The sequence below is a fragment of the Pteropus medius genome, unplaced genomic scaffold, assembly GCF_902729225.1.
Source record: "Pteropus medius unplaced genomic scaffold, Ma_sr-lr_union100, whole genome shotgun sequence".
Taxonomy (NCBI): Eukaryota; Metazoa; Chordata; class Mammalia; order Chiroptera; family Pteropodidae; genus Pteropus; species Pteropus medius.
The window spans coordinates 18142849-18212578 of record NW_024340849.1 but is presented as its reverse complement, the minus strand read 5'-3'; the positions used below and the strand labels follow the sequence as shown (position 1 = coordinate 18212578).

The 69730-nt window shown below is 43.2% G+C and overlaps 4 protein-coding genes, 1 long non-coding RNA gene and 1 pseudogene across 40 annotated transcripts in view; 2 read left to right on the top strand and 4 right to left on the bottom strand.

Annotated features, from left to right (window-relative positions):
- Positions 1-10116, bottom strand: part of CFAP53 (cilia and flagella associated protein 53) — a 39595-nt gene extending 29479 nt beyond the window's left edge. For 5 of the 7 annotated variants that reach the window (XR_005648361.1, XR_005648354.1, XM_039841881.1 and 2 more), the window contains exons 1-4: positions 9733-10116; positions 5398-5627; positions 4742-4915; positions 949-1252 (exon numbers count right to left, since the gene is read on the bottom strand). Coding sequence is in view for 5 of the 7 variants with exons in the window: in XM_039841881.1 (XP_039697815.1) it covers positions 949-1252; positions 4742-4915; positions 5398-5627; positions 9733-9801 (777 nt within the window). In the remaining 2 variants the exon portion in view is untranslated. Of the gene's footprint in view, positions 1-948; positions 1253-4741; positions 4916-5397; positions 5628-7309; positions 7792-8291 lie in introns of those variants that run through there. The other 2 variants (XM_039841889.1, XM_039841898.1) reach the window with 2 other exon arrangements.
- A 156-nt stretch (positions 10117-10272) lies between these two features.
- Positions 10273-24170, bottom strand: MBD1 (methyl-CpG binding domain protein 1). Of its 24 annotated transcripts, XM_039841786.1 has the most exons (18): positions 23979-24169; positions 22432-22566; positions 19938-20052; positions 19669-19835; positions 19500-19582; positions 19286-19326; positions 18796-18942; positions 18567-18695; positions 18314-18388; positions 18073-18189; positions 17919-17987; positions 17185-17352; positions 16531-16824; positions 16300-16437; positions 15837-15971; positions 15689-15750; positions 14513-14583; positions 12760-12892 (listed from the first exon to the last, which is right to left on the bottom strand). In XM_039841786.1, exons 2-17 carry the CDS (start codon positions 22539-22541, stop codon positions 14553-14555), a joined length of 1881 nt encoding a protein of 626 aa, XP_039697720.1. In that variant the 5' UTR covers positions 22542-22566; positions 23979-24169; the 3' UTR covers positions 12760-12892; positions 14513-14552. The 24 variants fall into 24 exon arrangements, with proteins under 24 accessions (XP_039697672.1, XP_039697670.1, XP_039697633.1 ...); XM_039841738.1 differs by lacking the exons at positions 12760-12892; positions 14513-14583 and adding an exon at positions 10273-11138 and having other exon boundaries at positions 23979-24170; XM_039841736.1 differs by lacking the exon at positions 14513-14583 and having other exon boundaries at positions 11938-12885; positions 16300-16392; positions 23979-24170.
- A 1033-nt stretch (positions 24171-25203) lies between these two features.
- On the bottom strand, positions 25204-30799 carry CXXC1 (CXXC finger protein 1). 2 transcript variants are annotated; one of them, XM_039841848.1, is made up of 15 exons: positions 30657-30798; positions 29747-29865; positions 29545-29645; positions 29039-29274; positions 28690-28947; positions 28257-28283; positions 27933-28178; positions 27661-27768; positions 27322-27506; positions 26820-27027; positions 26630-26740; positions 26438-26487; positions 26187-26283; positions 25711-25863; positions 25204-25628 (listed from the first exon to the last, which is right to left on the bottom strand). In XM_039841848.1, exons 1-15 carry the CDS (start codon positions 30657-30659, stop codon positions 25482-25484), a joined length of 2049 nt encoding a protein of 682 aa, XP_039697782.1. In that variant the 5' UTR covers positions 30660-30798; the 3' UTR covers positions 25204-25481. The 2 variants fall into 2 exon arrangements, with proteins under 2 accessions (XP_039697782.1, XP_039697791.1); XM_039841857.1 differs by lacking the exon at positions 28257-28283 and having other exon boundaries at positions 30657-30799.
- Positions 30800-30896: 97 nt separating this feature from the next.
- On the top strand, positions 30897-33776 carry LOC120585523 (peptidyl-prolyl cis-trans isomerase A-like; annotated as a pseudogene).
- A 7206-nt stretch (positions 33777-40982) lies between these two features.
- Positions 40983-53769, bottom strand: LOC120585287 (uncharacterized). Of its 4 annotated transcripts, none has more exons than XR_005648294.1 (4): positions 53591-53769; positions 47743-47852; positions 46501-46804; positions 40983-43355 (listed from the first exon to the last, which is right to left on the bottom strand). It is a non-coding gene; the product is annotated as an uncharacterized LOC120585287 (long non-coding RNA). The 4 variants fall into 4 exon arrangements; XR_005648292.1 differs by having other exon boundaries at positions 47743-47801; positions 53591-53768; XR_005648293.1 differs by having other exon boundaries at positions 46501-46798; positions 47743-47801; positions 53591-53768.
- A 45-nt stretch (positions 53770-53814) lies between these two features.
- SKA1 (spindle and kinetochore associated complex subunit 1) lies at positions 53815-68279 on the top strand. Of its 3 annotated transcripts, none has more exons than XM_039841645.1 (7): positions 53815-53928; positions 54624-54722; positions 57559-57683; positions 58928-59025; positions 61957-62094; positions 65544-65716; positions 66560-68279. In XM_039841645.1, the coding sequence occupies exons 2-7, from the start codon at positions 54635-54637 to the stop codon at positions 66706-66708; spliced, it is 771 nt and encodes a 256-aa protein (XP_039697579.1). In that variant the 5' UTR covers positions 53815-53928; positions 54624-54634; the 3' UTR covers positions 66709-68279. The 3 variants fall into 3 exon arrangements, with proteins under 3 accessions (XP_039697579.1, XP_039697572.1, XP_039697578.1); XM_039841638.1 differs by having other exon boundaries at positions 53832-53986; XM_039841644.1 differs by having other exon boundaries at positions 53848-54018; positions 54621-54722.
- The last annotated feature ends 1451 nt before the right edge of the window (positions 68280-69730 follow it).

The following is a 69730-nucleotide window of genomic DNA, read 5'->3' as shown; positions in this document are numbered from 1 at the left end:
GGGGCCATCTTGTGGGGCTGAGCCCTTAAACATGTGGAATCTGACAGTATCTCTGGATAGTTAGTGTCAGAATTGAATTGAATTGTAGGACACCTAGTTGGAGTCCACACAAAATCAGAGAATTGTTTGGTGCGAGAAAAAAGCCAGTACATGGTACCAGAATGCCGGAAGTAAAAATGACTCACTAGGTATCTTACACCAGAGGATGGATCCATATAAGGCAGTCTGGGGGCAACCATTTTGATGGTCTAAGAGAAGCTAAAATATTTTTATACATCTTCTACTAAACTCTTTGAAAGAAAACTGTCTCAAACCCAGAGAAGGCTTCTAGGACTCTGAAATACTTGACATCTGTTATGGTTCCAAATTTCAATACTCGAGATTGCCCAGGAAAATAATACTTTTTTCCTAAATTTAGTGGTACTAAAGTATCAGTTGCCGAAAGCTTGATATACATATAAAATTGCTACTTTTTCAAGTGTTTTCACATGTTTCCAGTGATAACTCTAACTTCTATACAGTACGGACAGTGATCTTGTTGAAACGAAATTAAATTATCGATGTTGGTGGCCAGAGGGCTGAGGTAGCTGTTGTATGGCACTTTTTCATAGGATTTGGAAACTGTCAATTTCTATATCAAAGGATGGGAAATGTTGCCAAATTGTCACCAGACTTCCATAGTACAGCCAGTGATTACCCCATTTCATCCTCACAACAAGTAGCTTTTCCTTCGTTTTTCACATGAAGAAACTAAGTCACAATAGCAAAGTAACTTGCCCTGTACAATGGGCTGGCACTGTTAGCTGGGCCTTGAAACCCCAGGCTCTGACCATGTTGCCCTGTGAACCAGCCCAGGCCATTAGGTAAACCGTACAGTAACAGGCCTGCAAACTGCGTACTGTGCCCACTGAGCTGATCATCCCGCGACAAGCATTCTAAAAGGCCCACCAAAAAGCGCGCCTCTTCTTCCTTCAGCTGCCGCGCTGCCTGCCTCTGCGCCTTGAGGCCCGTGATCTGGGCGTTGAGCCCCAGGCGTGTGTTCTCCACCAGCTCTTTCTGTCTCCTCGCCTCTTCCGCTTCTCGCTTTTCCTTGGCTAATCGGTCTTCCTCCCAGAGCTTTGAGAACATCTGCTCTTCCACCAGTTTTCGTCTTTTCAGCTCCTCATTAAATGCAATCTGTGCTTTCCGCTCCTCGCACACCTTCTTCTGATGGACACCAAACAATTCGACACGGAGCTCCTCACAGCGTTCTCTGAAAGGAGAATTTTAAAAAGGCAAAGCCAAGCCTTTCATGAGACCCTGCTCTATTTACGCACATATCTGTACAGGCAGACACTGAAGTAAGAAAAGCAAAAGATCTGGATGTAGGCACTCCAAGCAGAGGGAACATGTGACGGGGCAGCATGGGGGCAGGCGCCACGATGTCACAGACAAAATACAGGCACGGGAGAGAGAGACCCAGCAGGCTTTTTGAATCCTAGTTTGGACATTTCTTATGTGAACTTGAATCAAAAACTGGACTTCTCTGAGCCTGTTTCTTTATCTGTAAAACCTTTCAAGGTTCTGGTAAGGAAGGATCAGAGATAATGGCTGTAAATGCCTGGTAGAGAAGAGGAGCTCAATAAATGGTAACTGTTATTATCACTGTGGTGGAAAGAGAAGGGAGAAGGTCCCTGCAACGTGACAAGGGGATTAAAGCTTTGTTGAGGAGAGACCCCACATGCACATCCAAGGAGCGATCCAAGGTTAGAGTCAGCATGGCATGACGAGGTTTCCCCACTGCCCCTGGGCTCACTCCCAGGCAGAGCGCATGCCACTGAAGGGGTTTCTGCCAGAGCTGAGAAAACAGCCCTATTGTTGCCTTTTCACACGCACGCTTATGTCACCATTGGAGAAATACTCTCTCAGTAAGTGTTTAGACCTCATCCTTTCTTTCAGTCTTAGTAATTCAAGTCTCTTCAAAAGTTCTTTAATGAGCCCTTTTTAAATTAAAGGGCTGTGATTTTCAACAATGTCTACACTTTAGAATTACTTAAGGATATTTTCAAAATCCTACTCCCCACTTCTTCCCTCCCCTACCCCCAGACCAGACTAGCTAAATCAGAGTAACTAGGGGTAGGACCCAGGCAACTGTATTTTTTTAGAGTGCCTCAGGGGGTTCTGGCAGACAGCCACGTGTGAGAACCTCTGATTGAAGGCAATGTTTATAAACAAGTCTTCCCATTTTCTAAATCAAAATCAGCGTCAAGAAGCTGAAGTTTAATAATGGGTATAATAAAGAACTTTTGATGAAATTTTAGTTGCTAAGACTAGGATTAGTCTCTCATTTCCCTAACTAAACTGGAATCTCTGTGAGTGATGGGACTCAGGAATACATTCCAGGAATACATGCCCTATATTACCCACCCAATGCCCAATAAATAATTATTGGTTTAACTGATATACGGTCATGCTTATTAGCTACATAAATGATACAAAGCAGTTACCCATATTCTGTGGAAAGCTCAAAGATAACAGAAGTTAAAATTACTAGGTTATCAGAGAAACAAAACACTTTAACAATGAAAAATGAATTCACTTGTCTGAAATCCGTCAGTGAAATTCTATCAGTATTGACCATGATAACTTATTAAAGTCCTTCCCAATACTATGATTAATACTCTAGGAAAGTTGTTCAATTAATAAAATTCTAAAGCCTAAGAATAACAAGTACAGCTTTCTTCCTAACTACAAAACAAATACATAGTCATTGCAGAAAAATTGTATGTATATAGAAGAGTATGAACACACTAAAAATACTTAATCCCACTACCAAGAGATAACTGCTATTAACATGTTAGCGTATTTCGTTCCAGTCTTGTGCGTCTGCGTTTTTATTAGAATTGGGATCATTCCGCATAACTATATACCTATATCAATAATTCCTTGTACCTTAACTTTTCTATCTAATGTTATATTGGGAATGTTTCCTCATGAAATATTTTTAAAAATAATTCCTAACTTCAAAACTTTATTATAGTTTACTAAGCTCTGTAATATAGGATGGAGCTGATAAATATATCGTAGTTTATTTAAACATTTCCCTATTTGATGAACATATAGGTTACTTCTGACTTCTATTGTAATGTTGCAGTGAATATTCTTAAATGTAGCTCTTTCTGCTTGTCTCTGATGATTTCCTTAAGTCAATTCCCTTCCTTAATATAAAATCAGAGTACAAAAACGTTGTTGAGGCAGTTGATGATGTATGTTGTCTAAGAAGCCAGAATTAACACTTCATGAAGGTGCCCATATCAAGTATTTCTTTAAATCAGTAGGTCTTCAAATGCTTTTAATTATGTATCCTTTTCAGTAAAAAAAATTCTAAGCACCTACAAATGAGATTATTATTTATAAACTATATGAAGTTACTACTAACAAACTATTAAATACATGCAAAAATTAAAATTAAAAAGAGATGAGATAAAAAATGAATATCAAATATTTTTCCCCTACATCCTAATGATTCGCCTATTCACTTGACCTTAAGAAGTCTTGATTTAGGGATCCTCACTTTTATTTACAGATAGATAGAACAGCTACCTATTTTAATGATAAAAATCATTGATAAGAGGAAAACTTTTTGTTTGTGAGTGCTTTCCATGATCCTTTCGCACATAAAATCTTATTTCATCCTCACAAACTTCTTACAGCTCAGATGTAGCAGCAAGTATTATCCCTATTTTAGAATTAAAGCAATTGAAACCCAGGGAGCCTAAGTGTCTTCTCAAGCCACATAGCCAGTAGTAGTGATATTATTAGCAACAGTTTACTGAGTGCTTATTATTTGCTAAACACTTTACACGTATGAACTGTTTTAGCCTTCATAAAAACTAAAGTTACAATGAACATTATTGCAAGTTCGTTATTATTATTATTATTATGCCCAGTTTACAGATAAGAAAAAGGAGGCACAGAGAAGTTAAGCATCTGTGATAAGTTCCTACATTTCATATGTGGTGGAGTTGGGAGGGAAGAGCTGGTAGGCTGACCTTAGAGTTTAGGTCCTTTGGCACTTCATTATATCACCTCTGCCAGTAACTGACAAAGGCAAGACCACTACCCTCAAGAGTTCTGATCATGCATCCTAGAATATCTGTTTAATAAAAACACCCCTAAAACAAATATTATTCGGCATAAAAAAGAAAGAAATCCTGCCATTTGAGACAACACGAATGAATCTGGAGGACGTTATACGAAGTGAAATAAGCCAGAAAGAGAAAGACAAATACTGTATCTCACTTATATGTGCAATCTAAAAAAAAAAAATTAAATAAATTCCTATACTGAACATATAGATACAAAGAGTAGAATGCTGGTTGCTAGGGGCTAGGGTAGAGGGTGAAGAAATGGGGAAATGTTGGTAAAAGAATATATACTTTTCTTCAGTTATAACATGAATGGATAACTTCTGGGGATCTAATGTACAGTACGGTGACTATAGGCAACAATACTGTATCATATACTTGAAACTTGTTAAGAAAGGAAATCTTAAGTGTTCTTACCACAAAACAAAGCAAAACAACAACAAAAACCTCTCGATGTCCACATTATTCAATGATGTGTATATAATTACCAAGACTTAAAGGTACAACTACTATGTACATCCTCTTAAGGCTACACTTTACTGTAAATTACCATCCCTAAACCTTGTTTAATATACCAAGTTCAGATTCTGTGTGTGTTTTTCTGACATCATTACCTGAATTGCTGGTCTAACTTTTCAGCCACAAAATCCTGTCTCTCTTTTTCTTTCTTTTCTTTTAATAATCTGGTTTTATCTTTCATTCTATCTTTTTTCTCCTCAACTGTTTCTTCTTTCAATTGCATTTCGGTGAAATACTCATTTTCTTCTGATGCTAAAAGCTCACGTAGCCTGAAACAAAATGAAAAAAAAAAATTAAAACTGTGATGCACCATTTACTGATTTTTATTTTGATAAATTTAATTCAGAATTACATGTTTAAACATAAATTTTATAAGATATAAAAGATGATTGCAGTCTTCCATAAAATAAAACTAGTTATCATTTAAAGCAATAAAGAGACTCATTTGTGCCGTATTTTATTTGATAACAAACATGAAATATGTAATGTTCATCTTCAACAAAGGAAATAAAATGAGCAGATATTAATAAAGTTAATGAAATATACAACAATTATTCTTTTGCTATCATGAAAATGTAGGTTATATCACAAGTGAAAATATAAATAAGCAAAAGCTATTCATTTGGTAGGAATATGAATATCTCAGCTATGATTCTTACTATAAAAATTCACTTGATTTTTGATTGGTCAACCTTAAGTTGTGGTTTTAGGACTATTTTATAGTCTGGGTCATCAGGTTTGTGAGCCTTACTTATTTCGTCTTTCTTCAGTATTGATGATAAACCCTTGCATGGCATCCTTGATTCTTGCTTTCACAAGACTATCCACAAACTTGCGATCATTGTGCTGGTCCCACTCAACTTTCAAGCGATCCCTCTCCATTGCCTTAATGGACTCCAAAACAGCATGATGTTTCTGGTAGCTGCGTTGGATCCTTTCCAGTTGTTGCTCAGCCCCTTGGCTTTTAGGATGCTTGGCTCTCTGAAAACAAGTAACAGTTATCACTTATAATAGCCCTAAAATTAATAGCAAATCTTTAATTAATCATGACCTCCACCAATACTCAATTAAAATGTGGTATATACAACTAATACATCCTGCTACAACTGCAAACAGCTTAAGTGCCTATGGTATAACTTGTTTGATTCTTTTGAACCTATACCCAAGACGTCATCAAATCAGTCTCAACTATTTCTCAAGTACTATTTGAGTAAAAGTTCATGAAATAATAAAGTAAAAAATTTAAACAGGACTCTACAGATTATCTAGTTAAACAAGAGACATTAACTGATTTGCCTAAGGTACTTTAAATAGGGCAGACCTGGATAGAACAAGAATTAGAGGTCTTCTAATCCCTAACCTTGATTTTGCCCCCCAATATCCCATCGTTTCTCAAGAGTAGACAGCATAGTTACTACCGCCGAAATACTTTCAATTAAAAGGGGCTACTATCTAAGTACAGTTAACCCTTGAACAATATGAGGATTAGGAACACTGACCCCTATGCAGTTAAAAATCCACATGTAACTTTTGACTCCCCCAAAACTTAAGTCATTCCTTGGTATCCACAGAAGTTTGGTTCCAAAACCCACCAAAATCTTCAGATGCTTGTCCCCTATGTAAAACTGCATAGATCAATGCATAGATCAATGCTCTCTGCAGTCCTAGATTTCCAACTGTGAATCAAAAATAGTACAAGTATTTATTGAAAAAAAATCCATGTATAAATGGACCCGCATAATTCAAACTCGTGTTGCTTAAGGGTAGACTGTATATAGAATGCATATAAAGTGAGTTGTAGAAAGAGGAAAGGAAGGAAGGAAGGAAGGAAGGAAGGAAGGAAGGAAGGAAGGGGAAGGAAGGAAGAAGGAAGGAAGGAAGGAAGGAAGGAAGGAAGGAAGGAAGAAAAGGAAGGAAGGAAGAAAAGGAGAGTAAGAGGGCAAATTTATGATAAAAGGGGAAAAAACACTGGTGGTAGAACTTTATTTCTATTTTTTTTGTGCCCGAAGTTTAATGCAAGGGCTGTGCTCCTGATGTTTAGGGTAACTTGAATTTCTCTCAATATGTTCATTTTATACAAACATTCACTAAAAAGTTGGAAATGTGTACATAATTTTAAATACATATTAATATATTTAATAAAATCACATGAACGATATGTTTTTCATTTCTGTATTCCTAGCATTGAGCATGTCTACCACTGTTGGGTTCTCAATATGAAAGAGAAGGAAAGGAAGGAAGGAAGTTAGGGGAGGGAGGGAAGTGGGAAGAGAGAGGAGGGGAGAAAGGAAGGAGAGAGAGAGAGAAAGAGAGAGACAGACAGACAGACAGACAAAGTTAGTTTCTGGGTGGGCTTGATGTAATTTCCGCTCTTCCTAGGGCTACCAAGAAATCCATTATTTTGAGCTTTGTTTGTATTTCTGGCCAGTGTTATCAAGTCATCCTTAGGTGAGCAGTGAGACTCTGGGGTACTGATTTACAGTAATAAAACTCATAACTCATATGGCAGAGAGTCAATTTGATCATTTACACTTAAAACATCACTGTCAAGACTACCAGAATACTAGGATTGGGTCTTGGTAAACAAGTCTCCTGGGGAAAGAAAATCAACATTTGAAGACAACTTGATAAAGATTCAAGGTTCAGCGTACACATATAGGTACCTAGATTTAGTTGAATAAGGCAGAGCTGTGGTGTGTTGGAGGCAGATGTCGGGGCTTATGTCCTGGGAAGTAGCTAATCCATATTAGAATTATTGAGAGTCTAGAGCCAGTTGAGAAACTACTGTTCTATAATACGTATAGCATTTTACAAACGCAGACCTAGTAAAAACAAAGCAGGGCATGGTCAAGACTGCACCTAGGGCAGGAAATACATAAGAACTCAGGCTCCCGATAGACATGCAGGCTAAGAACAGGAACCAAGCACAAAGATCATCAAGAATCAATTGTCTTGAATTATCAGGGCAAGGACTAGGCTCTGAGGTACATTTTAGCTGAAGAGGGGAATAGGTTAGAGGGTGGTGAGAAACAGACAGAGCAGCAGCCAGGGGGTTAGGAAGACCTTTAAGGCTTGGGGCATCCTGGGCAGGACTCTGTGGTCATCAGGAAAGACCAAGTCTCTGAATACGATATGTCCTGGAGTTCTTTTACAAGGTAATGCCAATCCATGCACAATGTGGGCATTAGTCAAAACCTGCATTGTTTGACAGAAATATAATGTAAACCATCTGTAATTTAACATTTTTTAGTAGCTGCATTTTAAAAAATAAAAAGAAACGGGAAATTAATTTTAATAATATATTTTATTTAACCAATATATCCAAAATATTATAATCTCAACATGTGACTAGGCGTATTTCAAGTGTTCGAAAGCTATGTGTGGATATTGAACTCTAAACCACGCTAAAGGCAGGAAAACAAATAATTTTATAACTACCTTGTATGTTCAAAGTCTCTGAAGGCTTTTGTTACTATAACATCTCAAATTATAGTTTCTAGTATTACAGTTTAGCGTATTAAAGAACAATGTCTTACACACTAGGTTTGATCTGACCTCTACCCCTCCACCCATGATCACAAAAAAAATGTCCTCCTAAAACACTATTTTGAGAAGTAAATAACTGGGTCCCTAGGAGGCACTCACCGAATAGCTGCTCGTTTCACTTCTCCATTACTTCTGACATTACATTTTTTATTGCTTTCTCCTGGAGTTGTTCAGCATCCAAGTCTCGTCTATGGTGGTTTTTATTCTTCTCCCACAACAGCTCTGCAACCTCTAACATCCACACTTCTTACTACACTCTGACATCTGAGATGCACCAATTCTGACGTTTTACTTTTCCTTTTTATTATTCTACATGCTCAAAGTATTAAATAGGCCTGCTTCTCTGGTTCAGTGGTAAGTTGATATAAATTCTTACTGGTTCCTAACACATGTGATGGAACCTGACCAATGGCACCAGCCCCCTGAGCTCTGTGTTTGGATATTGAACTTAAGTAGATCAGTTTCTGTCCCTTACGAAGTCTGTAATTATCACCTTGAACCCTACAGTCTGTATAGAAGCTTCCATTGTACTTATTTAGAGACCCAGATCCTACAGTCCTTGGACATAAAGAAGAGGGAGTAGGTCTATGGAGAATTGCTATGTGCACCATGGAGCATAAAAGAGTATCCTTCATTATTTCTGATCTTTCATAAAGTGTCATCACAGACAATACAGCACATCATTACCCACTGTTAACCTTCAATGGTTCTGTGCATGAGCAAGTTGTTTCTACAATTAGATGACGAGCAACTTGAGGCAGGGATCAGACTTCCACAGAAGGGTGGACCTCCCAGGGTCATCGTATTCACCCTTGTATCTCCCACAGTGCAGTGAACACAGCAGGTACTCAAGTAATAATACCGTTATTGCCCAATTACACATACTTTCTAGTCTGTAGAAACAAAGGAATCCAGGTGCATGGACCAAGTGTCTGGGGTTCTGAGCAGGACCCATAAAATTCTGCAGTAGGCAGCACTCCCCCAGTGTCTCACCATCACCCCAGCCTTATAGGCAACAAATGGTCCTATTTCCATCCACGCCTACAGGGATACTTCTGTTACAGTTGAATTCGCACAGGAGGGGCTCTATAGCCACTCACAACCCCTCATAGCCTAGACAATTTTCCCAGGATGAGGCATATGCCCAAGATCATAAAGCTGAATCATGGCCAACCCGGACTCCAGATTTCCTGCTGCCTGGCCCAGCGCCCTTTCTGTGACACACATTCCACGTCACAAGGGCCCGACCTCCTTTGGGTGTCTTGGATACTGAAAACCCTCAAGATCCCAAGTGGTGATTCTCCAAGTACCGAATCTAAATATTGTAACTGACGCAAGAGATTAGATGGGGTGGGGGAGGGACGGAGTACGGGAGCTTAGTTAGGTGAGCGACCTTATCCTTCCTTCTTTCAAAATTTAACCCATCAGGCATTTGCTTCCCTTCAGAGCTCGGGCTGAGGGCCAGGTTGAGATCAGCTGGGCCTGGAGTGACGGCAAGTGCAGAAAGCGGTAGGGTCCCACAAACACATTTCGTGCTTACCACAATCACCACTTTGGGAGTGGGACCCTTAACCTCCCGCTGTACGATGCCAAACCGCTGGCTGTACATTTTCGCGTCCCTTAGGATGGGGGCGGCCTCCACCGCAGTTACCGAACCTCGGCGACCTACAGGACCAGCTTCCGCGACACAGAAGTCTGGTTGCCAGGGTCCGTGTAGCTGAGATAGCGCCCGGTGAGTGGACGGAAGTTGGTCCCGTCACCATGGTGACCATCGACGCCGGCACACACAACTTCCTCTTGGAGCGGAAGAGCTGAGACTGCGCGGTCTTCACCCCGCCCTTGCCAGGCCTCCTGCCGACCTCTCCCCCTTCCTCCAGAGTTCGTCAGAATAGCAGGAAAAAAGCCTCCTTTACCAGCGGTGAAGTCGAAGATCTAATTATATTCCAATTGACTGTGCTATTTATATCCTGCAGTCGGTCTAAATGCATGAGAAAGGTTAGTGGACATATCGTGGCAAGGTTTAATTTCGTGGTCATCTCTAGGTTAATCTTTACGTAAATCACCACAGGACAACCTTCTGTTTGTGTAGTTCTTTACAGCAATTTGCAAGGTATTTTCACACATAAACGTTTGAGAGTCACAAATATCGAGTTGATGGTACAGCAGGTATTATCCTCATATTACAGCTAAGACAAGGCTGAAAGAGCCTAGCTGCCTTGTCTACCCAACCAGTAATGATAAACCTGTTATTAATAAAAACTTATTGCACTGGGCATAAACCAGGGCTTAGACTCCAGGTACCCTATGATCGAGGTGATCAGATGGGCTAGTAGTGCAGTGACATGACTGGCTGAGCACAATAAAAACCAAGGGTCACAGTGGACCAGGGTCAGGAGATGTGAATCAGAAGTGCAGGTAATCAGGCCCTGAGAATCTGGATCCCAGGCAGGGAACCTAGAAGGGGCCCTCAGCACAGATGGAGACCACCTCTGTACTTCCAGCCAAGAGCAAGGTAGTAGTTAACACCTAAAAGCCAGTTGTGAATGACACTTTGGTACTCTCATTCTAAAGTGGGGGTGAGCATATAACACCAAAATATATAGAGAGCACAGAGGAAATTCAGTACCTAGTCATTGTCTTGTAACAATAACCAAAGGACAACTACTGTGCACACCATCTTAAGGCCGCAATTTACTGTAAATTAGCATTCCTTAATCATTTGTAATTCACCCACTTCAGATTTTCTATATGGTATGTTTCTAGATTTGGATTCCATTTCCTGAATGCTGGTTCAGCTTTTCAGCCACAAAATAATGTCTCTTTCTTCTCTTTTAATAATCTCTTTTAATAATTCTCATTTTGTCTTTTTTCTCCTATAATGCTTCTTCTTTCAATTGCAGTTCAGTAAAATACTCATTTTCATTTACTGCTAAGAGTTTATGTAGCCTGAAACAAACAAACAAAGAAATAAATTAGATCGTCATCTGGGTTCTCTGGACGGAGTCCTGAGGGCCAGATTCCTTGATCTTCGAGTCCCACAGGTGCCTGGCCCACGGCTGTCTAGGTGGAACCACCCCAGACACCATACCCTTGGGGAGGAAAGGAAGCAGTGAAAACGCTCTCAACCAGCCACGGGGTTTGGGGAAAGCCGCTGAGATCCAGGGGCACCCTTAGGGCAACGCTGAGGTCGTACAGCCTGGAAGGTCCCATCGAAATCAGTTTCTGCGACGCGAGTTGCCCTTTGGTGACAACGGGCTGCCCTCTAGGTCCATCCTGAGCTTGTCGTGACGCGCCCTCACCCTGGGCAAGCCCCATAACTTAACTCCAGTTCGGTTTGCCCATTTTACCAGTACGTGAAGGGGAGTCGACTTCCCTTCGGGCCGGCGCAGGAATAGACAGCTGGGCCAAGCGTAGGCCACACCCCTGAGCCACCCAGGCTAGGCCAGGGGTGATGGGCAGTGTCTCCCTACCCCGGGTAGGATAACCGCGGTCCCAGCGCCCCCTGGTGGGCCTATTCGGAGAGCAGAAGGGCCGGGCTCCACGCCCAGCGCAGTGAGCCTGGGCCTTCAGCCAAACCAAGGCCAACCCCTGAGGCCTAAGTGACCTGCCCAAGGTCCTTAGAACCTGACCTTTATCTTGCCACCCGCTACCCCACTTTCTCAGAGGCAGTCAACACTGTTACCATCACCAAGACATTCCCAAAAGAAACACTAAATATATGAATCAGAAAATGGGACAATAAAAATCATTTAAAAATAATTTTAAAATAGAACAGCTTAGAGACAGAAACTATTTATATTATTTCCAATTCCTATTGTGCCCAACAAGGTTCACACAAGGGCTGTCCTCCAGATAGTTTCCTGAATTCTATATTTTCACCATTAAACTCCATGATAAAGTTGGATATCGATTCACCATTGGTAATACAGATTGATGTATTTAATAAAATTGCATGGACTATATCTTTCTCATTGCTGTATCCCAGTATTAAGTTCAGTGCCTACCATGGGCCAGGTTCTCAATACTTGAATGAAAAACAAAAAGAGCCAAGACCAGCATTTTTACTGGGTGGGCTTGACAGAATTTCTGTACTTGCTGGAGTCACCATGAAATCCATGGTCTTCAGCTTTGCATTTCCTGCAATGTAGGTTTATCAAGGTATCCTCGGGTGAGTAGCGAGACCCTTGGGAGCTGATTCATGGCAGGCTGGCTTTGTAATGTGACACCTTGACTAGTCTTGTTTCCCAGGACTCCCTTCCCATGCTTCTGGTTAAGATGGGCCACAAGAAACATTTTACATGATAACTGGAGGACAGAAGTGAAGCAGCAGCATATTGTTTTTACACTTGAAAGGTTGATACAGGGGCACCAGGTACTGTTGCAGTTCACACACGCTGTCATTTATCTGCTGGCTCGCCTACTTGGTGTGGGGCAGCAGGCAGGCTTGCAGTTGCTCCATCTTCCCCAGGATCTTCCCTCAGCTTCTCTAATTCCTAGGCCAGATGTGTATTTAACTCTGTGGTGAAGGGCACCAGCTTCTTCTGCAGGACACCAACATCATCGAAGCTGGAGGTGATGAGAGACTGACGTGGGTTCTGGGCCATCCTCGGCGGTTCCATCGTGTGCTTGTGGGCGCCAATGTGTCCTCCGTCTCCCACGCTTTACGTCCACCTTCCTTCCTCGATTGCCTGCCCTGCAGACTTCAAGCTCCAGCATTAGATGCAAAGACAACAGCCTTACAGACTGTTTAACCAGCTCCCACAACTGCATATGGTCAAATCCCTATAATATCCCTTAATGTACTTATACACATATACATAAAATCTTTATATCAGTGGTGTTGCTTTTCTAATTGTACCCTGATACACATGGTGAGTCAGGATACTAATCAAATAAATTTCACTTAGGACATCACTATCAAAATTACCAGAATACTAGGGTTGGTGGTTGCATTCTGAGGGGAGCAAAACAATAACAGATAATTATCCAGTCAATTCTGGCTGAAGTAGGTAGGGTGAGGCAAAGAAAGGGGCAGAGGAGGGTGGCAGAAGGCTTTATCATGAGTTACAGTAGTAAAATGGCTAATCTACATCTGAATTACGTAAATAAAGTTGCAGGGCTGGAACTAGAGTAAGGCAATGGAAGCACATAGACTACAAAATCTGAGAAGGCACACACTTAGTCCCAGCCTTGTAAAGCTGGCTAAGTAATGAATCAATCACAAGTCTTATCACTTTTAGCACTGAGCAAAGAATTGAAAAGTGAGGCAGGGCAGAGCCAAAACTGGTCCTTAACAGGGGCTGAGATCAGAAACCAAGCACGAAGGTTATCAAGGGGCAGGGGACACAAGCTGTCGGGAAAGATGAACCACGCTGGCAGCTTTACCTCTGAGGACTGCTTTGGCTAAGGAGGGGAAGTGAGGGAAATAAGCAAAATGGAGAGCAGCCGGTGGAAAAGGATGCCCTTTAGGGTTTGAGGAATCCTATGTAACATCCGAGGCCTGGAAAGAACCCAGTCTCTGAATGCACAGAAGCTCTGATAAGGTGACCCCATCCACAACCCTGGCACTCCTTAAACTGTGCTAAAGGCAATAATGAAAGAGATTTGTTAAAATGCTTAAAGTAGTACACCTTGTTTTCAGGATCACTGGAAACTTCTGATACTACGTTATTATATATTATTGAATATAGGATTACAGTTTACGGCTTAGTGGCTTAAAATACAAGGCTTTACAACCTGGGTTTGATTCTAGACTCCATCAATTCTAGGTATTTGACACTGGACAAGTTATTTGAGTCTGTTTTCCCATCTGCGAAAATGGGTAAAATCAAAGTCTTCCTAAAAAACCTGTTCTACATTGAGTCCATACGGAAGAACTCACCAAATACCAATTCCTTTCCTTAGTCACGATACATTTTCAACTGCTGTCTCCCTGAGGAATTATTTAGAGACACTGCTAGGTCTCACCCAAAAGCCATTTAATATTATTTATGAAGATGGCTTGTTTAGGTTGTTTATGGGAGCTCTAATTCTATCTTCCAACACCAACTTCTCCACCCCTAACATCCAAACTTCTTAACATGCTTAGGCTCCTAGGATTTGCACGAGTTGGAGCAGATGCTCCAACTTTCTACTCTTTCTCTTCCTTTTCTGCTTACTTCCTCCATAAGCTTAAAGAACTGAACGGGCCTGCTCCTCTGGTTTGGTGGTAAGTTTTTCCAGTTCCTACTGACTCCTACACAAGCCCTGGCAATCACTCTACGGTCCAGCCTCTGAGTAGATCAGTGTTGTCTCTCATAACACCAGTCTGTAAATATCACCTTGAATCCTAGCCTGCAGAAGCCTCCAGTCAACTGCTTTCTAGTTCCAGGTTTTTTTAAGGTCCTTGGACCTAGAGAAGAGGGAGCAGGTCTTTATGTTGAATGAGGTTCACTATGTGAAAAATGGAGCATCACAAAACCGTTTCCTACTGTTCTGTTGGCCATCCATTTCCCCTTAATTATTCCTTAGCTCCTAAAATTTTCCATTACAACATAGCACATCATTACTTCTCCTTTATATGTAATGATTTCAAGCACAGGGAAACTGTTTCCCCAATTAGATTATAAGCTCCCTGAAGGCTGAAGTCCTCTGTCTCCTGAAGGATAAGCCTTCCCCAGTCAATGTATTCACTGCTGTATCTCCCACACAGCAGTGCATCCAGCAGGGACTGAATCAGTACCTCTGTAATTACCCAAGTGCTGACGGAGGGGTTTCTGGCCTACAGAAACTAGTTTGTAGGACCAAACCGAGGTGCTGAGGCCAATAGTTTGTTGCCTATGTCTGGTGCTCTGTGTAGGGCATCAACTTCTGCAGGAAGCAGCATTCTCCTCTCCTCCTTCCGCTATCCCAGTCTTTACAGGCACCTAGCCTTCATCCTATTGCCAAGTCTACATGGAAAGTTCTGCACAGCAGCTGAAACTGTTAAAACCTCGACAGGATCAGGAAAGGCTCAAGAAACACAGCCTAACCCCCTCCACAGAGGATTCTCCAAAAGGTGCAGAACTAGACCAAGATCACACAGTTGCATGTGAACCCAGATCACCTGCCCACTCGCCATCTGGTCATCTCTTAGAGACTCCAAAGGTATTCAAGACCCCAAACGATGATTCTCTGAGTAAGAACTTATATATTAAGTCTGACACCTGCTGGTTTTTCTTAGGAAGATGGGAACCAAGCTTTCCTTCCCTTTTCTTTCTAATCTCATCACAAGGCACCAAGTCCTCTCCCTCAACAGTCCCTCATCCCCACCACTCCCAACCAAGGACAGTCCTGACCTGGATCTCGGGAAATCTCTCGGGTCGTATACATACCTCCTTACTGAGCGTGAGCAGCAGTGGTGTGGGGCCTTTACCTCCCACTACACCATGCCAAATTGCTGGCTAAACTTTCAAAGCTCAGGGCCCACATCTGACCAGCACCCACCACATCCCCAACCCTCACTGTGTGGGGCACACCTTGGCAACCAGACTGCTGTGTCCCGGAGGCGGGTTCCACCCAGGCTGAAAATCTCGGTGATCTGGGGAAGAATTAACATCATGGGTCAACATGGCCGGTAGAGCTAAAGCAAGGTCAGGGCAGGGTGAGGTGTCCCCCAGCACTGACCACTGGTGTGCCAGCCCCTGCTGCCTCCTCTTCTGGGGCCGAATCAGAGGCTGAGTCATCCTTGCTCTTCTCCTCTTTGTCCTCCTCAGGGTCAAGTGGCTCTTGCTTTACAAGTGGCAGGCCTGGGCCTACTACCTGGGAGAGGTAGGAAATGGGCAACAGTCAGAAAAGCAGGGTTGGCCTGAGGAAAGAGTTTTTTATTAGCCAACCAGTCACTGTGCTGACAGATCTTGCTTCTGTCACACTTCAGCACAGAAAAACCGTCTGTCTACAAACCTTTCCCATTCCTCAGATTTCCATTTTTCTGTTAGCTGGGCGGCAAAGCCGGCAAAGCTAATTGCCTGGGGAAGGTGGGGTAATTCTGTGGAGAGGCTGCAATCAGCACACCTATTACTCTGCTCAAAGAACCACCATCTTGGCTCACCATCACTCTGCTCACAGATCACCCATCACTGACCCCCACCTTGCTGGGGCAGCCAGGCAGCAATACAGGAGAAGTCAGGATGGCTGTGCCCGGTGTCCAGTCTTCCTGGGCATCCGCCTTCTCTTGCTTCACCTGGGGTAAGGCCACAACCCAACTCAGGCCAGGGCACTGGGCCTCCTGTGTGAAGGAGGATTGCAGTAGACTTGGTCCCAGCTTCCTGGTACAAGGCTGGGTAGGCTTGGGAAGAAGAGAGTAAGGTGGGGCCCTCACCTGCAAAAGGACTTCTGTGGAAGTTGAGGCAGGGCCAGGCACCTGCACAGGACTGCTTGCACCCTCCCGTAAGAACACAAGGTCAGTGCCAGGTGGGGGCAACACAAAGCCTGCTTCCTGCTTCATTGGAGTATGGGCATGATCAGATCGGGCTCTGGGCGTGGCCAAGGGGGGCTTCAGGGTATGGCCAAGACGGGGCCGTCGAGTAGAACCAGGCCTCTTTCGACGAGGGTAAGGTGGGGGTGGCTCTGCCCCATCCTCGGACCCTGCCCAGACACTTGGCAGCAGGCGCTTCTGTGAAGAAAGGTGAAATGGTTGGCCACCTGATGCAATACCCAACCACACCACACTGCCCTGATCAATATGCCTGCTGATCCTCCATTAGCACCAACACAAAATCTGCTTACATACGAACCCCTCATTGCTGACCCTGCTAGTCTCCTGTTAGCAATGCCAATGCCACCCAGATTCCTCATTTACCCCAGCACAATGTCTGCTAATCCTTGGCCAAACTCATTGCCCTACCCACCCCTCTGAAGCTACAGGACCCATCTGGCCTGATCCACCAACCTACCAGGCCTGCCGACTATTCCCAGGCACTGAGGGACTTGGCTCAACTTTTCCCACCCACCTGACCCTTCCTGCCCCACACACCATGGCAAACTGCAGGCATTGGCGCCAACGACACTTCTGGCGCTTCTGGTTGCTGCCCCCGAATTTGGGCTTGTCACAGCAGAAGTCGCAGTGGCCACAGTCCATCCGCCGCAGGCAAGCTGCACAGGCCCCACACTTGCGATTTTGCCGGCGATTTGTGTAAGGCTGCTGGGAGACATGGAAAATGCGGGATGCTGTCATTAGGACTATTACAGTACTGTTCTTGTTGTTCCTCTATTAGCTCCGTCAGAGGGAACTGGTTGAACACTAGTCTTAGCCTGACTCCCACTAGTCACACCTCAGTGTCTGCTAGCACTATCATTGTACCAGATGTCCTTCAAGCCATTGAGACTAGCTGCTCCATCACAGTATCCATCACTGTCGAGCTACCTAAACAATGTCCTTGACACCCCCGCCTCCAGCGGGATTTTGCTGACCCTGTATTAGCTGCCATCACTGCACCTGCTACAGCTACTCATCCTATATGAACTCCAATCACTTACCTACTTTTCCTCTTTCTGCCCCACTAGTTTTGGTTCATCTGATATTACGTACTATCGGTCCACCTGTTGCTCCTGTATTAGTCCCTCCTCAATTGTCTGCTCTCCCATACTAGTACCCATTACTATGCCTTGCTCTTCCTCTATTAAGCCCATTGCAGCAACTGCTTCTTTGGGCTTAACCAAGTACCCTGGGAAAGTCTAGGCTTGTCCAGGTAGGATGGGGCCACTCACTAGCTCGTCCTCGTCTACACAGTAATAGATGAATTCGGCAGGTGGCGAGGGGATGAGAGATCTGGGGTGCTGCAGAGGCAAATGGGGTGGGGTCAGGGTAGGTATTGGGTAAAATTAGGGGGTTGTGCCTTCCCCCTGCCCACTAGGGCCTCACCAGCTCTGGGGACTCTGGAGGCTGTGATGGAGGAAGCGGAGGCAGTGGCTGGGTTCGGGGACGCCGCCGGGCAGCCATCTTGGAGTCACAGCCTCCCCTGAGACGGCCACGTTTACCCTAGGAGGAAGCCAAAAGGGTAGTTTAGGCTTGGTGGCACCAGACCGACACAGGACCCTCCCGACCCAGGAGTGCAGAAAGCATGCATGGGACAGACAAGCAGAATATAAGATGGGGCACTCACAGCAGGGGGAGCCACAGCTAAGGGAGGGCGTCGTTGACATCGCTGATGGTGGCGACGGAGGCGGTGGGCAAGGTGCTGGCAGACAGGGGCAGGCAGGTAAGGCCAGGGACGTGAGCGTGCGGTGGAGGAGAAAAGAAGACATGAGGTGGACAAGGCCAGGTTGGGAGGAAGCAGCAGCAGCAAGTTTAACAGCAGAATGAGCTCTGCCCCAGCCCTGGCTCCACCAGCACTGTCCCCCTCCAGCCTAACTCACCCGTAGACAGCGCCTCTGGACGCACCTCCACTGGCGCCTGAGACCAGGGCGGGGAGGGCGAAGGCAGACTCGGCAACGTCCACAGTCCTCTCGGGTCTGACAGCCCCGGCATACTCCACACCCTCGGCTCTGGGGAGGGGAGGGGGACAGAGGCATGATGCATGGGGCCAGGGCTATGAGGGCCACAGGCTAGGGTGAACCTTGGTCCCATCCCACCTGCCCAACTCACCTTTTCCACAATCCGGAGGCATCGTCTCCGCTCACACTTGCAGAACAGCCCCGAGGCCACATCATGGGGCAGCTGCAGAAGGCAGGTAGAGCAGGCCCCGCAGTCCTCGGTCACCTGGCAGGCTGCACACTCCCCGCAGCCCACACGCTGCCAGGAATGAGTGGGGCAAAGTCAAAGACCCAAGCAGAGTGACTCCAGGAGCACTAACCCTCAAGTGTCTGCTAACCCTCTACATCAGCTCCCATCACCGTAACTGCTAGTTCTCCATTTGCCTCACCACTGTGTCTAATGATTACTGATTAGGCGCCACAACTGTCTACTGGTCCACTCTTCACTGTCTAATACCCCATTAACTCCCATTACCTTCTGCTGACTGCAACCAGCTCCCTACAAAATGACTCTGATACCTTGAAATCCATCACCATTTACTAGCCCCCATCACATCCTGCTCCTGTCGTACACTTGTGGGGAGGTAGCCGGTCATGCTTACCTTAAACATCCTCTGCTCCCGATTGAAAGCAATTCTCTGCGCTGCGGAAAAGGAGAAGTAACAACAGAAGTGGAAAGGGAGGATCAGATCTCTGACCTCATCCACTGCCTCTGCCCTGACATTCACCATTCAACCTCTAGCCTGACACCCAGGTCCTAGCCTGACACCAGGCCTGCTCCAGCTCCTATCTCCCACTACCCTAAGGGCCACTCACCTCGGCAGTCCTTGCACAATGTCTTGAGCCGCTGCCTTCGGGTACCATCCCCTGAGAAGCTGATTCCACAGTTCTCACAATATCTGGGATGGGAAACATGAGTGTGGGGACTGAGTGCATGCCCAACCACAACCCTCACCCACTTGGCTCACTTTAGGCTAATACTCACCCAGGCGCAGGGAGCGAAGCTGGGACTGTGTCAGCACCAGCCTTGGTCTCATCCCCTGGGGCCTCCTTCCTGACCTCAGCCCTCTGGGATCCAACCTGACATTTTCGAGCTTTGACTGGCTTTGAAGGCTTCTTCCGCTTTCTGCTAGGGAGAGCCAAGGAATGGGCCTAGAGATGAGAACAAGGGCAGAAAGAATGTAGGTCAGTGGATGGGTGTTAGGTGGCTCAGTCGCCCCATGCCCGGGTACCCTACATTGTGTAGTACCTTACCTTGGGGGCTGGATAGCACAGGATGCCTTGCTTGAAGTCGAAGAGGGAGAGGTCGCACGAAGGGCCCAGGTATCGGGTCAGTTCAACTTTGCTTCGGATCCTATCTCCTGTGGGGCTAGGGGTAGGCCAGGATGGATTGGAACCCAGGTGGAGCCATTGCCACTCCACTCACGCAACCCTCTCACTGGGCTAGGGAACAGGCTTGAAGGTCTGGTGGGATATGGGAGGCAGCCTGGGATCTATCTGCCTATGAGCCCTGACGTGGCCCTACCCCAACTAACCCTGGATAGCAAGACTCTTTAAAGGTAGTATTATTAAATATTATAATACCAGCAAATACATACACATTAACAAATAATATAAACACAAAGGAATGTACGTATATTTCTAACATATATTACTAGAGATATTCTATATAAATGACAATATAAATTTGTTAAATAATTTGTAAATGTGTTAGCACTGCATACTAAGTATACAAATTAAGGAACTTACATAAAAACAAATGTTTAAAAATAGGCGTATAAAAATGTACATGTAAGTATACATACAAGGAAACGTGTGAACAACAAATGTAACTACATACAAAATAAAGTGAAAGTAATGTTGGGAGACAACACTCCACAGGTCTCTTGCATTTCTGCATGTCTTGTAAGAGAAGCACTGACTGTCCTTTGCTACTATCTTTTCGAGGATGTTTGTACAGCAAACAACCTTGGAAGATAAGAGAAAGGGTCTCCCTCCAAAGCAAAAGGAAGACATCCTTACTGTCCTAACATTATAAAAGATTAGATTCCTTAAGCTTGGGGTTCCTTTCCTACAACACAACTCAGTGCATGTGCAGGCGCTAGTTAGTCCTCTTCATGTGACCCTGTAGGAACTGGCATTTGGGAAACTGGAACAAAAATAATGATTCTAAATATTGTTCTTGCTATGAGTAATAAACTCTTTCATCTCTGACCCAGGAGTCTCTTATCTTCTATCAGCATCCACAAAACTGTGACATACTTGTTATCTTGACCTAATTAATTAGGGTAAAACCTCTGATCTTTTACATTCTTGATAACTGAACTCATATTTATAAATGTTAAAAGTTTTATACAAGTCATAAATATGTGAATAAATGTACAACTAAATATGAATAAATGTAACTGCATTTGTAATTTTATTATAATGCTCCAGGAAAAGAGCAACTTGGGCACCAAAAAAAGTTCAGAAGTACAGAAAATTTAATAACTAGTATATCATTAACATATCTTAAAACACCTTAAATTTATAAAAGTGTATATTTATGTATTTATGGTCAAATTTCATTATTTATGGTAGTCATCTGGAAAACTGAATTAGTGAATATAGAACCACTGCTCCTAGTGGAACTACAGGTTAGGTTCCTCCAAGTCTCTAGTCACATTTTTGTAAACTAATCCTACGTAACCTTGTTTTATGTGTTTCTGTTTAAAGATACCCTATTTAATATATTCTTCTTACAAATAATTAACTGCATGGCTTTTTTAAAGCCAGGAGTTTTGGAGGACATCTGCATTATACAGTATTGCCAATGTCTTTGTAAAACAAGCCAGTCTCATCACCACTGAAAATGTACTCTTCTACCTAATGGTTTTCTGGTGTAGCACTGAGCAGATATTTTTTAAAATATTCTGCAGATTCTTGATCTGCAGAACGTGCCCTGAAAGGTGTGAGACAGCCAACACTACCTGCAATAGGTTTAACATTTTTTTAATCCTGGGTAACATAACTATCGATGTCCTTGGCTTTGAGCCTCACAGTGCTGTCCACTACACTTTATTGGTCATTACCTCATGGATCCACAAATTTAGCCACTTTTCCACCTTTTCCCTAGGTTCATCATGTACTACAGATGTTACTTTAGCACTTTCTGGAGCAGCCACATGTACAAACTGGCAAATTTCCTCTCCTATTCTAGATGTACCACATTTTTGATTCATTAAGACTAAACTCACAGCCAACAGCACTACAACTTACACCTAAATGAAGCTTAGTTAACATGTATCTTCTCCTTCCCAGCACATGACACACTTCTTGCACTTAAAACACTAGATAGCACTTAGCATTACACTTGGGGGCCATTGTAAACAGAAAAATCACTGATAAAAAGTACAAAACTTTGAAAACCATAGCACTAAGTAGACCATGAAACAGACTTGTTGACAGTACAAGTGCTGAAATAAGAAAGCCTTGTTCAACTTCAGCTGAGAATGTGTGCATCGGGGGACGTAAATTTTTTTGCTGCTCTGTGCATGTCCACGAATGACCGTGAAAGCACAGCTGAGTAATGACTTTGGGGGTATAAACAAATTTCAGTGAGTTTGCAAATACAGAATCTGCAAATAATGAGAATCAACTGTATATGCATAATTTTAGCCCCACTCATAAATTTAACCACACTCTGATTTCACTCTGCCTAACCAGGCTCAATCCTACCCCTGAATTCTGCCCACAACCCACCCAGTACCTCTGGTAATAGGTGTCTGAGCGTCCGCAGGTGGCACCTGATTTGCGAAAAACCTCACGGCGCTTCCAGCCGGGGCCCAGGGCTGGGCAGTCCAGCCACTCCTCAGCCATGGGGGCCAAAGGAAGGAGCAGTGGCCTGCAACATGGAGAGGGCAAGGTGAGAAACTGAGGCTTTAAGAGGTGACATGTTGTGCACCAGGCCACGCAAACCATGGTATCTATTAATATTTGTCCAAGACCCGGAAACTGTCACAAGCAACTGGCCAATGTAAGGAAGAGAAAACCATTCCCACCCAATTCTTCCCTGGCCTGGGCCCAGGAGCTTGACATTCCTCACTCACCCTCTTGACCTGGCAGCCCCGTCCTCAACCCGAGGGTCCTCATTCCTCATTCTCAGTGCCCTGATCTCCTGTTCCTCTCCATCCTCAGCCTCGGAGCCCATCATTTCTCTCCACTGCCACCCAGGAACATTTCACTTTCCCCGCTCCTTTCTGCCTGTCCTTCGTCCAGGAGACATTCTCTGTCTTTGACCTATTGGTCTTCTGTTCCTCCCCTCTGTCACAGAGACCTCCATATTCCCCATCCTCAGCCTGAGAGGCCTCATTCTTCCCATCTTCAGCCCAAGAGACCCCCATTCCGCTCATCCTCAGACCAAGGGCTCCGCACTCTGTCAGTGTTCTGATTCCCATTCATCCCTTTCCTTGACTCAGGAGTCCCCAATTTCTCTTTCAATCTTTTAACCCTCCCACTCCTTCCCTGTCTGATATCCTTTAATTCTGTTACCTCGGTGTTACTGCCTCAATTTCCTCTGTGTCCTCTGCCATTGTCCCCAACCTCTCCATGTCCCTGACCTGAACGGTCCCTCATTCCTTCTGTTTCTCAGCCTGAAATCCTCCCCACTTATTTTCTCTCTGTCAATGTTCTGAACCACAATTCCTCCCCAATCTCAGCCCCGAACCTCCCTATTCCTCTCCTCTGCAGTGTAAAAGTTCTCTCACTCCTTCCCTTCGGCGGCCTTATCTTCCATTTGCTCATCAGCCTGAAAGACCCTGATTTCTCCTCTCAGCATTCTAAACCCCTCATTCCTCTCTGCTCTCGTCCCAGGACCATGCCATCCCTGTCAGTATTCTGTTCCCCTATTTCTCCTAGTCTTCCATAGGAGCCCCCTGGCCCTCCTTTTCAGTATCCCAGCGCCCCCATTTCTCTCCATCATCAGCCTGAGGGCCCCTCATTTATCCCTCCCAAGGTTCTGAACACCCGTTTCTCTCGCCCTAACTTGAGAGGCCCCGATGTCTCCCCTCAGCGTTCGGATCCTCCCCCATTTCTCTCCGTCCTCGTCCAGGATCTCGACACTTCCACTGTCAGCTTTCTGAGCCCCATTTCTCTCCGTCCTCCGCCTAAATCTACCCATTCCTCTCCTTCAATATTCGACGCCGCCATTCCTCCCACTCATCGGCCTGAGGGCCCTCTCCGTCAATGTTCTAAGCCTCAATTCTTCCCCATCCTCCGCCTGAGCGCTCTCCACTTCCACCCCCAGGACTGTCTCACCAGCTCGGCACCGGGCCGGTAGCTTCCTCTGTTCTAGGTCCGTGGACCCATGACGAGGGTCCCGCCTGTGACTCCCGCCTTGCTGGGGTCTTCTTCTTCCTCCTCTACAGCCGCTTCCTCTGAAACGGTAGCTGTCGCCGCCGCGGCCGTTCGTTGCCCCCGAAACCGGAAATCCGGGGCCCGCCTCTCGGGTTCCGCTCCCAGCGAGACGCCTGCGCACTGGTGCCGGGCTGGAGCTTGCCCTTAGTAGGGAGGATCGCACCTGCGTGCTGCGTCCTGCAGCGGCGCGCGCCCCTGGCCTGGACCTGCTGCGCTTGCGTGCTGAAGTCCAACTACGGCTCGCGTCCCTATCGGAGAACCGCAGCGCCTGCGCTTCTCGCTTCGCCAACCGGCGCCTTCTCCCCACGCCGCCCACCTCTTTTGCGCCTGCGCTCTCCAGTCCCAAACAAAGGGGGCGTGGAGGGTTGGGGTTGGCCCTGTGTTCTCCGTTTCTTAGGCGGTCTCCGCAAAGAGCAACCGGGAGAGAGGAAAGGCGAAACTTGGGTTTATGCCGGAGTCCTCCTCTCCCACCTCCCGCATAGGTCACGCCGGTGCTCCCTAGGCCCTGCAGACATCTCCCCCAGGGCTATTGTGTCCTGCACGCTCCTCCCTGCTGAACAATTGCAGGAGCGCACAGAGACAAATCATGCCGGGCGCTAGCCCCAGCTCCTTCCGCAGGAACGGGAAGGGGGTGTTGCCGCGCTGAAAGTAAACAGGCCAGGTCCGTCCCGGAAAGCTGTGTACGGCTGACTGGATCCGACAACCAGAGAAGGCGAAGTGGGATAACTGGCACAAAGTCGGTGGGCTCCTGCTGCATACAGGTCCCAAAAGAGGGGTTTGTGGGGAAAGAGGGGACTTTGTGTCCATCATCGAATACACCTTTGGTCTAGAGAATATTAATGCTTACGCAGGAGTGGTAAATCGATTAGCCACACACTGAAAGAGTGCTGCCTGAATACCCCGTCTCAATATGAGAGGCTGTGAATGTAGGTTATTGGGCTCTCCCTCAGTAGGTCACATCCCCACAGCTCAAGGGGACAACCTACACCAAGTGGGTGCCGGCTGTATACTCGCAGCCTACACGTGTACTACAGCCCCTCCTGAGTACGGACCTGCCACTGACTATCCACCCCAGGTGTTTGGGAATACACTTGCAACTGGGTAAAATTTGGAGGCCATCGATAGCTAACCTTCTTGATTCAAAATTTTATTAACAAAACCAGGGAAGGGGGAAGCAAGGGTGAACAGTCTCCACAGTCCCAACCAGGCAGAGGGACAATACAGAGGGATAGACAAGAAGAAGAGAAAATTCTGAGACCTTCTGGTAAGGGCAGATGGGCCGTCAAATGGTGGATGGGTACAAGGAGAAATTCAGGGACCATTGAAGAAACAGACAAATGGGGGATTTCAGGAAGCTTCCCCGCCTGGAATGCGGGGGGCTGAGTACATCTGGGCCAGTGAGGCTCAGCGGTCAGCACTGGAGCGCAGGTCGGTAGTGAGTGGGTCATGCTGGATTGTTTGGTGCAACATCAGAGCCAGTAATCCTGCCCGGTTTGTCATGGCTGTGCGTACATTGCGCTCCTGCTCAAACAGTTCGTCCAGCTTGTACCACTGCCAGGGGAGTAGAAGGACCCATGAGAAGGAGCTCTGGAAGACCCACCTCCCCCTGGCCACACCTACTATCCAAACCTACCACGCGCACGCGCTCCAGGTCCACTTCAGCACGCCGCAACTTCTCCCAGCAGTAATGGCGGTTGCACTGGCGCTTGGGGAGGCGGCAAAAGTCCCCTGTGAGCTCAAAGACATCACGTACAAGGGGGCACCCGCATACCTCGTCCGCTGGCACCTGTAGGGAGACCAGGGGTGGGGGCGAATGAGGGGGTGGTAAGGTAGAAAAGAGAATAAGAATGGGGAGTGGTCAGAAAGGGAGGAGGGAAAGAATGAAAAGTTCAGGGGAAAGTGGAGAGGAATGGAAGAAGAAAAGGCAGGGCAAAGGGGAGGGACAGGAGATGATAAGACAGGAAAAAGATGGAGAGAAAGCAGGGATAAGTGGGAATTATGGAAGTGGTAAGGTAGGAAAAGGAAAGGAAGGGGTGAAGAAGAGATTAATGTGGGGCAGTGAGGAAGAGAGGAGGGACAGAATGGGGGCAGTTGAGGGAAAAACCTTACTTTGGGGTCCCGTGAGTGCTCGGGGCACAGCACCTGGAGTCGCTTACAGTATGTCTTGCTCTGAGGATTGTAGACATCACAGAAGAGTCGTGTGGCCCTGGGGGTTTGGAGTAGAGAGAGGGTAATGGGGAGAGAGAAGGAAGGGGGCCCACCTATCTGTAGCCATGCCCGTATCCTGCGCCAACATTCCACTTCTGACCCCAGCCTTAACCTCCCTACTGTAACTCCACATAGCTAGCGCCCACACTTACCCTTCAATGCGTGTGGGGTACATGGACCCAAAGGACGTCTGGCTTTCATACTGGAAGGATGAGCACAAATGGAGGGGAACTGTGGATGTGTGCTGCATGCCCTCCCAAAACAACACCCAGACAACACATCTGTCCCCCATGGACCCGCTGATATTCCCAAACCATCTGACCCCCTCAGGCTGACACCCTGACCTTGGCATAGCAGCGCTCCATATGGCGCAAGGCAACACGTGGGTTGATTGGGTGCCCGCAGGAGACACAGAAGATCTGCAGGTCCGTGTCATCACTGTCACCCTCATTGCTCTACATGGGGTGGAAGGAACAGTGAGGCCAGGCAGGATTAGGTACTGGGCCCTGCACTGCCATGCCCATGCTTGCTCACCTCCTCATCCTCACGCACAGCTTGCTGCTTGGCACGTGCAATGATGGACTCGAGCTCATGGAATCGGCGCTCCATTTCCTGAAGGCGGGTGCGGGCGCTCTGCTGCTCACGGCGAATGCGTTCGAGCAGCTTCTTGCCATGTTCCTCAGCAATACAGGGGCTCTGCTGCCACTGCTGGATGCGCTGTGGGAGGATCTCATAGATGCGGCTGCAGGAACAGTGGGTTGAAAGCGGGTGGAAAAGTGGGAAATAAAAGATGAGTAAGGGGAATAAGCCAAGGATGGCAGAATGGATGGATGACTAAATGATGAAAGTTAAGTCAACAGGTGAGTGAATGGTAGATAGATAAGCAGAAGAATGACTGAATGGTAGATGGAAGGGTAGACGGATAGGAGGGTGCTCGGTTGACTGAATAGTGGACAGGGAACTGACATACAGAGCGATTTGTTCAAGCCCTACTCTATACTCCCTTACTCCCTTGAATCCTCCAAGAATGACTCACTTGGCTGCCAGTTTCATGCCACAGTCGTCTGAGCAATATTTGGAGCCTGGCTGGGCAGGGCGCACACAGCCAGGTCCCAGGCACTGTGGTAGCGATGCAGGATCCTTGACATCGGCACGTTCCGGGTGTTTCCATTTGTCCTTGTGCTTCTGCTTCTGGCGATGCCGCTTGTATCTCTCCTCCTTCTACGGAACAAGGCAGGTTAGGACAGGGAAGAGTTGAAATCAGCCCCAGACCCGTCTCTCCCTGCATCCCACCCCTTTCTGACTCTCACCCCAGTTAGCCCCCAGTTAGCCCCTGCTCTCTGGCTTCCCACATCCATTTCATTCTCTCCATCACCTTCTTCTCAGATTTCTTCTCTCGACGCTTCACATGCTTCACTTTCACTGCCCTCTTCCGCAACGCAGGGTCCAGGAAAGGAGACTCCTCTGTGTCGCTCATCCAGGGCTGCAAGTGAGGCATATGCTGACCAACATGCCCTACTCAGGACTATCCACCACTTACTGATTCCCGAAGCAGCCTTCCATACCCTCTGCCTCCTCTCTCCTTATTACGGATGCTCTGCTTCTGCAACCTCCACCCTTCCACCATGGGATGCTCTGCCTGCTCACCAGGCCATGGTCATCAAAGGCCCCTGCACAGAAGTCCTGGTACAGGTCAGGGTCCAGTGGCAGGTCCTCATCTGAGAGTGGCTCAGGTGTGGCTGTAGCCTCAGGTGGCTCCTTAACTGCTGATGATGCTACTGCCCCCTCATCCTCACGGGTGCGTCCCAGCTTCTGTGATGGCTGTGGCTGCTGCTGGGTGGGCAGTGGACGGCGAGGCCTTGGCAGGGATTCTGAGGGCGTCACTGGCGAGAGCTGCAGGGCAGAATCTCAGGACTGGCCCTGAATAAACCTGCCCGCATGCCCCGCCCCGCCCTGGGGGGCTGGACTCACCGAGGAAGGGAAGTACTTGTACGATTCCTGTGCCGGCAGGAGGAAGGCCCAGGTCAGCCCCAGGTGGATGGAGGGTGACCCGGCCCTAACCCCTCCCACAAGTGCCTGGCCCCACCAACTAGCCCCGCCTTGCCTCCCCAGGCACAATTGCCACCCCGCCCTCATCAATAGGACATGCTCAGCTCTGTCCCATCTGCCGACATGCCTGACTACCCAGAAACATCCGAACCTACCCGGCCCACCTAGGGTTGGGGGGCTCCCGTGCTAGCCCAGCGCACCTAGTCATGACCCATTCATCTGAACAGGCCAGACTCCTTCCCACTTGTCTGTATGCACTTAGACCCCACCCCGCTTACTCATCCTAACCTCAACCAGTTCTTCCTGAACACACTGGCCCCCTAACCTGACCCTTCCCAGCTCTGCCCATGCTCACCCGGGCCCGAAGCTGGCACTGACGCAGCCGGCACTTCTGCCGGATCTTGTTGGGGCCCCCAAACTTCTTCATGTCCCGGCAAAAGTCACAGTGGCCACAGTCTTCAGTGCGCCGGCAGGCCTCGCACTCGCCACACATGCGGGCTGACCGTTTGATCTGCTGCTGCTGCTGTTGCTGCTGCTGCTGCTGCTGTTGCTGCTGCTGCTGCTGCTGCTGCTGCTGCTGCTGCTGTTGCTGCTGCTGCTGCTGGTGGTGATGCTGAGGGAAGGGGCCCGAAATACAAATCAGGAACTCAAGTAGGGCCTGAGATGGGATCACCTTACCTATCCCTGCAACCGCAGCCACTCACCTGGCTGGGTGTGGCCCCCAAGGGCTGTGGAGAGGATTTGTGGGGCGAAGCTGAGCCCCGAGCAAGTATGGCCCCAACCCCTGTCCCTGAACCCGCCCGGCGCTGCAGGTCTGGATCCGGGGCAGGCCTCTTGCGCCCTCCACCCTCATCCCGGGGCTCACTGCCGTCTCGCTCATTACTGTCCCGTTCCCGTGACTTCTTGTGCCGATAGCGGATCTCCAGCTTGGGGTCTTTCTCTGTTGGATAGAGAGTGGGGCCAGGGTGGGCTGGCACTGGGAGATTCTCTCCTTTTCTGTCCCACCCACAATTAGCCAATAGCTCTCTTCCCCCAATCCAGGGAAGAGCTGCCCCCTCCACTGGGACCCACTATTATGGCTCACCACAGAACGATTACTTTGCCCACAAACATATATCACTACTTCCCATGACCCAGCATCCCATTATGGCTCCTCCTCCTCCTCCATCAATGCCCGCCCTGCCTACCTTGTCCATGCCACCCCCCTCACCTTGGCACTCTCGACAGTACCACTCCCGGATGGCCTTGGCCATCTTCTCAGTGATCCGGATGCAGTCCCCATGGAACCACTCATTGCAGTTGTCACACCCGCTGCAGAGGATGGGGCGAGTGGTGGAGATGTGAGGAGCGGCACCAATTGGCCTCACCCAACCTTGCCAGGTGACAGCCCCGCCCACCTTTCCCAGGCTCACATCATGAAGCAGTTGATGTCTGGTTTGCGGCAGATGCAGTAGATGGGCGCATTCTCCCCATTCTCCGACTTGCTGTCCTCCCCAGCATCTGCAGGCTCTGGGTCTGAACCATCCCCTTCCTGTGGGATCCCCCCCATTATTGCTCCTTAGAGAACCCCCATCATGGCGACTCGTTCCTCCATTACAGCTCCATCAGGACTCACCACAGACACAAATACTCTGCTGATAGACTTCCCATTATGGCTCCTCATAAATCTCTCCATTAAGGTCCCCACAACCCCCACCACATCAGCCCGTGACACCCTATTACTCTGATTATAAACTCTCATCACTCTACCCTAGACTTACCCCAGTGACACCCCTCACTCTATCCACACACTCGCAAAGCTTCATTACACACACCCTACCACTACGCCCATCACAAGTTCTCACAAATGCCACGTGATTTATCCACAGACTTCCCATCACGGTTCCCCACAGATCCCGTTATTAACTCCACGGACACCCCCGCCTCCATCATGGTTCTCCACGGATCCTTGAGAGTCATCATGGCACACTACAGACTATGCAATGCGGCTTATCGCAAACCCTTTATCACTCTGCCCAAAGAATCCCCCATCCGGACCCCAAGGAACTACCATCAGGGATTCCCTACTAAACTTCCATTACGGACCCCCACAGCGGATCCTCACAGAACTCCCAGACGGTTCACGCAACAGAAAAAAATCAGAGTGTCAGACCCCCATCACTCTACCCACAGAAGCCTATTAAAAATCCCCACAGGCTCCCACAATTCTGCCCAGACCCGCGTTTCTTTTCGCCACAGACCCCACGCGTCTGCCAAAGGACCTCGCCTTTACCAACCCCACTAGCATCTACCGCCGACCCTCTCCCTGAACCGCGTACTCACCATCTCTCGAATGCCGGCGCCCCCTTTCTCGACCCCCGATAGCGACCGGCGAACCTACACAGACCACTCCACCACGTCCGCGGCAGTTGCAAAGGTGCCCACAACTACTTCCGCTTCTGGCAGCGCCTCCCAGCACCGTACTCCTATTGCGCAGGCCCAGTGCGTCGGCCCCGCGACAAACAAGCGGTCGCCCGCCTACAACCCTGACTATCTGTCAGGCGTCGCCATTTTGACTACCGAAGCCGTATGGTGGCCGAGTCCATACGTTCTCAGGAAACATGGCCGCGCCTTAGCGCTGCTTTCCCGAGGGCGCCGCCACCTTGTCAGTCGAGTCCGTACGGTGACGGCTTGTACGGCCTCAAAGTGAGAGGCAATATGGCCGCGCCTACTGCGCGACTTCCATGCAGACGCCATCATCTTGGAATCCGATTCTGTAAGATGGCTGAGTCCGTACGTTCACAGGCAGCACATGGCAGCGTCCTATTTGCGACTTCTACTAGGACGCTGCTATCTTGACGATGGATTCCCTACGCCGGTAGCTTGAACTACGAAGTTCACAGGGAAAGCCGCCGCTCCTGAAACACTACCTGGTCCAAGTCGCCTTCACTTCTCCGTTCAATCACTTTTCACTTTTCCCTTCCGCGTGTATTAATGGGGCTCAGGCAACATGCCTTCTTGTGCTGCGCGGGAAACCAGGCCCACTGCATGTCTCCGGCACCATTTCCTACCACTCTCCTACTCTCACTCCTTGCAGTTCTTCAGCCAGGTCTGGCACGGTTCAGCCCCTGGGCCTTTCCAACGTGACTCTCACTTGGCAGAATTAGTCCCGAAGAACGATGAAAGGCCATAAATGATGGTGGCCTGACCATCTCTGGTGAGAAGTGGCCGGACCAAAGTAGATTTTGAAATCAGGTGCAAACAGCTTCACCGAATCCTCCCCTGACCCACCACCATCAGAATGTAGATTTGCCTGGTTCCTGGCGATGTCCACTTTTGTTCTCGTTTCATGCATATCCAACAATCTCTCCAGTAAAGGTAATTTTTAAAATTTAAATTATGTACAATAAAGAAAATCTGTACAGGTCAGAGAGCTAGAGAGCTCCTCAGGGTAATGCTCTAAAGTGGGCGAATATAAATGTTAAATGAGATACAACACGTCAGTGTTATTTTATATACAAAGACTATAATTCCACTCCTTACCCTCCACACCCCACCCCCAAACACATTACATGCTAGTGTCATGGTCATAGTAAATGTCCGCAGTCAATGCCAGGAGTTTATTTTGGATTGAGAAGGGGGGTCTGAGATTTTTCACCCTTGGCAGAAAGTTTTTCTGGATTTCCTGGCTCTGGACATAGGAGCAACTCATTTGCTAATGAGGATTCTGCCACTTGTGACTTAGGAGTTCCGATTTTTTTCCCCCCTACCTTTCCTAAACATTTTTTCCTCATGGTCTCCTCCACACTGTCACAGACACCAAGACACGGGGGCCACAACATAGGTGACCTTCTCTTAAAAGAGGTTTTTAATGTTTCAAAGAACGAATTCTTTGTTTCATTGGTTTTCTCTATTGTTTTTCTCATCTCTATTTCATTAATTCCACTTTCATCTTTGTTATGACCTCCTTCTGCTTTGGGTTTAATTTGCTTTCCTTTTATTCATTTAATGTTGGAAAGCTAGATTATTGATTTGAGTGGAACGGACTCAGAGAAATTAGAGAAGTGAGCAATCAAAACTCAGTTTCCAGTAAAGCACACAATAAGATAGGTAGTAACGTGGCAATTCCAGGAAGCATACCTCAACTTGATAGATTGCTCAACCTCATGTTTGGAGAAGGGCATAAAGGACCTCGACTGGCTCTAAAATCCAAACCACATTATTAACCCTCCGAGCTCTTCTTTGAACCTCCCATGCTCTGGGAAACTGGGCTACTATCTTATTTGCTTTCAGTGGCCAATCAGTGGCAAATAAGAGCAGAGTGTCAGTGGGAGACTCAAATGTGCTGCTTTTACCACTTGACTATGCGTGCTGAATCTGGGCAGTTAAGGATTTTGTTGACAATGAGTGTGTGTATGAAAGCTCTAGTTTTATCGTTGGCAACAAATACCACCAATTATTTTATTTGAAGTGATGGTCTCACTCAGTTCATTTTTCAAAAAAATGTCTGCCAAGTATCAAATCTGAATAACTGCAGTTGTTTTTTCAGATAAAAATGGTGTTCCAACACAAGTGGCTAGTTCAGCTCACAACTCAAACGATCGTAGAGGTACTTTTCCACGATACAACTCTTGCACCGTGGTATGCGGTAATGCTTCGTGCTTCTCGTTTCATCACATATTATTACACTGACAGAAATCTTTTCCAGGATTGAGATTTAATAAAATTATTAAATTTTTATTGCTTCATCTAAAATATTCTTGGCTTTGCAGAAGCCACCACCCCAGAGCCACTCGTGCCCAGCCATGGGCAACTCAACCGTGTTCTTTGATATCACCATCGACAGAGAGCCTTTGGGCCATGCCTCCTTCGAGCTGTTTGCAGACAAAGTTCCAAAGACAGCAGCGTGGGGAGAAAGGATTTGGTTATAAAGGTTCCTGCTTTAATAGAATTATTCTGGGATTTATGTGCCAGGGTGGTGACTTCACACATCATAATGGTACAGATGGCAAGCCCATCTATGGGGAGAAATTTGATGATGAGGATTTAATCCTGAAACATACAGGTCCTGGTATCTTGTCCATGGCAAGTGCTGGACCCAACACAAAAGGTTCCCAGCTTTGTATCTGCATTGCCAAGACTGAGTGTTTGGATAACAAGCATGTGGTCTTCGGCAAGGTAAAAGAAGGCATGAATATTGTAGAGGGCATGGAGCACTTTGGTTCCAGGAATGGCAAAGATCAGCAAGAAGATCATCATTACTGAATGTGGACAACTCTAATAAGTTTGACTTGTTTTATCTCAACCATCAGCCCATTCCTTCTGTAGGTTGCAAGAGTACCCCTCACCCCACCTGCTTGAACACCCTATAATCTCTGCTCTCACTGCAATTCATTGCATTCTGGATTTTCCTTGTCCCTCCAAGTCTAGCTGGGTTGCAGAGATAAGTTTATGATTATGAAATAAAAGTTAAAAAAAATCCTTAAGTTGGACTGGATTTGCGTGTGTGTGTGTGTGAATGTATATGGTGAGCAATATGGTAAATGCCAGTATAGTTTAGAGCAACTGTAATTTCTGCTAGATTTATGCTAATGTGCCTGCAGTTTTAATAACCATTGATTTTACCCCATTTGGTATAAATAATGTGGTGAGACAGAAAAAAAAAAAGTCCTAATGTTATTATGAAAAAGTTTGATCTTGCGGCCCACCTGAAAGTATCTCGGGTATCCCAAGGGGTCCACAGGCAACACTTTGATAACTTACTTTCTATACTACAAAGATTAGTATTAATGAAGTATTGTTAATTAATTGACATCGTGGATGAAAAAGGGGTTTTACAGAAAATAACTACAGGATGATCTGATCATAAATTCCTAACTGGGCAGGTGGTGGTGGGTAGTCACAGTCCAGGAATATAACTTCTTTAGTAAAAGATTTATGTCAAGCAAGCCTTGTCCACTGTTTCTGTACATCTAGGTTAACACACCTTTGAAATAAGCTTAACTGTCCTCAAGAGAGCACATAATCTTGACTATCCAGTAATCCAATCCCACCTTCCTTTCTCCCACCTTCATGTCATCTTCCTTACATTCACTCCTTAATTTCAAATGCATAAAAGAATCTGCAAAACTGTCATTCTCCCAAGCATTTGAGATTTTGCTTCCCTGCAATTGTCATCAATTTGGCTCAAACTCATAAAAATTCTCTACAGATTTGGATGTTTCCTGTCAACATTTACTTGGCATAGTCGGCAGGATTCCAAAGAAGCTGACCCAGGACCACCCTGCGGACCAGGACCCAGTGCTGGGTACAAGCGAGGGCCCATTGTGCTCCACGGGCTCCCCTCTTCACATTGGGTGAACTTCATTGAGTTTTTCTCTCAAAATCCTGGCGCTTCTTGTTTTAGGTAGTGGATCCTGACTTTATTTGAGCTGTTCTTAGAAAATCTTCGAGGAGGATAAGGGTTGAGATAACCCAGGGAAAAGAGAAGAAAAAATGGATGCCTGCTTTTAATGTCAGCTTTTTAATGAGATTGCTTACTGAGAGTCTGAACAAATTCTTTGCTGTTTAAATGAGAGACAAACTCTCTTTAGCTCCAAAAAAGAAAGGACATTTGCTTCCTTAACCTGAATAACCCATGGGGTGACAATAGTTGTTTTAGATCCCCAAATCTGGAGTGGCAGAGAGAGGTGCCACAAGGTGTCCAGTGCAATATCGCAACCAATCCCAGAGAGGCCAGTGGAGTCCCCGGGGAGAAAGGCAGGGCACTCTGGAGTGCGTTCACCCCAAGAAAGGGGCTGTGCCTTGAAAAGTGCTATGGTTCCAGCAACATCCAGTAAGCTCTTGCTGGCTTTTGCTCCAATATTCTTAGGTGACTGTTGGGTTGCCTGAGGAAAAATTCCCTCTAGGGTGTGAAGAAGTTCTATAGGGATATTCATGGCATTTGGCTCATCTGGAGATATGCACGTAAAGGCTGGTTCTCCCTAGACTCTACAGATCTTATAGGAAAAACTAAAATTAACATGAGAGATCATGCCTCCAAAGCTAAAAAGTGCCAGGACAGTCAGCCTCCCATTAATACTAAGATGGCTGAGATTAGGATCCTTTGATACTTCTAAATTGATCTTTGCACATACGGTTGAAAAAAGCCACTATAAAATTAGGCAGAATGAATGGAAAGCATAAATTAATTTGGTCTTTCGAAGCTTCAAAACAAGGATTTAGATAAATAGATGGACTGACGATGTCATTTAAGTATCAACCCAATTCTTTGAGGTATTAAAAATGGCTGTCCTTACGTTAAAAGGGGGAAGGTTGTTTGGAACTTGACTTGTCAAGGACAGATATAAATTGTAAATGCTTCCAAAACAAAATTTGGATCCAACTGTTCTTTTACAAACTAGTGAGTTTTTCTCATGACTGAAAGGTCTCTGTTTGTGTCTGACTCTGTGTGTCTATATATGTATTTTGCAAATGTGAGAAAATTTTCTAACTCTGGATGGTGTTAAAATTAAAGACAAGTGCTTATAACAATTGGATAGTCTAAAATTCTTAGAAATATAGAAACTGACTCAAATGCTTTTCAAGATCACATGATCTAAAATTAATCTTTAGTAATCTTTTGAGTGATATCAAATATTTATATTTTACCTGGGCTTACAAAAATAAGTCCATGTTAATAACTGACTTGTTTTAGACTCAGTGTGTATACCCATTTGTTTTGCTTAAAACATGTGCAATATATGGCACCTGGCCAACCCCATTACTATGTCCCACCAGGAATGGAGCCCTTCATCTGAAGCACAAGAGAGGTGCACATGGCCCATCATTCACATAAGGAACAGACATATATTTCATTTCTGTTGAGTATATAACTAACAGTGGAATCGTTGGGTCATATGGTATCCCTATTTGTAACTGTTTGAAGAAATCACCAGATTGTTTTCCAAAGTGACTGTGCCATTTTATATTCTCATCAGCAGTGTATGAGGATTCTAATTTTCCCACATCTTCACCAACATTGTTATCTGTCTTTTGTGTTATAGCCATGTTAGTGGGTGTGAAATAGTATCTCATTGTGATTTTGATTTGTGTTTCCCTGATGGGTAGTGATATAGAACATTTTTTCATGGGCTTATTGGCCATTTTTATATCTTCTTTGGAGACATATCTAATCAGATCCTTTACCTATTTTTTCATGTTGTTATTATTTACTTGTAATAGTTCTAAAAATATTCTAGATACATGTCCCTTATCACACATATGATTTCCAAACATTTTTTCCCATTCTGTGGATCATTTCTTCACTTTCTTGATGGTGTTCTTTGACACACAAAAGTTTTAAACTTTGATAATGTCCAGTTTATCTATTTTTTCTTTTATCACCTGTGCTCTTATTGTTATATCTAAGAAACCATCGCCAAATCCAAGATCACAAAGATTCACATCTATGTTTTCTTCTGATAGTTTTATAGCTTAAGCTCTTACATTTGGGTCTTTGGTTCATTCTGAGTTTAAAAAAATCCATTTTCAGTTTCCTGTACAGCGTGAGGTAGGGGCCCAACTTCATTCTTATGCATATAAGTATCCAGTTGCCCCAGCACTATTTATTAACTATTCTTTTCCCAATGAATAGTTATGGCACTTTTGTCAAAAATCAATTGACAGTAAATATGAGGGTTCATTTCTGTACTCTCAGTTCTATTCCATTGATCTTTATGTCTACTTCATACCAGTACTACACATCTATATGTCTTGATTACTGTAGCTTTGTAGTAAGTTTTGAAATTCCGAAGTGTGAGTCCTCCAACTTTGTTATTCTTTTTAAATACTGTTTTGGCTACTTCGAGTTACTTACATTTCCATACAAATTTTGTCAATTTGTCTAATTTTGCAAAGAAGTCAGCTTAAATTTTGATAGGGGTTATGTTGTATCTGTTGATCGATTTGGGGGAGTACTGCCATGGTAACAGTCTTCCAAACCACAAACATGGGATGTCACCCTTTCCTCTTAACATGAGCTCTGACTGTAGGTCCAGTTGGGCTAGGCTAGGCCGAGGAATGGGGGCAGCTGGACAAGTTTCTAGGGTCTAGGGCCCAGGTCATTAACGTCCTTCTTTCGTCTTCCTCCTCCCACTTACAGCTCCCCTGCCTTCCAACCCCTCAACTGCTACCGTTACCACGATCGCCAAGTAAGAAGTGTGAGGCTTTTCACCTCCTCTTGCCCCACAAAGCCGGTAAGTTGTCTTTACATGTTGGGGGCCTCTGGTACCTGCAGCCGCCGCCTCACAGGCAGGATCCCCCAAACTGAAGCGACCAGTGAGCACTGCTTCAAGGCGCGGCGTTCTGGTTGCCACGGGCTACCCAGTCCCTGAGGAGGGTGGTTGGAGGTGTGTTCGTTCCGCCGGAAGTGGGCAGCATCACCATGGGGACCGACGCCGCCAAAACTAGCTAGTTCCTTTTGGCGCCGAGAAGCTGAGTTTGCGCGATTCTTTCCTCCACTCAGGCCACCCTCTCTGCATGTTTTCCAGATTCTGTACGTCTTTCCTCTTGGAAAAGTTAAGATCTAACTACAACTCCTTTTTATACAGCTAATTGCATCTTATAATATAAAAGTCTGATTAGATCCCATTTGGTTCCAAGGGTGCACAGTTAGGGCTTTCTTAGCACGTCCGGAAGATTTTAATTACTTTGCTATTTATTGTATCGGCTTAAATGGGAGGTGGGCAGGCCGGGACGCCCTTTTCGGAGCAGGCGGGAGAGAGCGGGAGTCAGGGTGGCAGTCATTTTGTTCTCCCCGCCACCACCGCAGCAGCCGCAGCCCTGCCCCCGCCAGGTCCTCTCCGCTGCAAATCGGTACCTCCACTATGGCACGGACGGAGGGGCCCCAACCCGAGACCCTGAGCTCTCCAAGAGCTCGGCATCCCGCAAAGGAGCTCCCCAAAAGTTGGGTCCCACGTGGGGTCCCTCGGCCCAATGGAGATGTGTCCAACCTCTGAACCCGCTTCCCGGGTTTCCATAATTGAAATCCCGCAACCCTGGGGAGGTCAAGCGAGCACCCGGGGCAGGAGGGACCGCTACTCAGCGACAGGAGACTAGGCTTTCCCAGAGTGGGGTACTGTCTCAGCAAGACCCCGTTGGTGCTGCCCACCGCCCAGGGTGTCTCTCTGGAGGCCACGCACTGCCCGTCCACCCTCACTGGGAAACTCATGTCAGCATATGGATAGTATAGCTAAGCTACGCCATCGTTTTACTGCCTACATTTTGTTTGGCCAAGTGGCTTGCAAGAACCTAAAACTGACACTAGCCCCCTTATGCAAGCCTGTGTCCAAGATGGCAGCCACAGAGTCCCAAGCAAATGTAAATTCCTGATATGACTTCCCCAACGGCCCTTGTAACCAAGTCTCCCCTGCCTCCCAGTGCCTGTTTGCTTTATGCACCCCTTAGGTCAGACCCTGTGGGGCTTACCAAATCCCTCCTCTTTTGGTTTTAATTGACCAGTTCAACCCTAGCCTGGGAACCCCAAAGCACTCCACCCACGGTCCCTAATAAGAGCATGTAGCCCAGGTCCTGCCTCTCTGTCTGTACTCTGCCTGGACCTCCCCATGTTGCCTCTGGAGGAATGCAGTGTACTTCCTCCAGAACCTGTAAGTAATAAACTATTGTAATCCAGTTTCTCTTGTGGTTTGTTATTGAAGGGCAGGGAGTGGGTGGTGGGTGACAATCAGGTGAGGGGGGGGGGGTGGCCCAGGTGACTCATCATCGGGTAACCTGTGCTCTACTAATTATTTTAACAAAGTCATAAGTTGGTGGCATAAGACAGGAGCCTAGAACCAAACCACTCTCATCCCCCTCAGGGACTCAACCATCTGCCCCCATGTGGGAAGAGGCAGATCACACAGTTGGGGTGGGGAACAGGTGAAAGGAGGAGGATTCCCAGATGGGAATGGGGTTGACCTCATGAAAGCCACGAAGGGCATCGTGGACTTCAGCAGATGGTGACACAACCAGTGAGCAGGAGGCTAAGAAAACCTACCTCCCTGTCAGGCTGGAGTTTATGGCACATCAGAGATAGGTGTCACCTGGCTCTTTGGGGCAGGTGAACCTGAGGTCATTTCTTCCGGGATCTGACTGTGTCAGACCCCATCCTCCCCACCTTCTGTGGGCCTACTAGGTTAGGAAGGGGAATCCCTTCATACAGGGAGAGACATCCTGCTGGAGCCTGCTGTGATTATTGCTATTGTCTCTCAGGCACTGCCTTTCACACAACCAAATTGAAGTTATGATCACCACTTGCCAAATTGTCTTTTTCCAGCATTGTGATATGACTTTATCGCCCTGCTGTGTCCCTTGACTTACCATTTCTTCTGATGATTTAGGAAAACAAATGTTTGCAGTTTTCAGAAGGTTTATGGTAGGCTGCCAATGTTATGTCTGTGCTGTTTTAAAAGCTGTAATTATTCCAACATTCTTTTGATCTCAAGCATAGCAGGGAATTGTGTGAAAACAAAACAAAGAACCCCAAAAAATCATTCTTGTGTAATTTCTCTGAATAGTTTGTAAAAGTTTTTAGTATTCTGTCTTAATATGGACAATGTTTTTGTTTGCATTTCAAAAAACAAATGTACCTATAAAACACTGTATTTTTTGTTCTTAAATATTTGATGTAATCCTATATGAATTTATAATATATGTGCTTATATTTGCTCATTATGTAAAGGATTTTTTGCATAATCATTCATAGTACTAAAAGAAGCATGGCAAATATAAAGGTTTCTGTTTTCATTTGAATAAATGTTTTCCTTTAATCTAACAAAAATGGGAGCAGAGGTAAGTCTCTGATTTTTTTCTACCACTATATTATTTCAAGATACAACTCTTCCTTAATAAGGTAATCGATTTTAATCTCAGCACTATACAAGTGGCTGCTTCAATCCCAGGAAGAATCTCTGGGCCACGCTCTTCTTTCTAGTGTGGTTAGACCCCTTGTTGGAACATATTAATAATTATACTATTTATCAGAGTGAGCGACACAAGAAGCGCCATGTTAAAACCTGCGAATTGTGTAAAACAACACAAATAAGAACGGCGGACATGAAGCGCTTTACCCAGTTGCTGAGCAAAACAGCCGCTGGTGAGCATGTTACTAACAGCTAAATGTGGTCACTGACCACATTCTGAGATCCAATAGGCACTTTGCTAATTGGCTTTAGATATGGAACTTGTCTTTTTCTACTTGTCTTGGGTAGGAATAAAGGACCCCAGTAATCTATTCTGTACCTCCTAACTTGGATTTTTAAAACATATCAGTTGTTCTCGTGATTAGATTATGTCCTTTAGGCTCATTCTCTCTTAGTATTTTCTGAAAATGTCAGCTTCCTCATCTACGCAGTGATAGCCCCACCTCTCTGGTTGCTGCACCCATGCCTCCATGTCTTGGTCCCACAGATGTCTCAGGCTCTCCTCTACTAACCAAGATAGCAGATAAACCCTGCCTAACTTGACCACAACTCACATTTCATTTTACTAACTCTTCACCAGCCCTCCCTACACATCATTATATGAGCTGAACTCACGTTAAAAGTAATGCTGAAAATCCTTGTTGTGTCTCTAAACTGCTGCCCTTCATTTACAAGGATGGGAGCACTTTCCCATAGTCAGAACTAAATGTATTTTTTAGTTCATTTATTATAATTTGGATACAAGAAAATTCATCCCTTTTACTGTATAGTTCCACAAATTTTAACAAATGTTTACAGTCACTTAACAATGATCACAATCAGGATACAGAACTCTCTCAACCCCCAAAATTCCCTTGTGTTACTCCATTGTACTCAACCTCTCTCCCCATCCTTAGCACCTGGAAATACCTGATCCGTTTTCTGTTCCTATAATTTTGCCTTATCCAAAATGTCATATAAAAGGAACACTTTACATAGGCCTCTTTTACTTGGATTAATGCTTTTGAAATTTATCCTCGTTATTGCATGAATCAATATTTCCTTCTTTTTAATTATGGTAGTGTTCTTTGTATGGATGTACCATATTTTATCTATCTATTGAAAGGCACTTAGGTTGTTTTTGGTTTGGGAAGTTATGAATAAAGCTGCTATAAATAATTGCTGAAATTTTTTGTGGGAATATCAATTTTCATTTTTTTGAGTAAACATTTAAGTGGGACTGCAAGGTGATATAGTAAGAGTATGTTTAATTTTTTTAGACTCCCAAATTTTTCCAAAGTGTATGTACCAGTTTCAACAGCAATGTATTTTATTTACTTCATTGTATTTTCTTTAAAAAACAAAACTTTATTGAAATATAATTCTCCTAACATAAAATTCATCCACTTAAAGTTCACAATTCATTAATTTTTAGTATACTCATGGAACTGTGCAAAGATTACTACAATCAAGTTTTAGAACATTTTCATCACCTCAAAAAAGGAACTCTGTACCCGTTAGCAGTCCCTCTTCATTTCCTCTCAACCTCCCCAGCCCTGGGTAATCACAAATCTACTTTTTGTTTCTGTAGATTTTCTTGGACTGGACATTTCATAATAACGGAATCACACAATATGTAGTCTGCTGTGACTGGCTTGTTAACACAACTTCAAGGTTCACTGATGTGGTACTAGGCATTAATACTTCATTCTTTTATGTGGCCAAACCACTGTTTGGATATATTACATTTTATTTATCCATTCATTCATTGACAGACATTTGAGTTGTTTCTACTTTCTTGGCAATGATGAATAATGCCGATATGAACATTTGAATACAAGTTTTTGCATAGACATATGTTTCAGCACTTGGTTATATACCTAGGAATGGAATCACTGGATCATATGGTAATTCTGTTTAATTACTTGGTGAAGCAGAAGGCTGTTTTCCGAAGTAGCTGCATCATTTTACATTCCCACCAATAATGCATAGGATGATTGTGACCACGTGGATATTTCACTGTGTATACACACTGCAGGGGCTAAATCAACATCTCTGTAATTGTATAAGTGCAGGTGGAGAGGTTTTTGGAGAACTGTGCTGGCTAGGCAGAAACAAAGGGATTTGGGTACTTATACCAACAGTCTGCAGCACTACGCAAAACCTTTCAACATTCTGTGGCAAGCAGGCTTCCCTTGGTCTCCTTCATAAGAACAATCCTTTCAGCCATCCATCCTTCCTTGAATTTTCAGGGTCAGTTCAGCCAAGAGGCCCTCAGGGTTGAACTGATCACATAAAGCAGTCGTAGAAGACTGAGAGGGCTGAAAGATACAGGGATGACACCCACAGCTTCATTACATCACAGACTAGGCTCCAAGAGATGCTATACTAGTTCCATATGTCAGGCTGGTTATCAGCCAGCTCAGAGCCCAGATTTTCTGCCTCCCAACCTGTGTCTCTCCTAGGACATAACGCCCTATCGCAAGGGGACAGCCCTCCTCGGTGTCTTGGAGACTGAAGGGCCTTCAAGACCCCTAAAGCTGATTTTTCAGACAATGTGTACATTAAAGCTGACTCATGGAGAATATTTTTTGGAGGTAGGGTAGGTGGTGAACCCATCTGTCAAATCCCCTTACTATATACCAGAGCACACTCCGCTCTCACCCGGAGCCCTTACCACATTGCAGTTCGGTTTGGCTGGGTTAGGCCTGGGGGCGGGGATAGCTGGAGAAATCTCAGGGTCTCGCACACTCTTCCAATTCCTTCATTTTAACTGTGATCACCCCCTTGAGAGTGAGGCCCTTCACCTCCCACTTCACCATCTCTGACGGCTGACTTTATATTTTTGTGCTTTGCGCTCACAAGGGATACCCAAGAAGTAAGAGATTGGAGGTAGGCTCTATCACTATGGGAACCGAAGACGCCAGGACTCGCGACTTCCTATTGGGGGTGGAATTGCTGAGTGTGCGCAGTCCTCACCTCGCCACTGATCACGCCCCCAGTCTCCGTTGCCGGCTCACTCTCCGGTTTGGATGGAGACTCTCAGGAAATCTATTTTTGTGAATAACACAACATACTTTCCCATGAGAAACTCACGACGTAGCTGGAGAGGAGACAAAAAAAATAAAAAAATTTTCAGTAATTTTAAAAGTACCATTAAATAATAGAGGAATGTGAATTTCAGAAAAATTTGACCCAGTCTGAAGGGATCAAGGAAAATTGCCTGCAGAGAGAATTATTGAGCAAAACTTTGAAAGATGATTCAGAATTATCTAGAGACAATAAAAAGGGTTTATGGGCTGAAGGGTATTCCAGACAGAATAACATCATGAACAGAGAGGTAGAGGTGTCAGAACAGCATGCATGTATTAGCAGGGTGGTGTTGGCCAGCATACAGAAGCGGCAGCCACCACAAACAGCTATGTTGCCGTGGGGGTCCACTGCCGGGCGGGGGGAGCTGGTTGCTCAGGCTGGTGAGGTTGGCAGGAGCTGGGACAATGGTGGACTAGGACTTCACGCCAAAGAATCTGGGCTTTCCTTTGAAGATGCTAGGGAATCATCAAGGCACTTTTGTCAGAGAAGTCTTGAGTCCTGCCACAACCACCCTGCTCACCTGACCACCGGGTCTTAAACCATTCCCGATCTGGTTCCCCTCCTGTCCACTGGACTTCTATTCTGACCCTGTTTTTCTAAGCAATAACAAATCTAAGTGTGATGGTTCATAAGAGGACGGTTGTTGTCAATTCCAAGGCTGTTGTGAACATCTGCGGGGCACAGCAGGTAGAAGGACAGGACCAGGAGCTGGGCAAGACCAGACAATCCATACATGTCATTCTGGAGGGCAGTTTGTCAATGGAAAGTATAGGTATAGTGGATGCTGTACTGCGCCACCCTATTCTCCGAGGGACATAATCTCCCAGCTGCAGGTCTTGTTGCTAGGAAATTCTCCAAGAGACTTAACTGAGAACCCAAAGCAGACACTTAAAAATGGTCAATGAAAATAATGCTAAAAGCAAATGGATTAAAGTCGGGGATATTTAATTGTATTCAATGACTTATCAACTGGCTGATCAGAGCTGGAAGGTTCGAATTTTAAAATCCTGGGGGAGAAGAATTACACAGTAAACAGAGGGCAGAATTTAAAAGGCAAAGTCCTGGACAGAGTGGGGAGACTGATCTTTAAGGGGAGGGTGACTGCCTCTTCCTTGCAACTCGAGTTGGTGGGAGGATGAAAGGGGGATTCAGCATTTCTAGGTTTGCCCCTGGAAGTCTGAAGATGCCCATGCCTGAATATTCCATATTATCTTTGAAATCAAAGTCCATGGCAACTCTTGGGCTCAGAGGGGTTAGATTTAAGCTGGAGGTGAGACTGGAAGGATAATGCTGTCTATATGCAGCCCGCCCTTTATCTTTTTATACATTTGGGCCCATTTGGTTTAGGTGTGTCTCAAACTATGTATACTTGAATTATGGTTTGTTCATTTTTAAATCTGAGAATCTGTCTATCATATTAAGGATTAAATCCATTTACTTACATTGTTATAGTTTGCAAATCAACATCAGAAGTTGGTATGAGATTCAAGGCTCAAGGAGCACTTACATGTGCCTAGATTTGGGTCGAATGAGGTAGGGTGATGCTGGGGTGGGGGAGCAAGTAGAAGGTATGTACCAGAGGACTGGGTCTCATGGGAGTTAGAACTGGGAAGTGACTAAGCCACATGAGAATTATATAAATTTTAGAGGCTACAGACTTCTAGGAGAGGAAGGGATTGGATAGCCATCTTGTGTTTTCAAGGTGACTAAAAGCTTTTATTACTATTTTAGTATCTAAAGTTATAGTTTCTAGAATTCAAGTGTACAATTTGGTGGCTTAAAGAACAAGGTCTTATAACTTGGGTTTGACTCTAGATTCTGCCATTACTAGATGGTTGATGCTGGGAAAGTTCATCTGAGTCTCAGTTTTCTCATTGTAAAAATGGGCAAAAATCAATGTTTCCCTAAAAAGACTGTCTTGAGGATTAAATAAACTGTGTCCATAGGAAAACCTCACCAAATAGCAGCTTCTTTCCTTATTTAATCACATTACATTTTCAACTGCTGTCTCTCTGAAGAAATGTTTAGAGACACTGCCAGGTCCCTTCCAGAGCCATTTAAAATTATGAAGATGGCTTGTTTAGGCTATTTTGTGTTGGCTTTAATCACATGACCTTTCCCACCCCAGCTCCTCCATTCTTAATATCCACGCTTTTTATCACACACAGGCTGCTGGGATTTGCATGAGTTGGAGCAGATGCTCCAACTTTCTACTCTTTCTCTTTCTTTTCTGCTTACATCCTCCATAAACTGGAAGTACTGAACAGGCCTGCTCCTCTGGTTTGGCGATAGGTTTTTCCAGTTCCTATTGACTCCTATACAAGCCCTGGCAATCGCTCTACGGTTCAGCCTCTGAGTAGATCAGTGTTGTCTCCCATAAAGCCAGTCTGTAAATATCACCTTGAATCCTATGTCCTGCAGAAGCCTCCAGTCTACTGCTTTCTAGTTCCAGGATTTTTTAAAGGTCTTTGGACCTAGAGAAGAGGTTCGCTACATGTAAAATGAAGCATCACAAAACTTTTTCCTACTATTCTGTGTTGGCTGTTCATTTCCTCTTAATTATTCCTTCTCTCTCTTCTAAAATCGTCCATTATGAACAACATAGCACATCATTACCTTCTCCATTATATATAATAATTTTATGCACAGGGAAACTGTTTCCCCAGTTAGATTATAAGTTCCATTAAAGCAGGAATCCTGTGTTTCTTGAAAGGTAAACCTTCCAGGGCCCTTTGTATTCACTGCTCTGTCTCCTAATGAGCTGTGCACATAGGTGCATAATGGCCAGCTCAGGACTCAGATCTCCTGCCACCCAGCACAGTAACTTTTGGTGATACCTGCTCCCCGTATTAAGGTGACTTTCAATGGGATCCTTAGCCATAGAGACCTTTAAGATGCCCAGGTTATACTTATTTAGAGATAGATCTAAATATAGATCATCATAAATATAAAGTAGTGTATGGAGATTTTGTGGTGTGTGTGGAGGAGCGAGAGGCAAAGATTCTATTGCTTATATTTTCTCGTCTTTCAAATCTCAACACAACACTCCAGAGCATGCTCTTTTCTTCGGCAGGGTGCAGGTCCAGGTAGATTAGACATAGCTGAGGGGTAGGCCTGCAGAGGGTCCCAGAAACGCACTGCCCACCTGCACTTACCACGATTACCAGGTAGGGAGTGGTCATGTTGTCTCCCGTTGTCCGCTGCCCATGTCCACTCTGAAGTGGGGAATCCCATGATTGAAGCGACCTGCGGAGCCCAGGGACCCACTCTGGCACACAATGATCTGGTTGCCATGGTGTGTGTATCCTGTGAGTCTAGAAGCAGCACTGTCACCATAGGAACCAAGGACACAGGAACTGGTGACTTTTTCCTGGCGAGGACCCGAGTCTGCACGGTCTTCACCTTGTTTTCACTCATCCCTCCACTTTAGCATGAGAGGCAGAGTAAGAGCTTCTTTAACTCAAAAAAGAAAAGTCAAGGGTCTAATTACAATCCCTTTATAACCTACAGTTTATACACTATAGAAACTGTTAAGCCCTCAGTAGATCACATCTAGTTTAAAAACAACGCAGTTAGGGCCCTCATAGCCCCCAAGGATGCTTTTGTTATTTTGCTATTTATTGTACCAGCTTAAACTGGGGGTGAGCGGGCAGGAGTGCCCCTCTCGGAGCAGGGAGGAGAGAACCGGGGTCAGGGTGGTGGCCACCACCCATTCCAGGTCTCACAGTAGCCTCAGCCCTATCCCCAGCCAGGTCCACACCACTACTGGTTGGTGCCTCCACTCTGGCACCGGTGGAAGGGACCCCAACCAGAAACCCTAGGCACTCCAAGAGCTCGGCATCCAGCAAAGGAGCCCCCAAAAGTCAGGTCTCACATGGGGTTCCTCGGTCCCATGGAGATGTGTCCAACCTCTGAACCTGCTTCTTGGAGGACGGATTTCCATAATGGAAATCCCACATTCCCCAGGTGGTCAGCATGCACTTGTAGCAGGAAGGGCTTTGGCTCAGTGACAGAAGACCTGGCTGTCCCTGAGCCAGGTACTGTTCCAGAGAGACCCCTACAGGCACTGCCCGCAACCAGGGTTCTCAGGGAAGACCTGGGGTCCTGGTGGGGAATACAACACCTTCCTGGCCAGGATCTGCAGCTGGCTACCAGCTGGCCATCACCCATACCAGGAAATCTGGGTGCAGAAGAAAGAGCCTGCAGACGAGCTGCTTCCATTCCGCCTCGAAAGGACTGAACCCTCTGCCAGGGCTTAGTCAGTTCATGTCTGGGGACTTGTGGAAAGAGGATCGTCCACAGCGGGGAACGGGGTTGACCTCAGGGAAGCCAGGAATGGTATCATGGGCCTCAGGAGAGGGTGAAATAACCAGGAGCAGGAAACTGAGAAAACCTACCTCCTGGGAAGCAGACTGAAGCAGGGAGTCTGTATCACCAGGCCCCTCCTGCAGGTGACCTGAGGCCAAAGTAGATAAAGACATCACAAGAAAACTACACACCAATATCCCTTATAAAAACAGATGCAAAATAACCTCAACGAAATACTAGCAAACTGAATCAAACAGCATATTAAAAAACATTATATACAATGACCAAGAGAGATTTATTCTAGGAATGCAAGGGTGGTTCAACCAAAGAAAATCAACCAATGCAATATACTACAATAACAGAATGAAGGAAAAAAATGATCATCTCAGATAATGAAGAAAAACACTTGCCAAGATCTAACACATTGTCATGGTAAAAACCACCAGAAAACGAGGAATAAAAGGGAACTTTATCAGCATGATAAAGGCATTAATGAAAAACTCGCAGCTAACATTATACTAAATAGTGAAAGACTGAAAGCTTTCCCCTTATGATCAGGAACAAGACAAGATTGGCCACTCTCATCACTACTATTCAACAGTCTACCAGAAGTTCTAGCCAGAGCAATCAGGCAAAAAAAAGAAATAAAAAGGCATTCAAATTGGAAATGAAGAAGTAAAACTATCTCTATTCTTAGATAACATGATCCTATCTATAGAAAATCCCAAAAGAAGAAAAAAAAAAAACTACTAAAGCTAATAAATTCAGTAGAGTTGCAAGGTGCAAGGTACAAGATCAATTTTTTAAACTGATAAAATCAACTATAAAAAATATATAGCTAACATCACACTTAAATAGTGAAAGACTAAATGATTTCTTCTTAAGATTGTGAATAATACAAGGATGTTGCTGTTGGGAAAGGCAGTCATGTGCGGCTTCTTGCCCTTTGGGCCTGGAACATTTCCTTGCAGAGAGATAAAGAGCACGTACAGCCCGTGCTGGGTATATCTCTTTGTTTGGGAATATCTTTTCCTGTTCCCGGCTTAATGTGTACTTCTTTGTTTTGTGTGTGTCATATGGCACCTGGCCAACGCCAGTGCTATATCTGTTCCTGGGGGGGAGGTAACAGGTTCTTTGGCCTGCAGCACAAGATGGGTGCGTGCAGACCATCTCCTTGTGTTGGCTGCGGGGCAAGCCCTGCTGACCATGGGGGACAGACACTCATTACTGAAGCTGATCTTGCTCTGTCTCTTCTCTGCGTGAGTAAAGCATTGTTCCATCCAGTGCCTACATGAGTCATGTCTTTCTTGGCTATCCCAACATCTGTAAACCATGTGGTCAGTTGACATCCTGGGATTGTTGCTCCTAGGCAACAGGTGTCACTTGATTGACATCTGCTCTCACCATTCCTTGTCAACATAATACTTATGTCTTAGTAGAATGAGATCTCCCCCACTCCACCTAAAAAAAATAAGTAAAAGGCATACCAATTGGAAAGAAATAAAACTTCCCCTATAACAACACAATTTTCTACATGGAAAAATCCAAAGGAATCTTAAAATTAAAAAAAGCTCCTAGAATATATAAGCAACATAAGCAGTTTAGTAATGTCATCGGATAGAGGACCAACACACAAAATTAATCATGTCTATATAGACATCATATCGAATTGAAACCAAAAAATTTTAAATAATACCATTGAAAATAACTCCAAAAGAATGAGATATGTAGGTATAAATATAAAATGTGCTGTATCTGTGTATTTAAATCTACAAAATACTAATGAGAAAAATCAAAAAAGAGCTAATTAAATGGAGAGACATGTCAGATACATGGATTGGATGACTCAGTATATTTAAGATGTCAATCATCCCCATGTTGAGCTACAGATTTAACACAATTCTAGTGAAAACAGCAAGATTTCTGGTGTACTTATACACAAGTTGATTTTTAAATTCTTACAGAAACAAAGAAACTAGTATAGCCAAAATTAATTTTAAAAGAAGAAGAAATTTGGTGGATTCACATGCTTTTATTTTAAGACATAAAACTATAGTAATTGAGACAGTACGGTATTAGTGAAGGAATAGACATATACATCAATATAAAGTCCAGAAACAGACTCACTCAAATATGTCCAATTGATTTTTTGCACAGATACAAAGGCAATTCGATGGAGAAAGAACAGTATTTTTCAACAAATTATGTTGGAACAGTTGAACATCCACATGCAAAAAACAAAAATGAACCTCAACCCAAACCCCACACCTTATACAAAAATTTACTGAAAATGGACCACACATCTAAATGTAAAACATGAAATTATAAAACTTTTAGAAGGAAACATAGGAGAAACAGGAAATCTTCACGTGCTGGAGTTAAGCAAAGAGTTTTAGACATCACATCAGAAGTATGCTACATTAAAGAAAAAATAGACAAGTTAGACTTCATCAAAATTCAAAACTTTTGCTCTATGCATGACACTGTTCAGAGAATGAAAAGACAAGATAAAGGTTGGGAGGATAGATTTGAAAAACGCATATACAAAAAAGGACATCTTTCTAGTATACTATATACAGAACTCTCAAAACTCAACAGTAAGAAAACTAGACAACTAATTTCGAAAATAGGCAATAGATTTGAACATACATTTCACCAATAAGTTCAAGAAAAGATGCTCAACACCATTAGCCATTAGGGTGTAATGATAAACAGACAAAGGAGTTATTTCGGGGTGATGGAACTCTTCTGGATCCTGACTGGTGGCATTTACACAAATCAATATATTTGTTAAACCTATAAAAAGTCTATTTTACTGTATTTTAATTGAAAAAATGTATAAATTTACATTTAATCCCCCAAATAAGTAAACCTATGTATGATCGCCAAAGGTGACATGTTTTGTTTTTTTAACCAAAGTCTAATTTCTCTGTTACCTCTCTTCAGATGTCAGTTTTTATCTGTTTTAAGATGACAGAGCTTATCAATTTAACATAGATGGGTACCTGCTGCTGTAGTTGTCCCAAGATTTGGTATTCATGATGAGCACTGTGAGTGGTGAACTTATCGTTTCACAGTGCTAACAAGTTCCAAAAAACAGCCATTACACATTTTAAAAGGAGGGACTGTGGATTGGGGTTAGGGTTGGGTTGAGTTGAGATTAAGGTTAGGTTTAGGTGAAACTCATAGTGAGAGAGGAGAAAACCCTGGGCAGGGGGTGTTTACAAAGAGTGCTGGGAATGGTCCACACTTAGCCATTTTATCCTCAGGATCAGGACCTGGATCCTGTGTTTATTTCTGATAGGGAGAATAGGGATTTCCATTTTATTCTTTAGACTTTTTTGTGTTCAACTTTTCAATTAAAAGTGTTCTCCTTTTATTATAATAATAATAATAATAATAATAATAATAATAATAATGATGATGATGATAATAATAATAAAAAGTGACTGCTAAGAAAAAAGGTAGTGAAGTCTAGCTTCATAAACTTTTAAAGCAGATGGACTTCCTCTCTCCGGCCACATATCTGGGTTTGCATTTGTTTTGCAGATGTTCCCAAGCAAGGTGCTGCCCTGCCATCTAGTGGCCACGTGGCAAGGGAGCCTTCCAACCAGTATTTCAACAAGGAAAAAATCTGATTATCAAGTTTGAAGACAACAAATATAGTGTTCTAGGTAAAACTTTGATTTGGTTTGAGTCTCCAACTATAATATTGGATTTGCCTATTTTTCTTCCATTTCTGTCGGTTTTTGTCTCATATATTTTGATGCTCTGTTATTAGGTGCATACATTTAGGATTCTATGGCTTCTCAGAGAATGACCCATCTACTATTATGTAGTGTCTCTGTTCATCCCTGATATTCCTGGTTCCAAAGTCTACTTGGTCCAAATTAATATAGCTACTTCAGCTTTATTTTGATTAGTATTATCAATTTTATCTTTCTCAATCCCTTTACTTTTAATCTATTGGACTCTTTATATTTCAAGTGGTTTTCTTATAGGCAACACATAGTTGAGCCTTATGTTCTTTTTAAATTCACTCTGACAATCTCTGTATTTTAATTGGTGTAAACAGATCCATTGACATTTAAAGTGATTACTGGTACAGCAGTCCCCCTTATCTGTAGGGGATCTGTTCCAAGACCCTCCATGGATGCCTGAAACTATAGATAGTACCAAATCCTATCTATACTATGTTTTTTCCTATACATACAATAAAATTTAATTTATAAATTAGGCACAGTAAGAGATTAACAATAACTAAATAGAATAATTATAATAATGTACTGTAATTAGTTATGTCAATCGAAAACCATTTTCTGTTTATGTCTTCCACTCACAAATTTAATGCTTTTTCCATCTCAAGTAAGCACTTGTAACACACTGTGGCTGTAACTTTTGCAGTTTGAGGTGTGACAGCAAAACTAGCACAACTTTCTTTTTCCTTCACAATTTCACACATTTGTTCTTACCATAGATCTTAGCAACATTGGCACACAATTTTTTTCTTTCCTTATAAACTCAAGAACTGTCACCTTTTTACTTAAAAGAAGTACTTTACAGCTTCTCCTTGGCATACCCGAATTGCCAGCATCACTACCCTGAGCTTTGGGGCTATTATTAAGTAAAATAAGGGTTGCTTGAACATAAGTATTGTGATATAGCAAGTTGATTCCATAATGGAGAAAGCTACTAAGTGACTAGTAGCATGAGACGCTAGACAAAAGGATGACTCAGTCTCATCCAGGGCAGGACAGGGTGGGAAGGCATGAGATTTCATCACGATCCTTAGAATAGCAAATAGTCTTTCTGTCAAAGTCAGTTGGGTGTCAAAAATTTGGGAGTTCATAAGTAAACTAGAATTGTTCATGTGGTGATATAAATGACATGAGGGAATTAAACAATAATGGAAATTGTTTAACACAAAACATGGGAGCAAATGACCCCGTGCCTGGAGAGAAAGAGCATCATGGTAGAAGATAGGCTCTGAGATGACTTGTGATTTACTGACTTGGGCAAGTTAATTAAGTCTCAGTTTTCTCATCTGTAAAGTGCAGATCATGATCATAAGTATTCATAAACTTATTACAAAGATTAAACAATATTCCAGTAGGCAGGAATGGGAGAAGAGGTACACATGAAAAGAGTTGCAGTTAATTTATTAATGGTTGAAAGTAGGTAATGGGTTGGGCATGGGGTTTATTATATCATTCTTTTTAACTTTGATTTCCATAATAAAAGATTTTTAAAAGAAGTAGAAATGGCCAAGGCTGCTATTGCCTACCCAGAATCTATGCTCTCATTTTCTATTACAAACTGAACCCCTATATTGTTGGGGTTGCAAGAGACCTGTCCAGATTAACTTTTAATGATTTTTTTTCCAGTCTCCCTTGTAGATGTGAGTGACCAGTGAAAAGCAGACACAAGCCACTGGGTGTGGTTTACAAGAAAACTCTTTCAAGATACTGGCTCAGCTGTTAGGTGAGCCTGTTACCCTTGCCTCTTCCTCTTTCTGCCGCCTGTGACAACACCTGGGGAAGGAACTGGCAGGGTCATCTTGCATCACAAGCAACCTGAAGGCCAGAATGTGTGATGCTTTGAAAGGTGTCGCCAAAAGATAAAAGGAACCTGGATACTTGATGACTGTGGAGCTGCCACACCTGCTCTGGAATGCATTTCCCTTTTGTTCAACAGAGAGAACTTTTTCTTATTGTAACTTTGCATTTGCCCTTACAGAGGCTGTAAAAGAGGGGTTTTTGTTTGTTTCTTTTCTTAAGCTCACAAACGCGGCTGCTTTTTGGAATTATCTAGAGTGTTTTAAAAAATATTAAGGCTTGAGCTCCACTTCCGGAGTGCCTAATTTCATTGATTTGGGGTTAGGCCTAGGCATTAGAATTTGTAAAAGTGGCCCCTGGTGATTCTAATTTGGAGACTTACCGTTTCAGCTCGCCATTTGATCTCCGGAGCGCTTGGCTCCTGGCTGAGCAACCGCCAGGATAAGCAACTAAGATCAACCTTGACGGTACTGCGTAGGAGGAGCACGAGTCCAAGTAGCCTTTGGCCGCAAAGCCGACCAAGTCCGCCTTTTCCCCTCCCCAGCCCCACCCCTAACCCCCGACGCCCCGTGGTCTTGGATGACGCGAAATACGCTTGCAGTCTCCGCGGGCGCTCCGAGAACGCCGCTGTGCGCCTGCGCGGCGCCAGATCCCGGCGGGCAGTTTGAATTTTGCTCGCCGAGTCGCGTCTCGCGATCCTAGGCTTCGGCTGAGACCAAAGTTTGCGTGGCTCGCGACTCCGGCAGGAGTGGGCCCTTAGCTCACGGACCCGCGCAAGGTTGGAGACTCGTGTTGGAGATCCTGCCCTCGGAGTCAGGCGGAAGGCCTTCCTTGGGCGGGATGGGGGAGTGTGGGGTTGCGCCAAGAGGGGCGCAGGAGCAGGGCTTGACGTTCCTCCGCTCTCCCGGGTAGCTGGAGTGGGTGCTTTAGGCGTTCTCACCTCCTCTCGGTGTGCTCAGTAACTGGTTGCTTTCCTTCCTTTCCGTCTGCCTCCTTACTAACCCCAAATAGGAAAGGCCCTAGTCCCCCACAGCATAGGGGAGATGCTTACTTGGACCTGTTTATTTTCACGTATTCAGTTTTTCCTTAAAATTCGTGTGTATTTTGTGTTTTTAAAGAAAATACCAATGTTGTATATATATATAAATACTGTATTAGTTCTGCTAAATCCTTAAATTACGTAGGCTTATTCCCTGTACCCTGGTTTGGGATGCATTGACTACAGAAGGCTGTAAAACTGGACTTTGGTTAGAAACTAAATTTTTTGGAATTGAAAGAAATTGCTCTTGAATTTTGTGCTTTCTTTTCAAGAGGATGTGATTTACTGGATATTAACCATTCTTGGATTTTGAAAGCGAACAGAAACTTGTCTGGCTTTTCTTTTCTGATAAATGTGTTTATATTTTTTTCTTCAGAGCCTTAAAAGATGGCCTCTTCAGATCTGGAACAGATATGCTCTCATATTAATGAGAAGATTGGCAATATTAAGAAAACCCTGTCATTAAGGAATTGTGGTAAGTAGAACAAATTCCAGTAATTTTGTGTCTATATAATGCATTTTGATTATTGCTCCACTTTGAAGGATATCTTATGCCTAGTTAAGTGAATATATCTTAGAAAAGTAATTTTAAGTTTCAAATAGTGATTTTTAAAGCACTCCAGCATCAGTGTTTTGAATATTGCAGAAGATACTAAAATGTAAGTTACATTGAACAGTAAACTGGATAGTTATTAGATTTATTTACTTACATTTTTCTGAGACACATAAGGCACAATAGTAAGATTTGAAGGTTATGTGGCATTTGTGGTTCTAGACCTAAATGGAGAGATACTAAAAGGTAAGGGATAAAAACAAAAGTGGAAAAGACCCAGGGTAGTAGAAGTAGCCCATTACCCAACTGATAGCCTGCTTTAGAGGATGCTTATCACTATATATCACCAGGAAACAACTAATTGAAAATGAAACCCATTTTTTAAACAGCCAGAAACTTGCATGTTGTACTTATCTTCCAAAATTTTTAGGGGCTGAAAGAGGATGATGCAATGAAAGTGCAAAGAAATAAAGGATGCTTGCCAAGTCTGAGAAAATGTTGTTTACAACAATGATATGCTCCCCAGCCCTACATAAGAGAGCTAAAGTGTTATTGCTAGCCAGCACTCCATCTGCTGAGAAGATTGTGTTGAACTTTTACTGTAGTTTGTATTATGAATTGATAATTTTTTGAAAATTCTCATATGGAATTATAAGGTTGGCATGCCTTTTTGAATTATACATGTCCTCCAAGGCACTTGGATATTTTCCATCTCTTGTTGGGAGCCTCTAATGAAGGAGCCTCATCCATTTTATAGTTTGTGGTTAACATACTTTGTAGAAAGTTAAAACCAAAGGAACCGTAGGTTCTTTTCCTCCAGCCCCCTCATCTCACACATGAAGAAACCAAGACTTTGAAGTCAGGCAACTTGCCAGGTCCCCGGCTTGTGAGCAGTCAGTTGGGACTACAGTTTCTGTGTCCTGATTCCCAGTCTAGTACTCTTTCTACTTCTATACCACTTTTATTGAGAAATTTTAAAAAGATATTTAGATTTTTAATAATTAGTCTTGTTTAGACTAATTCTAAAAAGATTCTCTTTCTGAGGGCATGATGACTGTTGGATAAAAAGATATTATTTGGAGACTTATAAAACTATCAAAGCTTGAATTCAGCTGAGCCCTCCAAACCTGAGGCCTGGCCAAAGCAGTCTGACCTATTACATTACAGCATACTGGGTAACTGTCATTTGCATATGGGGAGAATAATTTGTGTTTGGTTCACAGCCTATTTAATAAAGCCCAGTAGTTTGTTTACCACTCTGGCTGCTGTAATTGACTAGATCACTACTATCAAAAGTAGTGAATTTGCAAATCAGTAAAAAAAGGCCCTAAAATTTAGGTGACTAAAAGTTATATGAAATACCAGTGTATCCAACTAGTTATTTAACCCCTGAAATTAATCTCAGTAGAGACATCAGTACTCTCATTTACTTACTAATTTGTTTTGCTTGTTATGAACCTAGTGTCAAATATAATTAGCATTGCTCTAGTAGATAGAATAATATGCTGCTTCTTGTGCTGATGTGGAACAGTAGTTAGCTTTTGCTGAATGTTTTACTAGGTTCCAGACACAGCACTAAACCCATCTTATATGTACTTTTTTACTTACCGTTGCAGTAATTTTGAGGTAGGTACTGATGTCTCTTGACTTCAGGCCCAAAGCTTCTAGCCATTTCACTTTACTGCCTCCATAATTTACAGATGTGGCGAAATTGCTTTTATTTTCGTGTATTTCACTGTTTGGTTGCTAGAAGTAAAGATGGAAAGATTTGATTATGAGGATAGTTTTTCTTTTGTGCTTTTAAGCTGCCCTTAAAATTTTTTTCTAAATTACTTCTTTTATTTTTAGAGAGGAAGAGATGCTGGTTTTCCCATCCTCAAATTTATGAAGCTAGAGAGAGGTGCTAGGAGGTGGGGTTGGGAATGTGAGAGCGTGCTACTTTATCATCTCTGGTGTTTGTTTCTGTCAGACATCCCAAGGTTATCACTAGCCTGTGACTTTTTATGTTACTTTCTCAGCTTAGGGATTGTTAGTAATGTGGATAGTGTAAATATGAATCCCAAATCTCTATTACAAATTTTGAAGTGGCACTCACCCCACCTCCCGCACATACCTGAGAGACAGTCCAAAACATAGTCTTATATCTCCCTGGCTAGTGTTTAGAATTTTTAGGTTTATACTTGCACTGAAGATGCATCCCATACAGAGAGGTCCTGGCTTCATTTGGGATTCTCACTTCCAACACCCTGTGCTTTGAAGTCCCAAAACCTTAGCTCCGATTCCCATTAAAACCAAATATATTAGGTCACTGAGACTAACAACCTCTGTCCAGTTTCCCTCTGAATCTCCCAGCTTAGGGCTGCTGACATCAACTTACACATACCACCTGGTCTGTGGTTCTCTCATCAAGTTAGATCCCTTGGGAATTTACCTTATTGTCCTGAAAGCTCTGCTATGCATGTAGAAGAGTATTTTCTGTAGCATTTCTAGGTGTTTTATAATGGAGAAATTTGCCAGAAACAAAAGACTCAGGGAGTACCTTATACTTACCTCTCCCTTCTCTTCCATACTAGTACTTAGAAATGAGATTTTAATATTATCCGTGGAGGCAGGTACTAGGGCCTGAAACAATAGATCTTCCTCCACCACCAAGTGTCTCTCTAAGGTAAAGCTCTGCTCCAAAGAGTTCGGTTGGGTACATGTATGTTATTGCTTTTCTATATAGTTTATTTTCCATTTTATCTTTGTTTATTAACAGGTCAAGAACCTGCCTTGAAGACTATATTAAATAAAATAGGAGATGAGATCATAGTAGTAAATGAACTTCTAAATAAATTGGAATTGGAAATTCAGTATCAAGAACAAACTAACCATTCACTGAAGGTAATGTTTTTCTAGTGAAGAAACAAAATAAAAAGGCAATAAATACAAATGCTGCAAGAAAGCCATTTTTTACTTCTTAGGATCTGAGGGTCTTCATTTGGAAAATAATGAGTCATGCTGAATTATTTCTTAGGTCCCTTCTATTCTGCATTTCCAAATTTGTATAAAATGTAATTTAAAGATTCTCAAGAGAAACTTGAACCTCATTCACATGTACTAAATAAGCCTTCTAATTGACTTAGCTAATAAAGTTCTCATGTACTTCCCGATGGTAAAATACTCAGTCTGTACCACGATTACCTTATGCTCTTAGAGCCATTGATTTGTTCAGTGGGATTGAGCAAGGTGGCCTTTACAGTCCCTTTCAATCTTAGAATCCTTAAGATCTGTAAAGATTTTTCACCTATAGGAATAGACATGATTATGCCTATACTGTTAGCTGAAATGAAATCAGTATCTATGAATATCATTCAGCTCTTTAAAAGAAAGATGTCATATAAACTCAGAACAGAGACCAATATTGGTTTCAGTTCTAACCTGCTCAAGAATGCCCAGGGTTACATGTGGGCCCAGAGAAGGTTCAACACCGAATTGAAGTCTATTGGGAGTTTTTGTTTACATTATGACTGAGAATCAGATGACAGGAATCCAAAGGTACAGAGTATTTTTCCTATTGGCATGAATTCATAGCCTCAAGTTTTCATGAAAGTTAAATAAAAACAACAACAACAAAAAAGGCGATTTTGATCAAGTAGAAATTTTCATTAAGCTGGAATATATGCATATCAGCAGTGAAAGTTATTCTAAGCAGCATCTCATACATGAATCCCAGGCATGCATTATCACCCTGGTGCTGCTATACAGATGACACTGGAGGACCCTTTGCTAAGTCAATGAAAGCCATTTACCAGGATGGCAAAACATAAATCTTTCATATGTTTTTTAGTTGCTCCCCAAGGTTAAAGTATTTTAGAGAGACTTAATGTCAACCCTGCCTGTTGTAATGTGATTATAACAATTGTTCTCTGAAAAAAATCCGGTAGAGAAAAATATTATACCACCATCCCAAAACAGCTCTGGAAACCAAAGGGCTCTTTTTAACACTGCTGCATTCCGAGCCTTTTCACCCCTTCTGCGTCTGAACACCGATGGTTGTGATTGTGACTCACTGTCTTTCATGCTCTTTATAATACCTTAAAACAGGCAGGACAGATGCTTATCTGTGAGCATTTTTTAAATTTTAGGAACTCTATGAATCTCTTGAAGAAGATTATAAAGATGTGGAGCATCTCAAAGAAAACATTCCTCCCCATTTGCCTCAAGTAACAGTAACCCAGACCTTGTAAGTATGTTTATAATTATTCTTGCTATCTGGATTTATTAAACTATTAAAACAAATACCTCAAATTATTTTGCTTTTTCATGTACTTGCAATTTTGTTAGCGACTTATCCAGTTTTTTGTCACACTAGAAATATTTCTCCCTGTCTTTATAAGTTTTCTTATCCTTCTGTCTCTGAGGAATATGTCCCCCCTCTTTTCTAAGGGTGAGTCTTCTCTAGGCTCTCTTTTTCCACTTTTTCTCATTTCTTTCCCTTAGAGCAGAACTTGTCAACCTCCGCTCCGTTGACATTTTAGGCCAGATAATTCTTTCTTGTGAAAGTAGGCTGTTTAGTAGCATCCATCATCTCTACCAACTAGATATCAGTAGCACCTTGCACCCCACCCTTTACCTCGCAACCACCACCCAGTTTGACAGTGAAAACTCTCTAGACGTTACCGTATGTCCTCTGGGGGGCAAAATCTCTCCTGACCCTTGAGAACCACTGCCTTAGGGTAAAAATAAGCTTAATGAGCTTCCGATCTTAAAAACAGCCAAAGGAACAAAAAAGCCCTAGCTCTGCTTTCCCCCTCAAACTACTGTTCTGTCTCTGTTTGTTCACTGCCAATATATGTTTGTGCCTCCTCTTCCCAGAGGAGGCACAAACATATATTGGCTTTTGGCTGTTATTACTACCATGCATATGAAACTGAGTGCTTGAAAGTCACAGAGAGGTCAAAAATCCCTCTTCAGCTCTAATTCTTTTTAGGTTTTATTTTGTTGTCCATTTTGCTTTTGAAATTCTGTTACCGGCACCACTGCTGTGGTTTCTTAGTTGTCATCTCACATCTCTGACTTGGCTGCCTCCTTTTTCTCAGATCTCCTTTAAATTACAAGTTATCTCCTAAAGCTCTGTTTTATTCAGTCTTATACCATTGTTAATGCTCTAAAATGTCCAGCTTCAGCCTTGACATGATGTCTGGTTCTGCTGTTTTAATTGCTTGCTGGGAATCTGATGGATGAGCTATTTGCTCCTCCAACTTTGCATGTCTAAGACCGAACTCACTGGTTCCTTGTTACCCACCCATCCATGCCTGTTGCTCTCATCCTCCCGTCACCCAGACAGGAAGCTAGCATCGTCAGCCTGTCTCATTCTCTCATAGCCCTCAGCTGTTCATTTTGCCTTTGTGGAGTTTTTTCTATCCCTGTCCTCCCTTTCATTCTCATTGCCAGACTCAATGAGAGCATTCATCATCTTTTGTCTTTATGATTTAGGAGCTCCTATGTTTTGTATTTCCAGTATTTCTTCACCCTCATCTCCCCAGTCCTTTGCCACCAAAATTATATTTCTAAAAGGGGACTTCGAGTATGTAAAAAGATTCCATGGCTAATTTAATTTTTTTTAATTTTTAAAATGTATGATATATACAGAAAAGTGATTAAAGTTTTATTTGTACAAATTAAAGAATAATAAAACAGTGTATCTACCAGTCAGATTAAGAAATGGGACATTACCTGTACCTTATAACAATCTGTTGTGAACCCTCCCTCTGTTAAAGAGATAATCATCCTGCCATTTATGATAATCACACTTGCCTATGTGTTTCTATAAACAAAACATTGTTTAAATTTTAAAAACTGAAAGGAAGCCATGAGCCTTGCTGTGTAGGCAACGAGTCATGTTACTGCCAACAGTTGAAGGTCTCTAGAGGTTAAGCTCAGTAGAGTCCCTCGTATGGCCAGGGTGCCTCAGAATTTCCCTACAAGAAGAGAAAGTTAGTGGGCAAGGTCATGAATGAATATCAGGAACAGAGGTTATCATAGGATATCTGCCATGGTTGCAGTGAGAGCTGGACATTGGACACATCCAGCAGGAATATAGCCTAGAGAATAGGAGGAATCTTCTAAATTCACTGTGGCCTGGTTTTAGCTTTCAAGGTTAGATCAAAGCAGAAGCTTTCTGTAGGTTGAGGTGTTTATTTTCAGCTAATCTATACAGTAGGGCATGAAGGAGAAATCAGGAGTATCCTTTGCACAGGGTCAAGACCAGTAAGTGCAGGTAAGAATCAGCCAGGTTCACCATGGAGCCTCATGTTGAGATTCACTTAAAGATGGTGGTACCATAACATTGGGCATCTTCATCTTGACAACCACAGTGTGTTCATCTCCTCAGACCTGATTGCCTTCAGTGTCTGGTGCTCAGCTATCATCTTGAGACTCACTTCCCTGCCTTCCCTGGGGTTCACATTACTTCTGGGTTGGATGTGCTCTTTCCTTATCCCATTTCTTTTTTGGACTGGTCAAGCCAGCATGACTTGACTTGCTGCTGGCAGTAGAGGTCCATTCCTTCCTTGGCAGTTAAACAACCTAGAAGCTACAGTCTCTTTCTAGGCTTCCTTTGTTAGTTGGGTAGGAGCAATATCAGGCTTCTCGCAGGCTTCTCCAAAAATTGGGTGGGACTGAATCTAAGGGTGACCCATGCTCATTGCTGGCAAATCAAATGAATCTGCAATAGGGAGGGACTGATACTAGCAACCAAATGGGATAAATTAGAAAAATAGAAGTATAAGATGACTGATGTTTTCATGTCCAGAAATAGGGAAGTGAGGAAGAGAGGTTATTTGGAAGTTAAAATCAGTTCAACTTTATACATATTGACCTTGAGAAACCAGTAGGATAACTGATGAAGATGTTTAGCGTATGTATTACATGCATCATTTTTGGGTAAGTACGATTATATTACTGAAGATTTGGGGGCAGCTTGACTTTCAGCATTCTCTTCACTTTTCAGATCTTCCTGAACAATAGGGGTAGGGATAGAAAAAAATGTTGGCTATAAAATTATAACAAGATGAATCATGTGTTTGATACTGATTATTTTCAGTTAGGAAAACTCTAGTATGCTGCATAATTCTGACGATTACCTGAACGTCTGTGCATCTCTATTCTGTAGTGTTAATGTATCAGATCTTGACTCTGAAGAACCAGTCAAAGTTGAGGAACCTGTATGCACCAAGAAGCCCGCTAAAGAACAAAGAAACATTAAAGAAATGCCATTTATAACTTCTGATGAGTTTAATGGCATTCCTGCGTAAGTATTTAAGATAAATTTTAACATTCAGCTCCTTAATAATCAACATATGTGATTGTCTAAATCATAAACCTTGATTATATTCATCATAGTATGCTGTGTTCACATATTGATCTTTTCTAAATAGTTTTACATTGTACTATGAAAATGCAGTCTTTTGTTGAAAAATGCTTAAAATCATGTTTTCTATTCAGTTATAAAACCTCTTTATAGAGAGATCTAGAGATGGATCAGGGTTTTGCCGAGCCCTCGCCAGGACCATTTTGTGATACAGATTTATCCAGTTACATTTTAGAAGTAGCCTCTGTTTTGCTGTAATTTTAAAGAAGGTGTGTTGTATAGATTTGAGAATTAGAATGAACAGCGTTGTGTTTGTTTTCACATTCGTACCTTATACCACACACCTGTTTGAGTCTGTGCTCTATTCTGGGCCCTGGGTCACCGATGAGAAGACTACAAGGGTGAATCAGGCAAGATGCCTCCCCCAGAGGGAGGTCTCCTTTGCTCTTTACGGGTGACAGTGATGGGGAACCAATGATAGAAATCCATGTTTTTAAACTCTGACAATTCCAGGGCTTTGCTTAACTTCTTGGCTTTATGTTTTTCATTACTTTTACGTTTTTCATTACTTTTTTATAATACAAATAGTACATGTCATTAGAATGTTCGTTGTAAGAAAATAAGTCATCTGTAATTCTATCATTCAAATAATTTCCTTCTAGATTTTAATTTCACATATGTAATTGGGTGTTTCTGATGGTTATTACAACAATGTAGTTATACTATAAATCCAGTTTACTTTTTTTATCATGAGCATTCCCCCATCATTAACTCTAATTGTAAACTTGGATTTTAATAGTTTTATAATATTTCACCATGTTGTTACCCTATACGTTATTTAAGCATTTTCTTATTAAATATTTGGGTCTACTTCATTCTGAGAAATAACGGTACAGTGAAATTTCTTTTAGACAAGTCTGTTTTGTAATTCCTTATTTCCTTGAGGTAGAGGCCTGGGAGGAGAAACTCTGGGGCAAAGGGCAGGGTTATTTTACTTTCCTAAGAGTCATCCATACCAGTTGTTGTTTGTTTTTTAATTAATAAACTTTGTTAGAACAGTTTTAGGTTTACAGAGAAATTGAAGGGATAGTACAGAGTGTTCTCAGACCTGAAAACAGTTTCTCTTAATAACATCTTGCATTAGTGTGACACATTTGTTAGAATTGATAAACCAGTATTAGATGCATTATTAACTAAAGTCTATAGTTTACAATAGGTTTCACTCTTTACATTGTACATTCATTGGGTTTTGACAGATGCATAATGTCATGTATCTACCCTTACAGTGTCACACAGAGTAGTTTCAGTGCCCTAAAAGTACCTTGTGTTTCACCTGTTCTTCCTCGGAGCCCCGGGCAACTGCTAATCTTTTTACTGTCGCCATTGTTTTTGCCTTTTCCAAGTGTTATATAAGTGGATTCATACAGTATGTAGCCTTTTCAGACTGAGTTTTTTCACTTCGTAATATGTATTTAGATTCCTTGCATGTCTTTTTATGACTTGATACCTTATTTCTTTTTATCACTGATTACGATTCTATTGTCTGGATGTACCACAATTTTTTTTTTTATTCACCTACTGAAGGACCTCTTGGTTACTTCCAGTTTAGGGCAACTGTGAATAAAGCTATAAACATTCATGTGCAGGTTTTTGTATAGACACAAGTTTTCAACTCATTTGAGTAAATAACCTAGGAGTGGGATTGCTGGATCATATTGGTAACATTTTAATTTTGTGAGAAACTGCCAAACTGTCTTCCAAAGTAGCTGTACCATCTTGCATTCTCCCTTTGCTTCATATCCTGACTTGCATTTAGTTTTGTCAGTTTTTTCTATTATAGACATTCTAGTAGGTGTGTAATGGTATCTCATCGTTTTAATTTTCAGTTTCCTAATGACATTTGATGGGGAGCATCTTTTCATGTGCTTATTAGCCACTTGAAAAATATCTAGCTGTTTCACAATTCTGGGACCAGTAATGAGGCTGGCATTTCTGTTTAATCTTTTTTTGGTCACTCAGCCATTTCCATTATTGACAGCTTTATTTTCATGGGAATTCTGTTTGATGCTATTCAGTTTTTTAAATTATTGTTGCTCATTGGCAGAACTAAAGGGAAGAACAAATGTCTTTGAGGAGCTATGGAGTAGAAGGGTTTAGAAAATGCTTTCATGAAGAGATAAAGGAAGGAAATTAGAATAGTCAGGGTTGAATATTCAGTTTGAAACTAAGGTGTTATTTAGTGAGTAAGAGAAATTAGATTAGGATAAGGAAGAATGTGTTCCAAGCACGGGTCTCTTATTTATTTACTTTAAAAAAGTAATACTAAAGATGGAAGTTAGTGGAAAATATTGTCAGAGGTGAGAGGTGGATATTGAATAAATTAAAGTGTTAGTTCAAATACTTTAATTGCATTGTGTAGAGCTGTGGTATCAACAGTTTGTAGAAATTGTGGTTAGAAAAAACAGTGGCAAAAATGAGTTTAGAAAAGAAGACAGTAATGAAAATGAATGTTTCTCGGTCAATCTGAACGTTTTTCTCTAAACACATGTTATTTTATATTAAGGAAGTTTTGTTTAGAAAACTTCCCCTTTGAAGAAATGTAAAGGACAGTTTAACATAATGAATCCACAAATTGTTGGAGGGAAGAATGAAAGCAGCTCATTAAGTTTTGTTTCTGGTCCCTACAGACCACTCAAAATCAAGTCTCCTATTTTTGTATTCTGAGACTCTAGGGTGACTGGGAGGAGACGGGACTGAGAGTGAGTGGGATTTAGAGTGAAAGAGGCAGTGCTCGAGGAGAATTTGAGTTAGGGGATAAAAAGCATGTCCCCACATTGGTTCTGCTCTGCAGCTTCACTTCAGAACGCCCTTCAACCCTCGGTTCTTCGTCTTCATCAACATTGTCATCTTTGTTGTCCTTTGTCTTCCTCTCCTTTTTTCTTTCTCTGAACAGACAAACGAGTGGTATGAGTTATATGATTTATTAATGTTTAAATTTTTCTTTCCCTTGCTCACAAACAATTTTAAATTGTTTAAATAAATGTCTCTTTTGCAGTTAGTCCATTTGAATCAATTTAAGAGCTTATTTTAAATTGTAATATTAATTCTGTAGGTGGGAAATAGAGATTAATGCATCCAGATATAACTAGAGAAGATAAGCACTGATATATTGTGGCCTCTGTAACCTTTCGACTGTCGAGACATGTCTGGTTTATTTGAAAATTGATATAACTTTTTTTTTTTTTGTAAGGACTACTAATCGCTTTGTTACTATAGAAAGTCATCATGAACATTTTTCAAAGAAAATATTTTGTATAATGATTCTTTAAGGTATCTTATATAATCATTCTTTAATGTTTCTTTAAAATTAATCATGTACTTATTTACAGGTACATGAAATTGCGCTTAACCCATTGTCAAATTAATGATGTTATTAAAGAAATCAATAAGGCAGTACTTAGTAAATATAAGATCCTACATCAACCAAAAAAGTCTGCTATGAGTTCTGTGGCCAGAAATCTCTATCACAGATTTATTGATGAAGAAACAAAGGATACCAAAGGTAAAATGGTAGCATATATATGTGTACATGTCAGTTGTTTGGAGTGTAACTAAATCGTGAGAAATAAAACTAATTCTAGAAAATTCTAAATTTAGAGAGGCAGTTCTCAACCAGGGGCAATTTTCCCACCAGGGAACATTTGGCCATCTCTGGAGACATTTTTGATTGTTACAAGTGGAGTTGAGGCTGCTACTGGCTTCTAGTGGGTAGAGACCAGGGATGCTGCTAAAGTACCCTGCAAAGCACAAGACAGTTCCCACAAAAAATAATTATCTATTCCAAAATGTCTGTAGTGACGAGGCTGAGAATTACTGTGTTAGTTTATTACGGAACTATACCCATTGTTTCCAGAATTAGAATAGTAATGACAACAGCTGGTCATGCTTACATAGCACTTACTATGTGCCAGATGGTATACTGAGAGCTTTAGTCCTCACAACATCCTTAAGAAGTACGTCCTATTAGCACTCCCATTTTGCAGACTAGTCAAAGAGAACTTAGGTTACTGGTCCAATGTCAGCCAGTTAAGTGATAGAGCTGCTGAGGGTTTCATTCTTTTGACCACTATCCCATGTTGCCTCTTGAAAAGTTAATTGTTCAAAAGATACCAGCAGATAGCTAGTGATATAATAAGCAGGGCTACATTTCTGAAATGCTACCATATACATTATATAACTTCAATTGAAAGAATAATTATTATTTTAGCCAGAATACCAGTTCTTACTTTGGTTAGATAACAATAGTAAAAATGATGAGTGCCATTCATAGTCATGGTGTTATGCATTAAAGACTCATCTTGAAAATTGTCCTTGTAAAAATTAGTGCTAATATCTTTATTTTCAGGTCATTATTTTGTAGTGGAAGCTGACATAAAGGAGTTCACAGCTTTGAAAGTTGACAAGAGGTTTCACGTGATACTGAATATCTTACGACACTGCCGGAGGCTGTCAGAGGTCCGAGGCGGAGGACTCACTCGATATGTTATAACCTGAGGCCCTTGGGAGCTTTTCGACGAGCCAGCAGTAGGGTATAGAGGTTATGTCTCTTAATTTCCTTGTATGTAATTTTTAAATATATCATTTTTTTAGCTTTTTTATCATCTCGTTGTAAAAATAAAACTTTTTTTTTAAAAGTATATATATTTAAAAATAAACTTTCAGCAAATATTTAACCACCTACTGTATGAATCTCTGTGCTAGACATATAATAGAACTAAAAAATGTTCATATGTAGTTTTTGTGTTTAATGACAATGCAACAGACCCCAATAAGATGGGCACAGATGTGATAATGGAAGAAAAGGTCAAGAGGATAAAGTCAAGGATACCCAGGCTCGTTGGAATGAACGGTCATTAGTATCTAAATTCCATCGGTGGCATTTCAGTCTACAGGCAAAAGTTGGATTTAGAGTCAGCCCATCCATGCGATTATTCTGCTTTCCCATATGTCGTTAGGAAGCAGCTTATCTGGAATGCATTCAGTATAAGCCAATCTGTAAACATCAACCTGTAATGAAATTGTAATAAAAATAGATTAAGATGAAAAAGATGGTAAAATAACGTGTAGGCAAGTTGATAGAGGTCATGAAAAATGGGTAGTTGGCTTGTAAAAATGTCCCTTTTTCTTCCGCACTTGGGGAGACTGTCTTATGTATGTTTTAGTCAGTGTTCTCCAAAGAAACAACTAACAGGAGATATATGATTGTGGAGGCTGGGAAGTCCCCAGTCTGCTGTCTGCATGCTGGAGACCCGGGAGAATTGGTGGTGTAATTCAATCCGAGTCTGAAGGCCTGAGAACCAGGGGAGCCAGTGGTGTGTGTATATCTCGGTCCAAGGGCAGAAGTGTGATGTCCCAGCTCACACAGGCAGGAAGCAAAAAAGGGGAGAATTCCTCCTTCACCTTTTGTTCTGTTCAGGTCCTCACTGGATTGGGTGATGCCCACCCACACTGAGGAGGGCAGTTCACTCTACTGAGTCCACTGATGCAAATGCTGGTCTCATCTGGAAACAACCTCACAGACACACTCAGAAATAATGTTTAACCCGGGCACTCTGTGGCCAGTCACGTTGTCACATAAAGTTTACCATCACAATCTATGCATCTGCTTGGCAGGCTGATCCTTGTGTCAGAGGAAGTGTTTCACTAGGCCCAGTGGCCTGGCTAACACTCACTCTGATGACCACAGAGCACATTATGGGCACTGAATATTGTTATCCTTTGTTTTTCCCTAATTTAGATGAAGGTGTGTTTAATTTTTCATTCTCGCTTTAAACAAAATTAATAGCATTATCCTTAATTTGTTTTAAGTTTGGCTTAATTTTTCTCTGAATCACTTTTCCCTGTGAAAAACATTTTCTCTGTTTAAAATATTTCTTCCTGAAACTCATATTGAACAACTGTTTTGGTAAGTTTGTTTAATTCTGGTAGACTGGATACCAAGGTGAAGAGTTAGTCTCTATTTTAATTGTTAACATGTAATCAAGTAGTTACATTAACTTAGGTGTACAGTTGGTAAAATCATTCGTCAAAGAATAAACAGGCATTAATTTTCAAACAAGAACTAATTTCTGTTACTTAAACTTCATTTTCAAGCAAAATGAAGGCTCATTCTACTTATTTAATTTTGAAAATAATATTTTAAAAAAATCTAATTTTGAAAGAATTTGTGGCCCTAGGTCTCTTTGCTCTCAGATCCATGCCCGGCCCTTTCTTTGCTGTCCATCTTCTGTCCATCCATCTTGCAGCCCTGAAGCACCCTTTCTCTCCAGTCTCATGGATCCCCGGAGCATGGCTCTCTCCAGAACTTTAGGCAGTGAACCTCATGCCAGAGCTCTCTGTTGCAGGTCTGGTGGCCTGGAGGGGAACAAATTCGAGCTGCCTGTCTTGAGCTGGCTGCCATGAGCCTGAGACCTGGTTTACAACCTAATCCTACTGGCCTGTGGGCCCTGGGTAGGAGAGGGGTTGACGGTAGAGACCCAGGCTTCTAGATCGAGATACTAATTTTTATGTGATAAGATCTTTAATCTGTTTGATTATAGGTTCTATTTTTAGGAAAAGTTGGTTATTTATAGATAAAACATTTCCTGGCAACATGGGCTATTTAAAAATGATTATGGTAGATCACTGTCTCTGTCCTGTTTACCTCTTCTAACTATGCTCTATCCTCTTACCTCCTAGCTGTGTAGGTACCTCCTCACATTCTTTTGGCTTCATCTAGTTTGTATATCCAGATGTGAATCATGTGTTTATCTTATTTACTAATTACAAAGGGGGAGATGTAACTTTAAATGAAGAGATCTGGTTAAACTACTGTGGCAGATTATATTTTCCAAAAATGGATGGATGGATGGATGGATGGATGGATGGGTGAATTTCATATTCCATCAAGAGGCAGGATCATTGTTCCCTCCTTTTGCATCTGGGCATTTCTTTGTACTGCCTCAGCCAATAGAATGGAGAGGAAATGCTACTGCATGCTTTCCAGGCTAATTATTAAAGACAGTATGAATTCCTTCTGGTCTCTCTTGGGAGGCTTGCCTTTAGAGCCCTGTCACTATGTTGTGAGAAAGCCCAAGCTACATGCAGAGGTCACATTAAATGCCAGCACTGACTACCAGGCATGCGAACATATGATTCCAGCCCCCAACTTTCATGTGTTCTTGCCGAGGACTCAGACGTAAAGGAGCAAAGACAAGTTGCCCTCACTGTGCTCTGTCTGAATTTAGGACTTGAAGGAATCATTACAAATAAATGTTTATAATAGTTTAAAGACACTTTTTGCATAACTTGTCATACAAGAGATAATGAAACAAAAAGAGAGGTAATGAAAACACTACCCAAATTTAGCATCATCAATAGTGGGAACATCTTGACATATTCCTCCTAATGTGACACAACGAAATAGTACTAACCATGAAGAATTACTGTCAAAAATGTTAGCCCTGAATCTAATTAAGACATTAGTTCTATCATCTAGTTTATAGGAAACACAGAGGATAGAAAAGCTAAGTGTCAT

Excerpts from the sequence above, each read along its gene's own strand:
- MBD1 (XM_039841663.1), bottom strand. The coding sequence starts at position 22,541 with ATGGCTGAGGAGTGGCTGGACTGCCCAGCCCTGGGCCCCGGCTGGAAG. Across the intron at positions 19,583-19,668 it reads GCTTCGCTCCCTGCGCCTGG|ATATTGTGAGAACTGTGGAA; the intron begins GTGAGTATTAGC and ends TTCCCATCCCAG. Across the intron at positions 16,825-17,184 it reads AATGCCTGCAGTTTGCCATG|AAGCGCCTGCTGCCAAGTGT; the intron begins GTGTGTGGGGCA and ends CTTTCTTCACAG.
- CXXC1 (XM_039841848.1), bottom strand. Across the intron at positions 28,179-28,256 it reads ACAAGTACTTCCCTTCCTCG|CTCTCGCCAGTGACGCCCTC; the intron begins GTGAGTCCAGCC and ends TCTGCCCTGCAG. Across the intron at positions 26,488-26,629 it reads TGGAGCGCTGCTATGCCAAG|TATGAAAGCCAGACGTCCTT; the intron begins GTCAGGGTGTCA and ends TCATCCTTCCAG.
- SKA1 (XM_039841645.1), top strand. The coding sequence starts at position 54,635 with ATGGCCTCTTCAGATCTGGAACAGATATGCTCTCATATTAATGAGAAG. Across the intron at positions 57,684-58,927 it reads AAACTAACCATTCACTGAAG|GAACTCTATGAATCTCTTGA; the intron begins GTAATGTTTTTC and ends TTTAAATTTTAG. Across the intron at positions 62,095-65,543 it reads GAGTTTAATGGCATTCCTGC|GTACATGAAATTGCGCTTAA; the intron begins GTAAGTATTTAA and ends ACTTATTTACAG.